General features: G+C 44.2%; 1 protein-coding gene across 1 annotated transcript; it reads right to left on the reverse strand.

Annotated features, from left to right (window-relative positions):
• Positions 1–1,734: 1,734 nt before the first annotated feature.
• Positions 1,735–39,980, reverse strand: LOC311245424 (long-chain-fatty-acid--CoA ligase 1-like; the record flags this gene model as incomplete). Its single annotated transcript, XM_084335267.1, has 18 exons — positions 1,735–1,875; positions 5,785–5,856; positions 5,941–6,042; positions 6,180–6,323; positions 6,510–6,626; positions 23,933–24,021; positions 24,238–24,310; positions 24,410–24,505; positions 27,779–27,913; positions 28,934–29,068; positions 29,969–30,046; positions 32,535–32,608; positions 32,698–32,749; positions 37,185–37,493; positions 37,584–37,679; positions 38,020–38,251; positions 38,524–38,668; positions 39,854–39,980. 18 exons carry the CDS (start codon positions 39,978–39,980, stop codon positions 1,735–1,737), a joined length of 2,217 nt encoding a protein of 738 aa, XP_084191393.1.
• Positions 39,981–72,089: the final 32,109 nt, after the last annotated feature.

Raw genomic sequence — 72,089 nt, forward strand, 5'->3', positions numbered from 1 at the left:
CAGATTACTGATCCTGGGTCACTTTCAACTAACAAACTACGGTATATTGGAATCCACTGTAATTCTAATTGAAAAAAACCCTGCATCATTCAGTAATTTTCTATTCCAATAAATTCACCTTGTTCCTCATCACTAAAGTAATGATTTCCGCAGCCAAACCCTCAGTTCCTCTAAACAATCCCACGTGTAAACATGAGGAATATAGTGTTTGCCGTTAAATTGTATTCCATGACGTTAATCCACAAGCTGGTTTAGCTGTTCATCATGCGAGCCGCGATGACCTTAATCCCTGTATAACATGACCCCGAGACTGCATATGTGGAAAGGTGCACCGTAGCACCAACTGACGCTCAAAGATGTCATGTTACAGTACAGAGAGTGCATTTTCTGTTTTTCTCCTCTTCAGGGATCTGTTAGACAGATTCAATGGACCAAATTCTCCCAAATGGATTATTTTGGTCCATTAAATGCAACTCACTTGGGAGCATCTTATTCCGTGTGCACTTTATTTATTTATCTGCGTTCCCCTGGTCATTCAACAGGTTATGATCCTAATTATTGTAGGGTTCTTGTATGTCCAGGGATCGGTGTAGTGGTAGCAGGCTTAGCTGTGTAAGTACATTGGATTAATTAGGCCTTTATCTGCCAGCTTACTGTCACTCTCCACAGGAGCATTTAGATGGTGTTCCCATGGTTTTAACAGATTTATAGACAATGTAACAATAAGAGTTAAGCTTTCATCCCATACTACTCTGTTTGTTTAGTTATCAGCCAGAGGAACTAACCTCAACATCATGATGGTGTAACATAGCAACAAATGTACAGAGGCACACACACACACACACACACACACACACACACACACACACACACACACACACACTTACACATACAGTACGCGCACACACATATTATAGACACATACACACAGACATACAGAATGCATATACCACTGGTCCCGCTTATATATGGGTGGGTTGAGAGTTAAGATTCAAAACATCCAATGTGGGGTTTATCAAACTTTTTAATAATTTATAAAATGTGACTTTTTAAACGATGCCCAACAAATAACCAACAAGCGTGTTAAAACAAAAAGCTAAACAAACTCATGATCAGGGTGGTACTCACAAGGAACTGTGATGTCTGAAAGTGACTTTGGCTTTGCAGTGTAACTGTAACACTGCCACATGGCAAAGGGTTAACCCTTTCACTACCACACTACAGAACCCGTTCACTACCACACTACAGACGGTTTAACCTTCTGTAGTGTGGTAGTGAAAGGGTTAAAAAAAAAAATAGCATGACGTGAGTTGATGTCCTTTAGTTTAGGGCATAGTAGCCAAGAAGAGAAAAGCCGAAAGAACGTGGCATGAAATCTAGTTCATGTGTAACTTCACAACTCAAGATTAACTAAACTCAAGACTAAAACTAAAATGAAATTAGCTGCCAAAATTAACACTGAAAACAACTATCTACAATTTAGGGGGGGGGGGGGGGGGGGGGGGGGGGGGGGGACAACATCTGCGAGGCCGAGAGGACATGGCAGGGATAAAGCTCAAGCTGGGAGATACTTATCCAGCTACTTTTGAGAGCAATACAACCCCAAGCGACGACAAATCACCAGCAGAGAAGAGGGAGGGTGAGAGTGTCACTGGTTTCATCCCCTTCGAAAAGAACACGTCGGGCTATGGACTCCGAATGATCGTCACCTCCCCTTTCCCTTTCCACAGGCCCTCACATTTTGATCTTGGCGTAGAGATCGTCGATCTGCTCTCGGAAGTAGCTCCGAAGCTCGGTCCTCTTCGCCTTGAAGGTGGGGGTCAGCAGGCCGTTCTGCACGGAGAACATCTCGGGGGAGAGCATAATCTCTCTCACCTGCGGACAGAACGAACAGGGAAGAGGCGGGAGAGAATGTGGAGAAAAGAAAAGTGTGAACATGTGATATGAACAGTTATCAAGAGGAGAGAGACGTGTCACAGGAAAGGGGGTGTAGTTATTGTTGACAGAGATGCACCGTAATTACAATTATTGGCTGAAAATATCAATATGTTCTATTTTTTGCAATACCATTTCCAAATCTTTAATGAAAGACGTGCACAGATCACAGCAGAATGTCTCGTTTTTAAAGAAAGACGTACACAGACTACAGTAGAATGTTTCCAGTCTTTAATGAAAGACATAGACTACAGTAGAATGTCTCCAGTCTTTAATGAAAGACATACAGACTACAGTAGAATGTCTCCAGTCTTTAATGAAAGACGTACACAGACTACAGTAGAATGTTTCCAGTCTTTAATGTAATAGGTACACATACTACAGTAGAATGTCTCCAGTCTTTAATGAAAGACATACAGACTACAGTAGAATGTCTCCAGTCTTTAATGTAAGATGTACACAGACTACAGTAGAAAGTCTCCAGTCTTTAATGAAAGACGTACACAGACTACAGTAGAATGTCTCCAGTCTTTAATGTAAGACGTACACAGACTACAGTAGAAAGTCTCCAGTTTTTCACATCCTTCCCAACAGACAGAATGTCACATTTAATGACAAAGTTCTTTTTTTTTCTATCTTCTTTTCTTTTTTATTCTTTTTTTAAGTCCAACCCAAAATCAAAGCAGGAGAGATTTTCTCATGCAAAAAGGCAATAAAAAATTATGTTGTAATGGATGATCTATCAAATTAAGTTTCATACTCAATTCATGTATGAGATATTATTGCAACACTAAAACCTTCACAAACTGCTTTCTAGTACAGTGGTGGTCCACTGATGTTAAAGGGGAACTATCTTACTATTTATTTCACTATTTGGGCAATTTTACACAATTCCTGTGAGTCTATGGTAAGGTTAAAAAAAAATCATTGTTTTGTATTTCTAATCAAGTTCTGTAGAGCAGCATTTTCCACCCTTCAAGATTCCAAGCTGTTTTTGGCTGGGCTCCGCCCATACCCACAATGTGCTGTATGACAGTCACCCACAGTCTGCACTGGCAGACAGAGAGAGCGATAGAGAGGGATACTAATTAATTTCGCGCGCGGGGGGGGGGGGGGGGGGGGGGGGCATAATCCCACGGGACAATGCATTGGTAACTTGTTTCAAATGACCATATATACCCCCGTGAATATTATTGCACGGATCGGATATACGCAATGGGAGTGTGCGCTATGATATTTTGCAACAGGTTGACGTGACGCGAGTGCTGATAGAGAGAGCAGAGAACGAGCGAGAGAGAGGGAGAGAGAGAGATAGAGAGGGAGAGACAGATAGAGAGAGGGAGAGAGAGGAGAGATGCTCCGAAAGCGTGTGTGTGTTTCCTAGGGCTGACCCCTATTAGTCGAATAGTCAAGTCAAGTCAAGAGTTTTATTTGTCACGGCATACAAGTATACAATGAAATGCGGGGGGTCTTGTGTATAATACAATAGTAATATCTAATAATCCAATAGAACGACATTGTGCAAACACACACAACATCGGAACACAGTCCTGCATACAAACAAATGCTTCGAGAATATAATTTAAAGGGGTATTTCACCAAAAAAACAACACTAATTTATTTTGCACATAATATCACACACATCCGAAAATTCTAAAACAGATTTGCACACATTAATCTAGTTTGACAGTTATTGAGGGTAAATTAGTTTGAATAACAGTGATGTCATCTGGGACATTGAATCCTCGTGTTGTGTTAATTACAACTCAATGATAAGCTAGCAGTCCCTATAAGCTGTAATTAACAAACAAAAACAATCAACCCAAAACCGTAGTTTTATAGTTGACCAAGAAAGACCCTAATTCATGGATTAATTCATTTAAAAGGGTGCTGCCTTGTATTGCTTCCTCTTGGCCCAAATAAAAGTGTTTATCAGGATGTGCTATAGACTTGGCCGACGTGGACGCAAATCTGTCCTTTGGCTTTTTGATGAATGTAATCTGTCCGCGTCTAGGCATTCCTGGATAAAAGATAACAGGGGATGACTGTGACGCAGCCGAGGCTATCGCATCCTCCTTCCCGTAACTGCATGTGACTTTGTGCGGGCAGTCAGCGTGGGAGTAGTGATTGTTTAATGTGAGGGTTGAGTGAGTGTGTGTGTGTGTGTTTGTATTAGTGTACAGTAAGCTTTATTTTTGTCATGCTTCGATTCACATGCATGTGCCACATTTGTTTCGACTAATCGATCGAAAGGAGCCGTAGTCGACTGCCAACCTCTTAGTCGAATGCAAAATATTTTCATAGTTGACTAATAGTCAAAGAATATGACACTAAAGATGTATCTGACTCAGTCCTATGGGAGACATTTAAAGCTGTTATACGTGGACATGTAATGTGTTCTTATTGGATTAAACCTGATGCCTTTAGTGCGCCTAGGAATAGACTGTGTTGCTTTTTTTATGTTGGGCATTGGGAGGTGACAGGGGGTGCACGGCCAAGAAAGTTTGGGAACCGCTGCCCTAATGTAAGAACATGGTGGGTGTTGTGAAGGGCCAGATTAAAGCTGAGAATCTACATTTATTGTTTTATATACTTTGTATATTATTTATATATACACGGTATATCCCTTTAAGCCTGCGTTCGAATCATAGTAATATTCGCCTTCCTTATTGGATAACGCCATCGGCGCCAGACCGCAAGCCCCCAAAGTCAGGTTCAAAGGCGAGCCCGGGCATGTCGTAACATGCCCGGAGACAGCGTATTGATTCGAGACGAGAACTGAGGTTTGGCACTAGATAGCCACTTAAGTATATATACGGCGCAGGTGCGAACAGCAGCAGTTCGTCTAAGTAGCTGTTCATCAAGTTCGGTAACAGTGAAGTGAACAGTGTGCGTCTAACAGAGCGTTGAGAACCATGTGCGAATTGAATAGTAAAGTGTCAGATTTAATGCAGTAACGTCAAGTTCGACTTAGTTTAATGTGAAGTAAATAGTCGTTAATTTATTGTGTATCGTGCCAACAACAGGTCGTTCGTGTGTAGCATTACCCAGCAGTTCGTTCGTTTAGCTAGTGGACCTTAGCCAGTGCGCGTGGACTAAATACATTGGTACCAGCACACGAGGAGGCCTAGTCGGAGAACCTACTGGACATGTGCACAGGAGAACCGACGGCGGCGATTGCAGAACCAGTATTGGTTGGATTATATTGATTGTGGAACGTATTACCCGGAGAAGAGCATCGTTAATCTCCACTGTCGTTTGGATTTAACCCCGTGAGGATCTACATTCGGGCTGGCCTCATGGACCGAGGCTAGCTGGCTATCATCGTTGCTATCGGGCAATTGGATTACAGTTATTGCTTTTGATGCTGAGCTTTGGATTACAAGGACTGGCTTCTGTACGTGAATCCCCTTCTTCTTCAATTGATCAGACTGAGTATCCGAACATTCCTCTCTCCTCCAGACCTTACAACTCTGGGAGGAACCCATTGTCTCCAAGCGGTACCAGCGTTGCCCTCTATAATTGCCATTATACGCCAGGCGGCGTTAGCCTAGTACCCCATCGTAGGAAGTACTTTATTCCCATTGACTTATGCTACTGACTGACTTTATGCCTATTCTTCGCCATACAAGCGCAACCCTAATTCTCATATCTGTAACCAATTACTGCATAATAATAAATACCCTCAAATGATATTTCTTTGTCAGTGCCGTGTTATTATGAGTGTCTACCATATATTCGATGTACTGTCTGGCCAGTAATTAAAGTACATACCTAGCAGTGGTTTAATCTATCACAATCTTTAATACAGTCAGGGTTTTGTAACCCCTCAGTTACAGTGGGAATTACCTGTTCAAAAGACTTCAGCCCCCCTTCCTTCCCCAGCAGCAGAATGTCCTCCAAAATGGCCGTCCTTAGGTCCTGAAATAGCAGACGCAAATAATGTTAAGAATGCAAAGGGGGCGTCGCTACACCTTTGGGATTCATAACGGTGATCAATCTAACCTTGTTGTTGCAGAGGTCAATGTAGGATCCCTCGATGCCTTTCTTTTTGGCCCAGCCAGGTACAATGTCAGGATCTGGCACCACGATGCCCACCAGACATGCCTGAGCAACGACATGGACTTACATTAACGGCAGAATCAACCCAGACAAGTGGACCATAAAATTACATTTATGTTGACGTTCTCATTACTTTTGGGTGATGATGCTAAGTTACATTCACTACAAAACAAAGCGCTCACCTGTAAGCTGTCGCCATGGACATATATTTGGGCCACTGGAACACTACGAATGTAGATATTCTCAATTTTCTCCGGGGCAATGTATTCTCCCTGTGCCATCTTAAAGATGTGCTTCTTCCGATCGATAATCTTCAACGTGCCATTCTGCAAAGATCAAGAAAAAATATGCTTTTTTCTTAGGTATAAAACAGGAGGTATGAATTGGATACAGGTTGTACCATATGTCGACAATCATAAAGAAACCATGCAAATCATATCAGAGCCGTGGACCTATTGATCTCAAGTCGTCAATACCACCCAGGACTGTACTGCTCTCATAGTGTTGCTTACGGATAACCACTTCCCAACGTCTCCGGTGTGGAGCCAGCCGTCCTGGTCGATAGCCTCTGCCGTTTTCTGTGCGTCTTTCAGGTATCCCTGGAATACGTTTGGTCCTTTAACACACACCTAGAAAGAGAGGAAAAACTGAGAAACAGAGAAATACAGATTCTTTGTTCACCACGTCGCCTGCGAGGAATGGAGTGACAGTTATGTTCAGTGCCACTCTAATAATGTGACCACAGCCCTTACATTAGAGTGACAGTTATGTTCAGTGCCACTCTAATAATGTGACCACAGCCCTTACATTAGAGTGACAGTTATGTTCAGTGCCACTCTAATAATGTGACCACACCCCTTACATTAGAGTGACAGTTATGTTCACTGCCACTCTAATAATGTGACCACAGCCCTTACATTAGAGTGACAGTTATGTTCAGTGCCACTCTAATAATGTGACCACACCCCTTACATTAGAGTGACAGTTATGTTCACTGCCACTCTAATAATGTGACCACAGCCCTTACATTAGAGTGACAGTTATGTTCACTGCCACTCTAATAATGTGACCACAGCCCTTACATTAGAGAGACAGTTATGTTCAGTGCCACTCTAATATTGTGACCACAGCCCTTACATTAGAGTGACAGTTATGTTCAGTGCCACTCTAATAATGTGACCACAGCCCTTACATTAGAGTGACACAGTGGAGGTTTCTCTATGACAACACGTGAAACACAAATTCACTCATAATTCATAATTATTATTAATTTACATATATATATATATATATTTTTTTTTTATTATTATTATTATTTTTTATTATAAATGTTTTCCTCTGTGAATTTTTTCTTCTTCAAAAATGGCCAAAATTGACAGCTCTGAGCAGGCCTGCATTGCAGTAATGACTGCAGTAAATATTCGTGCAGATGGCTGCACAGGTTGACCCAGGATTAAATAAATAATAGCCAATCAAAATAGGCTATTAACGTCATCTAAGCACGGTCTGTGCAGTTAAACTCTTGCCATTGAATGGGGGATTGAATGATTGACAGCCTTGTGATCCAATCAGATAATGGGTTCTTTTTGCTGCTCTGCGGCTCTGCAGCTAGAATGATTGACAGCCTTGTGATCCAATCAGATAATGGTTTCTCTTCTGCCGTACTGCTGCTCTGCAGCTTGTTTACAAAAGAATTTTTATCTCAGTTTAAGAAGATAACTTGTTGGAGCTAACGTAGCTAAAGGGCTACCACCGCAGCTATCAGGCCCAGGGTGGAGTGTTTTGTTATTGTTCATGAACTTATTGTGCATCGTTTGATGATATATATATACACCTGCGATAAAAGCTAAACGTGACAACAACAACAACAACGTCATCGCCTCACGGCCACTTTGAATTCTCTAGTACTGTAGATAGCGTTGCAATGGAGGAAGGAGATATTGTTGACTAGCTTGCTTGCTAGCTAACGTTATGTTGTAACGTTATGCAAGTCTTGTGAATGTCTAAACAAACGGCATTGTTTGATTGATTGATTGAAAACTTTATTAATGACGCAATGAAGCATATAGGATATAGCACTAGTTAGAGGGGAAATTCGGATTCCTCTCGGATTCATTCATTGAGCAGAACTGCAATTCGCTCAGCTGCAGAAACGTTGAGGAGACAATACCCACAGGACTTGGAGGAGAACTTTGTTTCACTGTCTGTCTATTGTCTACACATTTGGAGCAAGGCGCATCAGCTGCAACAATGGTGAGTAACCAAATAACCGTTCATAAGTGATGCTGCTGTGTGTGTGTGTGTGTGTGTGTGTATACAGTGGCCGCCGTGTGTGTACATGGTCTGCTTGGTTTGATCAGGGGCCGCCGAGCCACTGTATACTGTACATGGTCTGCTTGGTTTGATCAGGGGCCGCCGAGCCACTGTATACTGTACATGGTCTGCTTGGTTTGATCAGGGGCCGCCGAGCCACTGTATACTGTACATGGTCTGCTTGGTTTGATCAGGGGCCGCCGAGCCACTGTATACTGTACATGGTCTGCTTGGTTTGATCGGGCCGCCGAGCCACTGTATACTGTACATGGTCTGCTTGGTTTGATCAGGGGCCGCCGAGCCACTGTATACTGTACATGGTCTGCTTGGTTTGATCAGGGGCCGCCGAGCCACTGTATACTGTACATGGTCTGCTTGGTTTGATCGGGCCGCCGAGCCACTGTATACTGTACATGGTCTGCTTGGTTTGATCAGGGGCCGCCGAGCCACTGTATACTGTACATGGTCTGCTTGGTTTGATCGGGCCGCCGAGCCACTGTATACTGTACATGGTCTGCTTGGTTTGATTTAGGGGAGTGGTCTGCCCTGCGGGGGGCCCCCGACATATTGCGCAACGCCACTGCATACCATTGACTCAGAATGGTCTGTTTTATTGAAATCATCACAGCAGTATAGTTTGTTTATACTTCAGAAGGATGATATTTAAACATGGTCCCCAAAATGAATGGAAGCGAATGAGGAGCCTGACACCTGGGAGGAATGGGGGTGTTGCAACGTTGGGGATGTTTAAAAAATATAATTTAATATATAATATAATAATTTGTGCTTCACCTAAAAATTTGGTCAGCAGCCTCCACTGGAGTGACAGTTATGTTCAGTGCCACTCTAATAATGTGGCTTACATTTGAATGACAGTGCCACTGATGTAGCTACAGCACTTACATTTTGACCCATTTTTACAGTACCAGCCTTTCCCTTCTCGTAAACTGTTCCCTACCAACAAAGACCAAGAGAAAGAAAATAGAGGGCAATTTTATTTCCCTTTGTTTCTCTTGTTTTTTTTGTTTTTGTATCAACTTTTTCTCCCCATTTTTCTATTTTTCTCCCATCCCCAAATTCGTATTCGTATGTGGACGAAGCCTTGCATCACGTGTCCCCTCCGGCACACGAGGAGGCAGCCGTCGCATCTTTTCACCTGCACAGCGCGATCTCTCAGCGGCGAGGGTCTGCATGGGAGGGACACGCCGCCCCTGTTGCTTCCTGATTCTGCTGTACAGGCGCACCAACCGACCTGTAGGAGTCGCTGTCCACAACTTCCGATCCCCACCCACCAGCTTCCCACCCCCTAATACTGCCAATTGTATTAGTATGAACGACCAGCCAAGCTGGTAGCAACGCCGAGAGCTGGGCTCGAACCCAGCATCTCCTGCGTTAGTGGCGAGCGCCTTGCCCACTGCGCCACTTAGCCGCCCCCCTTTGTTTCTCTTGTTGACCCCCCTCCCCCGATTATGTTTCTAGTATATAGATTTTTTACGAAATACATATACCTGCATGTCACACCCCCCCCCCCCCCCCCCCCCCCCCTCCCATGTGTGTATGTGTTAGTGTGGGCAGGAGAGTGTGAGGTCTTTGTATCAACGTCTGTCTCCACCTGTATTCTGGGAAGTGTCCCTCTGGAACTGTGATACAGTATATGGATATATGGGCGAGGATTCAGGGGACATTTTCCATCTTCAGGATTAACCATTTATTTATTTATTCATAAAAATAGATAATTTACATTTTATCAGTCTCAAATAGAAGTCAATATTTCAATAATTATGTTGAAATCTAATCTATCTATGAGATTCGTCTCAAACAAGGGACTAAACACGTTTCGCAATTATGCCCTACCCAAAACTGTAAAGGAATGTGAATCACTACCCACTTTCAAAAACACTCTCAAAGAACACCTACGGGAGACTGCAATTCGAAACTGGCCCCTACAAATGTCCTAACCCAGTTGTACAGTAAATGATCAAGTATGGCTTTGTCAGTATTCCAATGTACAGTGTACAGTGTCCCCCACCCACCCCCTACTCAACCCCCCCCCCCCCCCCCACACCTCCAATGTACATTCCCCCCCACCCAACCCCACCTACCCAACCTCCCCAATGTACATTTTTTTTTTTTTTTTTTCAATTTCTTTTTATTTGAATAACAGGTGTACAGCAGATACATGTCCCACAGCACACGGCAATTATCTCACCCTCTGGTCCCTTCCCCCACCTGCGACCAACAAAACGAAATAAAGACAGGACAATAATACAATTAAAATAAACAATAATAAATAATAACAACAATGACAACAACAATATCATTGTTATACAACAGACAGGCCTCTTACGCGTCTGTTGTACAACTTCTTCCACTAGGGAAACCCACCTCCAAAAAATACACAACCGGGGACAGACACCCCAAGACCCCCGGCCCCCACCCCTCCCCCAACCAAACAGCAAAACCACCAATCGACACGGCCAGCGACAGCGACAGCATGCGGATATATTCACATACCGCCACTAGCCGTATCAATCAACAGCCCCCCTGCTCAATCGAGAAAACAGCGGAGACCAAAGGTCCCGGAACATCCGCCCCCGGCCACGTTCCTCCAAGGTCAATCTCTCCAATGGAAGAAGCTGGGATATCTGATCTTGAAACATCTCAAAAGTGGGCGAAGAGTCATTTTTCCAAAACAGGAGAATACATTTCTTGGCAAAGTATGTTATAACAATCAGCAGTCTATATTTTTTTGGATCCATCTGGATCTCAGGTAATTCATTTAGTAAGTAGGCACAAGGAGACAAGTCAAATTCCGTTTCCAATACAGATTTTGTAAATTAATTAATACAATTCCAGAATCATTTTAGTTTATCACAGTGCCAAAACATGTGTAGAAATGTTCCTTCGTTAGTTTTACATCTAGGACAGTTTAATGAGTTATCTCTAGACATTTTATGCATTTTTATTGGAGTTAGATACAATTTATAGATACATTTAAAATTAGCTTCTTTGATTTTGTTACTTGTAAATGGAAAGTGTATTCTATCACAAATATTTAGCCATGTATTTTCTTCAAATTTCATGGTTAGGTCTGTCTCCCAGATCCTCAACAAAGGCAAAAAAGATGAGTGACATTCTTTGGAGAAGATGTCATACAATTCACTAATTTTACCTTTAATTGTGGTCAATGACATTAGTATTTCTTCTATTTCATGTAATTCTAGTCTTTTAATTCTAGTTCTCTTCTCAGTATATGTATAATGTTTCGCATTTGTAAATATTTAAAGAAATCAGTATTTGGGGTGGCATATTCTGTTCTTAAATCCATAAATGATTTTAACTGCATATTTGTGTGAAACAGGTATTTGAATTGACTTATCCCCAACTGAGCCCATTTGAGTATATAATTGATCTTAGATGTTTATCTAGATCAGGATTGTGATAGATAGGAGAGTATATGGAGGTACAATTGGTGATACCAAGTTTTTTTGAGCAGTCCTTCTAAGCACATAGTGTGTTAAAAACAGTGAAACAATTACCTCTGTTTCTTATCTTTTTAAATAGTTTTATAAATATGAGAGAGTCCAATGGTAACGGGTCAACAAATTTAGCTTCTAGCTGAAACCACTGTGAGTCCCGTCTTCCCAACGACCATGACAGTACATTTCTTAATTGGGCTGACCAAAGATAATGTTGGAGATTGGGGAGACCAAGACCTCCCATGGATTCTGGCTTCATAAGTGTCAATAACTTTATCCTAGGCATTTTGTTGCACCAAATACATTTTGAGATGAGTCTATTCATAGATTTGAAACATTCTGTAGATAAGTAACATGGTAACATTTGAAAAAGGAAATTTAGTCTTGGAAGGACGTTCATTCTTATTACATTTATTCTTCCCAGCAGAGATAATGGGAGCGTGGACCATTTACAAATTAAATCAGTTTTTATCTTTTCTATAAGAGGACAATAGTTTTCCCTGTACAAGTTCTCTAGTTGCGGTGTAATGTTTATTCCCAAATATTTAAACCCTTCTGGAGACCAATTAAAAGGATATGTTTTATACATCGTTTCTGTTGGGGTCATATGCAGGAGACAAGCATTTGATTTATTAAAGTTTAACTTATATCCAGAGTATTTTCCAAATTGCTCTATTTCGTTATATAAGTGTGATAAGGACTGTTCTGGGTCTTTTATGTATAAAATAATGTCATCTGCGTATATAAGGATATTTTATGTTCCTCATTATTCATTTTCAGTCCTTTAATGTTAATATTGTCTCGTACACATGACGCCAACAATTCAATCACCATCGCGAAGAGTGAACTCGACAGTGGGCATCCTTGTCTTGTACCTCTCGTTAGTGCAAAAAAATCAGAGGAAGCTCCATTGGTAATGACAGCTGCTTTAGGATTTTTATAGATTGCTTTAATCCAAGCGATAAAGTTCGGTCCCATATTAAGCTTGTCAAGCATAGAAAAAAGAAAGTTCCATTCAACCCTATCGAAGGCCTTCTCTGCGTCCAGCGATAGGAGCAGAGAAGGGCTCCGACTGGTGTCCAAATGATTTGTACAGTTTCTACGACAAATTTATATACACTCTTTTTCTGGACTCTTTTTGTATCACAAACAGTACTGTATTTGCAAATCTGGTATGTCATAAATGTATAGATGTAGCAGTACTGTCTATCTGTATGTCGTGTGTGTCATATATGTTATGATGAATTGAAAATGGGGGACCGTGATGTAAACAAGATGGAAGTCTTTCTCTGGTCTGCATCCCCTTAACAATTGAATTATATTGTATATAACAAATGTATTGAGCTGTACTGTACTGTACCCATTCTGCAATCTGTTAAAAAACTTTTCAATCAATCAATCAATCAATAATCCCCCCCCCCCCCATTTTGGCTCCTGGTTCATACCTTCAACTTCAAGGTACACACACACTTCCGGTTTAGCGTTAGAATGGAGTAGGTCGCATGTGACACAGCTGCTCACCCGTTATTTTTTTTTCGTTTTAAAAACATATTTATAAACCATTAATGCGTTTAAAACTTGACGCATATATCAACTGAGACTATCAACTAACTATATTGACCAAAAGAATCGAGATGCCAAACACAAGGAAAGACACAGCGAGACCAAAAACAGTCGTAGAGGTCCCGCCGCAGGAACCAGGATTAGTGCGGAATAGAGCAGAAAATAGACTTGACAGTGGCCGCTTCAAGTTCAACCCCTTCAAATACCTCCTCGGACACCGAATATATCATCCGGAGAATGGAGGAAATGGAGAAGATAATAACTCAAAAAGTAGATGCTATTAAAGAATCTATTGAAGGCAAAATTGATGCGCTGAGAGCGGACGCCGACGCACAGATTAAACGCACCGAGGCTCTGGAAACAGTTATGGAAGCCCACGAAATCAATTTCTCTCGCATCTACAAAGAAGTAGAGGTTAACAACGTTAACCTAACTGCTGAAATGAAGGGAAACTACAAAGAAATCAAGACGGAGCTCAGCGAAATAACGTTGGAGCTTAAGCGAATCAATGAAGAACAGAAAGCCAAAATATTCGAGATGGAATATCAAAAACGCAAGCTGAATATTCGTATAGTCGGGCTGGACGAGTCAGTGAGATGTGCAAATCCTGAAGAGTTTGCCACAGAATTACAGAAAATCTTGGGACCAGCGATCCTTCCTAAAGTACCCGAGGTGGAACAGTGCTTCAGATTGGGGACCCGCTCCATTGGCAATAACGCTAAGCCCAGAGTGATATTGGTTATACTGCGCCAAGTCAGAATAAAAGAAATGATTATTCGTGAAACTCGCAGGATGAAAGGCAATCTGAAATACATGGATGTACCAATACACTGCTTTGAAGATTATTGTCGTGACGTAGTGGAACTGCGTGCCAAGTTCAAGACGGTGATGTCTCAACTATACCTGGAGAAATACAGACCCCTACTAATATACCCTGCAATACTTGGCGTTGTCGATAAACAAGGAGCAAGGGTTTTACTCAACTCGCCTGAAGATGCAGCCAAATACTTGTCTGCACAACACGCAGAATAGTGTATAAATGGCCTTTTAATCTCTGTTATGCAAGGTCACCATATAGTACAATCTTTAATGAACCGAGGATTTGGGACAGTGAGACCTACGTGCTCAGAGTTTTTGAATCTGTCCCCGTCGGGTTTATATTATTGCGGACATATTGGATTCAAGATTGGAACACTCCAGAACATACTGGAACATTCAAACAATGTAAAAAAGACACATTGGAATAATCTAGAACATCTAAGCATTCTTTGATATATGGAACATTCTGGAATATCAGCAATACGTGGTCAGTCACTCTACCAGAAGCCCCTCGGGGGAATAATCAACAGCTATCTAGATGCAGAACCACAGAACCATCAGAGCCGGCCGGCTGAAAGATCACTCTACACAACGATCATCGCCCTCCCCGGTCAGGGGAAATGCTGCATATACGTATTTAAAAACTGTTTTTTATTAATGGGAAATATTTCCACTACTTCTCCAATTTATACTTTAGATGTTTAAGCATAGCAATGCTCTTTTAAGATCTAAGTTAATGTTCTCTTCCTTTTACTTGTTTTTTTTTCATCCGCTCTCTCTGATTTATTGAGGCTCTCTCTTCAGTTCAATACCTTCATATTATTCCTGGGTTACTATAAATTACACAAGTTCATATAAAATGTAAGTGATTAGGGCATGACAATTGAAGCTTATTTTTGGTCTTTATTTTTAGTTTTATCTCAAGTTTCAAGTTTCTTTAATAGTTGTCATACAGAAGTACAGAATACTTTCATACAAAATGCTTCTTACTGTTACGCTCCAGAGACTGTGCTAAACAAGATAGTATCAAACATAGTATACATGTAATTTAGAAGAAGAAAAAGAGGTCACAGTGTTCGGTATAGACATATGTACAATGTTCTGAGTTACCATATAATATACAATACTATGCAGTGTACTAATGTACAGTACTATCTAGTGCAAAGCAGAAATGGGATGAGGTACAATTTAGGTACAATTTACAGTAAGGTGTACGAGTTGTAGTGCAATCCTTCATCAATAAATATAAAGTGTGGGGAGTGGGTGCTACAGTGTGTTTGTTTAAAGTGGGTGTGTGCTATAAAGTGTGTGGAGTGGGTGCTACAGTGTGTTTGTTTAAGTGAGTGTGTGCGTGTGGATGTGTGTGCTATGTGCGTTTGGTGGTTGTTGTTGTGTAGTGTTCATTCATTGTTCGTTTAGCAGCCTGATGGCCTAGGGATAGAAGCTTCTTCTGAGTCTTTCTGTGCTCGCCTTGAGACTCCGGTATCGCTTGCCTGACCGCAGCAGTTCAAAGAGGCAGTTGTTCGGGTGACTGGAGTCTTTAATGATTCTCTTAGCCTTGCCCTTGCAACGCTTGTTGTAAATGTTCTGGAGGGTGGGGAGCCCCCCTCCAATTGTGCGTTCGGCTGAACGTGTCACTCTTTGTAGTCTGCTTCGGTCTTGTGCAGTGCTATTCCCAAACCAGGAGGTGATGTTGCCGGTCAAGATGCTCTCTATTGTACATGAGTAGAAGTTCTTAAGGATCTTCTGACTGACTTGGAACTTCCTTAGGCGCCTGAGGAAGTAGAGGCGTTGTCGTGCCTTCTTCACAACACTGTCAATGTGTGTGGTCCATGTCAAGTCCTCGGATATGTAGGCTCCGAGGTACTTAAAGCTGTTGACTCTCTCAACCGGTGCCCCGTCGATGCTGAGGGGGCTGTAGTCCTTGACCCCCGACCTCCTGAAGTCCACAATCATCTCCTTTGTTTTCCTGACGTTCAGGGAGAGGCTGTTTTCCTGGCACCATCCCGCCAGGACCTTGACCTCTTCCAGGTAGGCCCTCTCGTCGTTGGCAGAGATCAGGCCCACCACCACTGTGTCGTCAGCAAATTTGATGATTGTATTGCTACTCCGCTGAGCCACACAGTCGTGTGTGTACAGGGAGTAGAGGAGGGGACTCAGAACACAGCCCTGGGGGGCCCCTATGTTGAGGGTGATGGATGAGGAGGTGCAGTTGCCTGCTCTCACCACCTGGGGTCTGCCAGTCAGGAAGTCCAAGACCCACTGGCAGAGGTCATAGTTCAAGCCCAGGTCCCTGAGCTTGGCTATGAGTATGGAGGGGACTATGGTATTGAATGCCGAGCTGTAGTCGATGAATAGCATTCTCACATAGTTCCCCTGCCTCTTGTCCAGGTGTGATGCTGCTGTGTGCAGCACATGGGCTATGGCGTCCTCCGTGGACCTGTTGGGGCGGTATGCAAATTGCAGGGGGTCCATGTTGATGGGGAGGGAGGAGCAGATGTAGCCCTTTACTAGCTTCTCAAAGCACTTCATGGCTATGGAGGTGAGAGCTACAGGGCGGTAGTCGTTGAGGCAAGCAGGCTTGGATTTTTTGGGTACAGGGATAATAGTGGACTTCTTCAGGCAGGTGGGGATGACAGCCTGTTCTAAGGACAGGTTAAATATGTCAGTGAATACTGGGGCCAGTTGGTCGGCACAGACTTTTAGGACGCGGCCGGGGATGCCGTCCGGACCTGCTGCCTTCCTGATATTCACTTTTTTAAAGGTCCGCCTCACCTCATGCTCTGTTACCCTGAACACTGCGCCTCCATCAGGAGCCGATTAACTCCCTCGGGAGGAAGAAAGGACGGCACTTGATGGTTATATACTCCAGGTCTGGGCAGCAGTGGTTGGATAATTCCTTCACGTTAGTTGGATCGCTCCAATTTTTGTTAAACATGAAGGCAATACCTCCTCCACGTTGTTTACCGGACTCTGCTGTCCAATCCTTGCGATGGATAAAGAAGTGATCGGCTGGTTGAATTGCGTGGTCTGGAACCTCCGGTGTGAGCCACGTTTCGGTGAAGCAGAGAACGTTGCAGTCCCTAACGTCTCTTTGGTATTGAATCCTTGCTCGGATGTCATCCAGTTTATTGTCAATTGATTGTACATTGGCTAGCAATATACTGGGCAATAGTGTTCGTGGCGTCTGGATCTCAGCCTGTTACGGATCCCAGCTCTCTTCCCACGCCGTCTGGTTCCTCTGTTCCTGGGATCAAGGAACAAAGGATCTGGTCCTAATCTCCGGAGAATCTCTTCAGGCCATTGTTGTGGTTCGGAAAGCTGGTCCAGTGAGTAATCCAGTTGGTAAGTTTCCCGTAATCCAATGTCTATGAGTGACTGACGGTCATACACATTAAATGCACCAACAGTTGGTACAAACAAAACTCTAAAAACTATAAATATTAACAAAAGTAAGCACAGTCTCGACGGAGCGCACAGACAGGCAGCCGTTCGTTGCGGCGCCATCTCTCATTTAAATTTCTATTTTTATTTGATTTTTTTAAGGGAAAGTGGCCAAGCCACAGTCGACATTCTACTTATGGTAGAATTTAGAGTGTTAGATCCTATGGTATACATAGGAATGTTAAGGATAATTGGATCATTCTGGGATATCCGGTGGTGCAAGGGAGGGAGTCATACGCAAAGGTTGTGTTCATGGAACACAATCCTGTACGACTCTCGGTGGGAGGGAAGGGTAGGGGATTTTTATTTGTATATATGTATGTTTTTAAGCTCGGCTCTCAACGGGACCTCACTAGTGGGATGTATATCTATTATTGCCTCGCACTCTAGAAGCATTACCAAAAATTACAATGCAACATGTATAGACTATGGCTAGTTTGAATATAATGATATGGAACACCGGGGGAATAAATAACCAACTCAAACGCAAAAGCGTGCTCACACTGATGAAAAAAGAACATGTGGACATTGCTCTACTAAGCGAAACGCACATTCTAGGGAAAGACATAGATAAATTAGCGGACAACACATACCATAATATCAGTCACTCTTCTATTGGTACGAGAACTCGGGGTGTAGCCATAGTCGTTAAACGTAAGTTGAATATTGTACTAAAGGGAGTATGGTCTGATGTAGAAGGTCGGATAACTATAGCTAAGATTGAACATAAGAACAGGAAAATAGCGTTGATAGCGGTATACGCCCCAAATTTGTACGAAGAAGATTTCTTCACTACACTAACCAATGCAATGTTAGACATTCCCGATTACTCATTTATAATAGGAGCGGATTTTAATGCCATCTGGAACCCAAGGATGGACAAATCTTACCTCGCCTTTTCCAGCGAACAAAAGAATTCATCGAAGGCATTAAAGGATTGGTCGAAGATTACAGGTGTAAATGACTTATGGCGGTTACTTAATCCCACGACCCGAAAGTACTCTTGTCGATCTGCGAGACATAATACACTATCCAGAATAGATTATGTCTTTGCATCACGGAGACTATTTGATAATTATGAAGTGGAAATGATACCCAACGCACTATCAGATCACTGTTATTTACTCCTTAAAGGTACATTTGGTATACTATCCTCCCGAGCCCCAAGATGGCGATTTAACTCGTTGCTGCTTAATAACAAGGAATTCATTATACAACTCAAAGAAGCTCTTATAGTATTCCAACGGGAGAATGCAAACTCGGTGCAAGACCCCAGAATAATATGGATGTCGGTAAAGGGAATGATCAAAGATTTCACGGATAGCTTTTCCTCCAAAATGCGCAAGAATCAAGGCACAAAACTGGCTGAGCTGGAAACGCTTTACTCAACGTTATTTAATTCTCTAAAATACAACAACTCAACTCGACTAGAAAATCAAGTTAACGTACTAAAAATAGAGATCAATGCCATATACAGACAACAATCGGAAATACAAATACGCAGCACAAGACAACAGCAGTACTCCCATGGTTCCAAACCCAGCCACCTATTAGCCATGCGATTAAGAATTAATGCAACATTTGCAGATATAACTACCATTAGAGCACAACAAGTACTTGTAACAGATCCTGTAAAAATAAACGATACATTCAAAGTATTCTACTCCGACTTATATAAATCAGAAACGACCTTCGATCAAAACAAAATGGACACATTTCTTAATCAAATTATTCTCCCTAAACTTTCAGAGGATGACGCTAAACAGTTAGAAACACCGATCACACTAGAGGAACTCAAGAAGGCCATAACCGCAATGAAAAGTGGTAAGGCTCCTGGAAGAGACGGTTTCCCATCAGAAATGTATCTTTCTTGTTGGGACATAATTGGCCCCTTATTACTAAATATGATCTTATACTCAGTCAAGGAGGGGAACTTCCATAAGAATGACAATATTGCACTCATAACAGTCCTCCTTAAAAAAGACAAAGACCCCAACGAGTGCGGTAGTTATAGACCTTTAAGCCTCCTCGGAACAGATATCAAACTGTACTCTAAGGTATTAGCCATCAGATTACAAAAGCATATGACGTCTTTAGTTCACCCGGACCAAACTGGCTTCATAGGAGGCCGCCTGATCACTGAAAACATAAGACGAATACTGCACGTACTTGATGCCGACAAGGAGGACACCATACCTAAGGCGATGCTGTCCCTGGATGCTATGAAAGCCTTTGACAGGCTGGAATGGTCGTATCTATGGGCAGTGCTAGAAAGGATGGGGTTAGGAAAAGGATTCATCGATATGATTAAAGTATTATACAAAGACCCATCGGCCATGATTACAACAGGCACAATCATCTCCAAAATCTTTCCGGTATCACGCTCTGCCAGACAGGGTTGTCCTCTTAGTCCCGGACTGTTCAATCTATCATTAGAGCCTTTAGCACAATATATAAGACAATCCCAATCCATAGAACCAATCGTAATCAAGGGCACACAACAAAAAATTAGTTTATATGCGGACAATGTAATATTGTTCATGCAAAACCCCAACACCACATTGCCTCATCTGCTCAAGTTGATTGAGGACTTTGGTGATTTATCGGGATTTAAGATAAATTGGCCGAAGTCGGCTTTCCTTCCACTTAACACCCCTGCAAAAAAAGATACAACCCTCCCAGGACAGATACCGATGGTAAAACATTTCAGATGCTTGGGAGTGGAAATATTCCCTACCATAAGACAAACGGTGAAACACAACTACACAAAAATCCAAAACAAAATCAAAGACGACCATGATAGATGGGCAAAACTTAAAAACACAGTACAAGCACGGATATCAATAGTTAAGATGGATGTACTACCTAAAATCAACTTCTTCAGTTCAATGCTACCGTTACCCCCTTCAGAGGGTTACTGGAAAAGATTACACTCCTCCACATACACATTTATTTGGAATAACAAACCACCACGTATAAAAAGATCCACCGCACAGAGAAATAAAGCAGATGGTGGCATGACATTTCCAGATTTTTTCCTATATTTTAAGGCGTACACATTAAGTCCATTGACAACATGGTTTGACTCCCAAGCATTAGCATCCTGGAGAAAAATAGAAGAAAACATAGTAGCCCCACATAGACTGAAGGACATAGCATACACTAAACTACCAATCAAGCACTGTGAACGAAAATTTGGCCCCATAGTTACTCATGCGATCCGGATATGGCGTGAATCACAAAAAAAAATCCTAACCCACAAAAATTGCACAATCATACTCCCTTATTCAATAACAATGCACTCTTAATTGGAAAACGACCTATAAGATTCCCTATATGGGAAGAGCAAGGCATACACTCATTAGGGGATGTTTTTAACAAACAGGGTTTTTGTAGTGATAAAGAAATACGCAAAAGATTTTATCTCACCAAGTCCACATGGCTTTTTCACAAACAGTTAGAGCTATGTTTGAAGTCTCACGGTGTTCCATTAGACAGACCAATTGAACACCACAGATACCACAAATTCTTCTACGCAAGAGAGACATCGAGAGGTTTTGTTTCAGAATTTTATCATCAATTACTAACGTCCTCGTATGAAACCCTCCAACTAGACTCTGTCTGGAGGAGGGATATACCAGACCTGGAAAATGACTTTGATTGGCAAGGAGCCTGGGCAAATGTCCGACTTACATCAAGGAACCCGGATCATCAACAAATCAACCTTAACTATATTCACAGGACATACTTGACTCCTATAAGACTGTGCCGAATGGGGCTTAAACAAGATTCCAAATGCACCCAATGTTCAAATGGGGACGAAGGGACATTTATGCACATGTATTGGGACTGCTCACCAGTTAAGGCATTCTGGAAAGATGTGACCCAACAAATATCAAAACTCGTATCTTGGAATATACCTGTACACTCCTCGGTATTACTATTGAATGATGTTTTTGAGTTTGCAGTGAATCCACAGCTAAAGAGATTGGTTTTATCGGGTATCACAGTAGCCAAAAAGCTGATCGCATCACGCTGGTTTCAACCGGAAAAAATGTGCCGTAAAGTTTGGTTTCTTACATATCTCGATGTAATTTACCATGAAATATCTACAGCAAGAATTCTGGGTCTCAATTAATCCAAAATGTCAATGTGGTTAGAAGTGGTGGAGAGAATAAAAGCTAGCTTATAATGGTAGTGTCTGGTTAGGTGCGAGGGATAGTGGAGGTACTTCTCAAGGTGGGGTCCGGGAGGGGGGGGTTCGAGCTGGAGCATATGTGTGTAGGTTTTTTAGATAACAGGTATTAGGGGTATATCTTATATAAGACAACTAACTAAAATGTGATCTCATTGGATGTGCCCTGACAATTAATGCTTGTATATCTTATCGTGTGTTGTCATGTTTGTTTATATGTTTGTTTAAAAAATAATAAAAAAATAAAATACAAAAGGTACACACACACCACTGAGGATAAACGGGGCTACCGTGGACAGGGTGAGCAGCTTCAAGTACCTGGGGGTCCACATCTCAGAGGATCTGACATGGACAACACACATAGACTCAGTCGTAAAAAAGGCGAAGCAGCGCCTCTACCACCTGAGACAGTTAAGGAAGTTCAGAGTATCAGGGAAGATACTCCAGTCCTTCTACTCCGGAGCTATAGAGAGCATCTTGACTGGAAACATCACTGCCTGGTATGGAAACAGCACGGCACAGGACAAGGCCCTACAGAGAGTGGTACGCTCAGCTGAGCGTACTACAGGTATTGCACTACCACCCATGCAGGTCCTATATAACAAGAGGTGCAAATCCAGAGCCTGCAGGATAATGAAAGACCCTCACCACCCCAACAACAGCCTGTTCAAGCTGCTGCGGTCAGGCAAACGCCTGTGAACACCAGCAACTAGGACAGAGAGACTTCGGCTCAGCTTCTTCCCCCAGGCCATCAGAGTCTTGAACACTGAACTCTCCACACACAAGCACACATGAGCACACACACAACACACACAGTGTACACGCTCACACACTAGCAGTCACTTTAACATGAACACACACACACTCTGCACACGCGCATACTAATGGTCACTTTAACACTTTAATCGCCATGGGTTAAATTCATAATTTACCATCCCTCGCCAGCTCTATTTGTCTATGGAGAAGTTCCCCTTCTTTGCAGGGCTATAACTTTTTAAATTCTATTGCTACATTGTCATTATTATGGCCCATTCAATGTCCTATATGTATTGTTCAGGGTGTAGCAACGTTAAACTTTTTCATTCACATATTCATACTAAAATATGGTCTAAAGTATAAGTATGTTTTTATCGTTTTCTGCAGATTTCTTCAGAACGTGATTTATAGCCCTAAATGCATTATATTGATGATCAAATACAGTTTGGTAGGAATCTGTGCGAGATAAAAAATGTCAACTGGACGTGGTTCTAGAAGTTTCTACGCATCATCTGATGATGACCGGATGGGCGGGGGATCGTTTATAATTCCGTGGGCAGCGTTAGATGATTCATCCAGAGTGGGTCATATGTTCATCATAGCAGTTTGTAAAGATACTTACCGTGGCTTCCTCGCGCCGCTGGCAGATGAGCGTGGAACAGAATCTTTTCTATTATGGGATGGACCATTTCCAGGTTGTATAATAGTATATACGTCCAAATCATGTTGTTTTTTCGAGTTATTTGCACCGATCGATGTTCACTGTGTCAATACGGAGTCTCTCTAACGATAGCGAGTGCCCGGACCACATATGGATGAGCACTACCGGTTCAAAGGTTAATTTCCGGTTGGCATAAGAGTAGGTAAGGGATATGTACAGATATAGATAGCGTAGTATCTACAGATATGTAAAAGGATTATATGCAGTTATATGTACAAACACATGTGGATATATACAGTAGGCTACATTAAGAACGACCATGTTACTATCACAAGATAGCGACTTAACAATAACAACAGGTAATGTTTTATATTCTGGTCACGAGACCGCGATCAAACTTACTGTATCAACTTCAGGCTTCAGCCACCTTCTCTTCTCTTTGTCGTCGGGAGGAAAGCCGTAATAAGATACCGTTTTGTTGACATCGTTGAACGTTTATTGCAACACGGAACACAGAACTAACTGACTACCGCGGCGCGACAACCAGGAAACACAGCAGCCTAGCGTCAACACAGCGGCCTTTGCTGCGGGGCGTGGCCGCGCCTGGTCACGTGGCCGTCGCGGCCAATCAGGCCTACCCCGGAAGTAGGAACGGTTGCGGAACAGTAACAGGCCTCCCCTCCATGTGTGTCTGGCCCTCCTCACCTCTCCCTCCCCGTTGGCTGCCAGGTAGTTCATCTCAGCCACGTCCACCAGCTTGACGTGGTTGCAGGGCAACGGGGACCCAACGTGACCTGAGTAGAACGGCGCTTGGTTACATTTCAGTAAATCAGGAAAGGCACTCCATATAACAAGTGAAGCTTCTTACAACTCAATTAGCATTAAGCACCGGAGATCCTGAAATCCTAGAGTAATAATGTCCACTAGTCCGTTAAAAATCCTTCGTATGCGATGTTGTAAAGTGTGTGGACTGTACAATGTCAACAGTGATTTGACAATCTGGCCGTTACCTGCTGTCCAGTCTCCAGGCATTGACATGGAGCACCCGGCTGTGCATTCAGTTTGACCATAGCTCTCGTAAAACTGTGGGACACAGAGGACGTTTTATTTTTTAATTACATTTATATGGACACAGTCTGTGATTAACAGCAGCAGGAAGTGACAGGGACACGACACGCTCACCTGGCAGCCCAGCGCAGTCCGCAGGAACGTCAGGATGGTCGGTGAAACTGGTGCAGCTCCTGTGGCCATGAGCCTCACGCGGCCACCCAGACTAGCCTGTGACGGTGAACACAATGGAATCATGTCAGTATTATTTGGTCTACTGCATTTAAGTATTATCGGTTTAAAGGAGCTGTAAGCAGTATTTCTGTGTTAAAATAAGTGTTATAATAGTGTATTACATTCCGACAGACACACTCACACATTCACACCGACGGCGGAGGCAACCATGCAAGGTGCCAACCTGCTCATCGGGAGCAGTTAGGGGTGAAGTGTCTTGCTCAAGGACACTTCGACACGTTGCCCGGGAGGAGTGGGAACCGAACCAGGAAGCGTGTATGCTTTTACCAACGCAGTTGTGTTTCCGGGTTCCCGTTTTGCGCTCTGATTGGCCGCTGTTTCCACGCGTACGCCCCCCTCGTTATGAGTGACATGGGACTCTGTGAGCCTTCAAAGCTGCTCTTATTTGTAAATAGAAGAAAAAAGTGGAACTGGTGAGGTCAAATTTGTTGGATATATCTCGAAGACTGCAGAGACCATAGTCATCGAAGATATCCCCCAATGTGTGTATGCCTTTCAAATGTTAAATGTTAAATGATAAATGATTAAATGATACACACTGAAATCTACGCTCTCTCATCCTGCTTTCCGCAACTCCTATACTTCCTGAGTAACTTGCCCAACACTGCTTAATGGTTGTTTAAATATTTTACATGTTTTGATGTGAAAAGGGATGCTGCACTTAGCACTGACTGAGAAAGTAAACATTACAGTTCTACTTTATAAAATGCTAATTGTAAATATTATGTTTAAGTCCACTCCACATTACAGTTCTACTTTTGTTTTGATGTGAAAAGTGATGCTGCATAAGATGACTGCTGAGAGCGTCGTTTCTTAACTCTCAGCTGAGAGCGTTGTCAAGCTACAATATTATAAAATACAATATTATAAAATCCTGTCAGGAAGCGTGCCTCAAAGCATGAATGAACCGGCATTTACCGGCATTTCTAAGCACTTTAAACGCAAACTTTAGCGCACATATAAAGTCATGCTTATTATGATGAATTGAAAACGGGGGACCCTGATATAAACAAGACGAAAGTCTTTCTCTGGTCTGCATCCCCTTAACAATTGTATGTATTGAGCTGTACTGTACGCGTACTGTACGCGTGTAGCGTTTTTCAAAATGGTATAAAACGGAAATGAACCGATTAAAAAACAATCCGTAAAATGAACCGATTAAAAAACAATCCGTTTCGACAATGTTGACTGCAAACAAGTCATTGATAAGCGACAGCCATATTAGACACATAGCCATAATTTAAGATATAGTTTATGCATTCAAATATGAGAGCTCTGTCATTGAAGTGGGTGGTGGCACGCAACAGGGTTCACCCTGATGTAAACAAGACGAAAGTCGTGTAGCGCGTGGAAACAGCTGTTCGCGCGTCACTCATAGCGAGGGGGGCGTACGCTGTGTCAGCGGCCAATCAGAACGCAAAACGGGAACCCGGAAACACAACTGCGTTGGTAAAAGCATACACGCAACCAGGAACCTCTGGATTACCAGACGACTGCTCTACCTCCGCACTGTCGCCCCACATATAGCCTACAGTAAGTCCACTACTTCAATCTTACAAAGTCATCAAGGAAATAATCCTACAATACAATAATTAAAAAGGTGCTGTAAGTGGTATTCCTTTGTTAAAGTGGTCTACATGTTAAAATAATAGCTCCACATTCCGACAGACATTACCGATAGAGTCAGTGGCGGCTCTGCCACTAGGGGCGCACGGGCGCCGCCCCCCCTTCAGGCCAGAACAAGAAAAAGTATCTTTTTGTTTTTTGTTTTATAGCCCTATAAATAATATAAACATGTTTAAAATGAATAATATTTACTCATTTTAAGTATGTTTGTGTTTCCAATGCACAATATAACGTTACTATATAAAATAAAAAAATACTCGTTTTCAGGAACAGGAAGTGACTAACTTTTTTAAATTTTTTTATTTGTTTGTATTTCTCGGCCCGGGCTAGACGCGATAGCGCTCTGAGTGCGCGTCACTGTTCGATCGCTGTATCCGTCACAGCCAATCAGTGCGTAACGCGTTGTGCGTTGAAATATGACTATTATGTTGGAATCCGGGCGCGATTTGAAGCGGTCTAGTCAAGCGTTTAGAATTTCCGTCTAGAATTTCCATAGCCGCATTTCGCGGAGACGCTCTCTGATTGGCCGACGCGGCGATGCCAGTTTTTTCCTTAGCCACAGTTTGCAACATGTTCGAAGCTGTGTGTTGTGAACTTGTGATTCAGTCTGGAGTCTGGACAGTGGGCAGTGAGTGGAATGGATATACATCGACAACAGTCTGGGGGACAGTCAGTGGACATACACTTTTTGGACCACGTTTCAATTAAACAAAGTGAGTTAATTCTCTCTCTCTCTCTCTCTTAGCCAACTCAGCTAACTTTAGCTGCTGTTAGCCACTCAGCTAATGCTTAACTAACGCTCTCTCTCTCTCTCTCTCTCTCTCTCTCTCTCTCTCTCTCTCTCTCTCTCTCTCTCTCTCTCTCTCTCTTCTGTTATGCTGCACCCGCCGTGGTCTCTCTCTCGCTCTCTCTCTCTCGCTCTCTCTCTCTCTCTCGCTCTCTCTCTCTCTCTCTCTCTCTCTCTCTCTAATTTCGCAGCGTGTGGGGCATAACCACTCAGACAATGAATGGTAACTGGTTTAAAATGACGAGATATACAAATGTGATTATTATTGAATGGATCTGACATCATCTGAGAGAGAGAGAGAGCGAGAGAGAGAGAGAGAGAGAGAGAGAGAGAGAGAGAGAGAGAGAGAGAGAGAGAGAGAGAGAGAGAGAGAGAGAGAGAGAGAGAGAGAGAGAGATGTGCGTGTTTGTGTTGGGCTATTGGAAACGTGGTTGCATTTGACTGACTGTGATATTGATCGATGGCAATGGTGATAATATTCGCCAATGCGTGCCTTGTACATGTTTGCAAAATGTTTGGTATAGCGCCCCTAGTGGCGAAGCATCCACGAGCCGCTACTGGATAGAGTGTTTGGTCAATAACATGGGTCTCTCAGTCCCTCCGCTATGCAGTAAACAGAAAATAAATGTTCTGGTATCCCGTTCCCACTTTATCCAATCAAGTGACCCAGATCAGAATTTAAAAGATCAGATTCCATGTGACTGTTGTGAAAAAAACAAATGGTAGTCACATTATGAGCAAAAAAGTCAGATTTGGGCCACTTTAGCCTGCAGTCTGAATGTAGCCGATGTGACGCCTACTTGTACTTGTTGAGGTGGTGAATATGTCACGCCTACCTGTACTTTTTTGAAGACGAGTTTGTCCCACAAGCTGTCGTTTCTGACCACGCCTCTCTCAAGCTCCGCCAACTTCCTTCGAGAAGCAAAGTCTAAGAGCCACCTCTTCAGCGGCGTGTTGGCCTGACCAACGATCTGGGAAGAGAGAACACCTCGCATTTTCAACCCTTTCACTGCCACACTACCAAAGGGTTAACCCTTTCACGGCGACAATACGGAAGGTTAACCCTTTCACTGCCACACGACAAAGGGTTAACCCTTTCACTGCCACACTACAGAAGGTTAACCCTTTCACTAGTGTGGTAGTGAAAGGTTAACCTTCTGTAGTGTGGTAGTGAAAGAGTTAAGAGCTCCACCAACCATGTACTGTAACCACACTATAATCTTAAAACAATCACAACCATTTTCCATTATAAAAAAAAGCATTAAAGGAACATGCTTACATTATGGGAAATCCGCTTACTGTCTTCTCCAGAGTCAGACAATAAGATAAATGGTAAATGGCTGCTTTTTTATAAAGCGCTTTACAATTTGTTACTCACATTTGACCCATTCACTCACACATTCACACACCGACGGCGGAGGCAACCATGCAAGGTGCCAACCTGCTCATCAGGAGCAATTAGGGGTTAAGTGTCTTGCTCAAGGACACATCGGCACGCTGCCCGGGAGGAGTGGGAATTGAACCGAAAACCTCTGGATTGCCAGACGGCTGCTCTACCTCCCGAGCCAAGATAGATACCAGTTTTCTCTGCGCCTTCAGTAGAAAGCTGCACGTTAGCCTATCTTAGCACAATGAATAGAAGTGGACAACATCATAGCCTAGCTTAAACTCCGGAAGAGGTGCCTAGGCTAACAGGTACTGTCCGCTTCCATTCATTGTGCTAAGCTAGGCTAATGTGTAGCCGGATGGCTTTCTACTGAAGCTACAGAGAGGAAACTAGTATCTTCTTGTTAAGCAAATTTCCCATAACGTTGATGTTTTCCTTTAAGGTTGACTCTGTTGTCAAGACAGACCTTTGTGCAACACCCAAGATTTTTGGGATTCACCAAAAGCATAAATAACTAAATAAAAGTAATAATGGTATTAATAAGGGTATGAGTATAGAGCAATAACACAAACAACTTGATAAAATCTTAGGATTTTTGTCTGACCTTATCGAACATGCGATTGAGAAGCCGTGGGACAACAGGGAAGACTGTGGGCTGCAGAGTCTTCAGGTCATCCGGCAACAGACGGATGTCACCCTGGAAGTAGCCGATTCGAGCGCCCTGAATCAGGATGAAGCCCTTGGGGGTGGGGGTGAGAAAGTTACTCACTTACTGGTAAAACAGGTGCAAAACGTACACGTGTCACAAGAGGGCACTGTTGTACAAACAATCAGGACATAGTTGAAGCGGTATTATCATTTTATTTTAGTTGTCATAGTTTAGTAAACAAGTAGACTTTGAGGATTCAGCACACGGCAACAACTCTAAGGGGTGTTTAGATTTTCAGTAGAAATGTGTGTGTGTGTGTGTGTGTGTGTGTGTGTGTGTGTGTGTGTGTGTGTGTGTGTGTGTGTGTGTGTGTGTGTGTGTGTGTGTGTGTGTGTGTGTGTGTGTGTGTGTGTGTGTGTGCGTGCGTGCGTGCGTGCGTGCGTGCGTGCGTGCGTGCGTGCGTGCGTGTGTTTATCACCATAAGACATAAAACACTCCAACGGCATGATTACATTTTAGTCCACTTTTTATTTTTCTACTTTTATGATATGCTTCTGGTCAATTTGAAAGTGTTGTTTTCATAATTAAAGTGTTTTCTCTTGCACAGCCCATGTATCTGCAGTTGTGAAGTCAATCCAAATCAGTTTGGAGTGTCACTCAAAAATACTCAACCTCTACTGTATCTATCTATGAATGTACACAGCACTCCCGACTTACCGACCTTAGATAATTTGGTTTGTATACATTTGGTTAAGTTCACCCGAAGATTTATATGGTTCTTCGTCCGAGAGATTCAACTATAGAAATCATCACTGTGCTGCACACTGGGTCATTCTGGACTGTTCCCACGGTAACCGTGTAAGGAATCCTCAGTTTATTTTTAGATTAATGGATTCATACGGACTTGTGGCTTTAAAAGCCTGCAAATATTGATCATGAAACCCATACGCATCCGTCTAATATTTCACCACAGGGCACTTCAGCACATACCTGCACGACCCTCTCAAACATGTGTGCTAGGGGGAGATAGGACAGGTGAATGTCATGGAGGTTCAGCATGCAGTGGACCTGTGGAAGAAAAAACAAAACGCATGCGCACACGCTCAGGTCACACACATGGCATACCTCTACCACCCTCTCAAACATATGGGCCAGAGGTAGGAAGGAGATGAGGATGTCTGAAGGAGAGGGCACCAATACGCTCTGGATCACGTACACAGAAGAAAAGGAGTACCAACGGAGAGGAGAGGACAGTACAGGACAGGAAAAGGAGAATTAACCAGACTGAGGTCAAGTAGAATTTGAATCAGACGGGGTAGGATTTCCTTGTCACCAAACAAGCCCACTCATACTGTAGGCCAACCAAAGAGGGTTTTCTGGTGCTTGTGTTCTCATTTCAGAGAATTTGCCACCAGCCATCTGATAGCATTTATTAACAATGCTAGCTTAGTGCCATCTAATGGCGTTTATTAACAATGCTAGCTTAGTGCCATCTAATGGCGTTTATTAACAATGCTAGCTTAGTGCCATCTAATGGCGTTTACCAACAATGCTAGCTTAGTGCCATCTAATGGCGTTTATTAACAATGCTAGCTTAGTGCCATCTAATGGCGTTTACCAACAATGCTAGCTTAGTGCCATCTAATGGCGTTTATTAACAATGCTAGTTTAGTGCCATCTGAAAGCATTTATTAACAATGCTAGCTTAGTGCCATCTAATAGCGTTTATTAACAATGCTAGCTTAGTGCCATCTAATAGCGTTTATTAACAATGCTAGCTTAGTGCCATCTAATAGCGTTTACCAACAATGCTAGCTTAGCGCCGTCTGTCAGCATTTATTAACAATGCTAGTGCAAATCAGCAAGGTATGAACTCTCTCAGAATGTAAGCCGTTTCATTTACTTCATTACCTCTCGAAAAATGTAATAATAATAAGCTAATGCAACTGTAGATTTGAGATTAGGAGACAAGTTGTTTCATGCCCCATTGACTTGAACTAGTACTGCTGACGAATTAGAACACGAGGCTGGTGGCAATTTCTCTAGACATCAAAACATTTCCATTTTCACAGGAGTGGCCATTGTTGGTGATCAATAGGACGGGCTTCTAAAAATCCAGAACCTTGCCTTTAAGTAGCTGAGATTTAGAATTATATTCGGCCCAAGTCTGACAACACAGGAGAGAATGCCAGGTCAGAAGCACAGTATTATCATCACCCAAGTACCTCTCTGATCAGGAGAGGGGAAATAATGTCACGGGTGGGGGTATGTGTGTGTCTGTGTGTATTCGCCGTGAGTAAAGAACGCAAGACAGTAGAATACGTGCCTAAACAAACGAACTATTTCCCGAGTGGTAAATGAAGACATAGACGAACAGTGACTGCATTTGAATTAGGAATATTATTAGTGGCGTGAAGCTGAAGATTATCGGAACGGCATACAGTAAAGCCAGTAATACTGTCGAAGACTGGAACTAGTATTGTGGATTCTCCATCCTCTGTGAACTACCTTTCTCTCTTTTCTAAATCATATGGAGGATATCCAATCCATTGTGCATTTTGACGAACCCGTGAACGGGGGGACCTTGCTCTTACTGACTGTGCCTTTCATTGCAGGCGGAAGGACATTATTGCACGCCTGGTGCTTGGAGTGCCTAAAACACCCCAGTACAGACCGAACAGTTTTTAGCCCGAAGCCGAGAGGGGCTACGGGAGCGGAAGGAGGTGGCGTCCTTCCGGCCCTCAGCTTCGGGCCCCGGTTATCATTAACCTTTTTTGTATTGTTTGTAACTCAGCGCTTCCACTGCCCCAGACCTAGGTTAGGATATGGGAGGAGTATTCTAGGCCTGGTCACAACCCCTAGCGGTGAACAACACCCACTATCCTATCCAAACCCCCTTAATTTACTGTGTGAACACTTAGTGTGTATTTATCTACCTATATTCTCCCTAAATCATTTGCCGTGGCTCCCCGAGGGATAGTGTGATATCGATACTTATTTCTGGCTGTTTGCAGTGAACCGTGTGGTATAGTGTGATTCTAAGTTGACGTTTGATAGTCATAGACCCGTGTGCAGGGCAGACTATTTTTCCTTCACGTGTGTAGTGTCTCAGGGGCGGGGATAGGTGGCGTGGGTGGGAGTAACAGTCTGGGGGTGGGTTTACGGGGCATGGAGCACTTCCTCCTTTTAAACTACCTTAGGCTTAAGAGGCGTGGGTATTTTAATCTAGTCTAATAGTGTTTAGGTAGGGTTATGAATTTGTATCTTATGTATTAAAGTATTGCCCGTTTTTCTTAAATACCATTATGTAATAAAGTATTGCTTGTTTTTGCTAAACATTCTCTCCTTGTCTGTCTGTGGTCCTGGGGAATCTGTTGTGGTAGTTCAGCTGAGCTCTTTGGAAAGTACACCTGTGCGCTTGCACTTCCAACCATTGGGGTCTGGTGACAATAACTCAACATATTATAGCCAAGGTTGTTAAATATGAAAGAGGACACAATATATTCATCTGTTACTGGGATTTATTAGCCTATGTTTGTCTTATGTCTTTGTTTACCTCTGTCATTCTAATGAAGGCGGCAGTGTTGGCAATCACATTTCCATGAGTAAGCAATGCACCTTTCGGGGTTCCTGTGGGAGAAAGTGGCAGTTAAAATATAATTCCGTTAGGTCTATGTCACAAATACAAATACTTTCACCAGTATTTCAATATCTGTTACCTGTGGTTCCACTGGTAAAACAGATGAGAGCAAGGTCCTCTGGTTTAGGGGGCTGTAAACAGATCACAACCAATCACAGATCTAAACCGATTGTATCGTAATTTCAGGGCTACCACTAAAGCATTAGGGTTGAGTGAATGAATGAATGAATGAAAACTTTATTTAACAGATTGCAGAATGGGTACAATACAGTACGGCTCAATACATACAATTGTTAAGGGGATGCAGACCTGAGAAAGACGTTTGTCTTGTTTCCATCAGGGTCCCCCATTTTCAATTCATATAGACATTTATGACATACACAACATACATGACATTTATGGCATAGGGACATATAGGTATTTAGTACTGATACATTTGTGACATAAACGGTATTCAAATATACAGTACTGTTACCCCTAGATCCTGACAGAGTATATACATATGATGGGGAGGGGACTGTATATTAGGAGGGGGTGGGTGGGTGGGAGAGAAATATACATACGGCGGGGAGGGAATATATACATGCGGTGGGGAGGAGACTGTCTATTAGGAGGTGGTGGGGGTTTTGGGCATTTACGGTGGCCAGTTTCGAATTGCAGCCTCCCGTAGGTGCTCTTTAAGAGCGGTTTTGAATGTGGGTAGTGATTCACATTCCTTTACAGCTTTGGGTAGGGCGTTCCACATTGTTGTGGCATAATTGCGAAACGTGTTTAGTCCCTTGTTTGAGCCGAATCTGGGTTTTACATGATTTGTTGAACTTCCTCTGGTGTAGTGGTTGTGGTATTCACTGACCTTTGGGAAGTATTTTGACATGTACATGGGTACCCCGGTCGTATAGTGTATCTTGTAGACCAGGCCCATTGCAAGTTGCTGTACTCTGTCGTCTACTCTAAGCCATCCTAGGTTGTCAAAGTGGGCAGGGGTGAGGTGGGTTCTGGGGTTCAGGTCAAGTAGTAGTCTGACCAGTTTGTTTTGTGATGTTTGTAATTTTGTTTTAAGCGCCTTTGAGGTGCTTTGGTACCATGAGGTGCACGCATAGTCGTAGTACCCTTGAATGAGTGCTCCTGCCAGAGTCTTCAGGGTATTCTTGTTTACCAGAGAGGAGATCCGGTACAAGAATCTAGTTCGTTGGTTGACTTTTTTTATTACATTGGATGCCATTTTGTCACAGAAAAGATTTGCCTCTAGGATGGAACCCAGGTAGGTAATTTCGTCTTTCCTTGTGACAATATTGTCACCCACTGTAACTGAGAAGCCGTAGGTCTTGCTGAGTTTGTTATTTGAACCGAACAGGTTGCAGTCACAGGCTGACGACATGTCATTTGCATAAATTAGGAAGAGTAGCGGTCCTAGTATGCTTCCTTGTGGAACACCACAGCTCACTGTGAGGGGGGGGGATAGAGTACCGTTTACCTCTACCATCTGTTCTCTCCCCTCCAGGTAGGATTGCATCCAGCTCACTGATAAGCTATCAAAACCAATTGCTTTTAGCTTGTCCATCAGAATGGAGTGATTGACAGTGTCGAAGGCCTTTTGTAGGTCCAGCATGACCATGCCGCAGTATTTGCCCGCGTCCACCTCTTGTTTGATGTGGTCGTTCAAATAGAGGAGGCATGTGTCAGTGGAGTGGGACGTTCTGAAGCCAGATTGGAATTCGTAGATTAGATTTTTTTCCGCCAGGTACTTTTCGACCTGTTCGTAGACTATTTTCTCCATGACTTTCGAGATGGAGGTAAGAATAGAAACAGGGCGGTAGTTGCCTGGGTCTAATTTGCTGCCCTTTTTGTGCAGAGGGGTCACTCTCGCAATTTTGAAGTCCTTGGGGACGTGTCCCTGTTTTATAGAGAGGTTTATTATGTGTGTGATGACTGGGGTGATGGCGGCTGCTGCGTCTCTGAGGAATTTGGAGGGGATGTTGTCATGGCCAGTGGCCTTGTTAGGTTGGAGGGCGCTCAATTTTTTTAGTACCTCATCAGTTGTTACCATTTCAAGTTTGAAGTCATCTTTGTGGACCCCTAGGTTTTTGTAGTATTCTACTATGTGTTCTACCCCATAATGCCCTGAGTGGGAGGGTAGTTTGTTTACCAGTGTTGTGGCTATGTTTGTGAAGAAGATGTTTAAGTAATTGGCTACATCCAGCTTGTCTGTGATGAGCGTGTTGTCCGTCTTTATGTTTATGTTTGAGAATCTGGTTTTAAGTTTTTTACTGCAGCCTAGTTGATTATTGAGTAATTTCCAAAGTTCGCGGGGTTTGTTTTTGTTTTCCTCAGTTTTGTCGTTGATGAAATGTCTTTTTGCGGTTCTGATCATGGTGTTTACGTCATTTCTTAGTCTGTTTCTTTGAATTTTTTGTTCAACCACGTGGGCTTGGAGTTCACTGTTTGAGCTTTTGGAAAGCTTTGTCTGACTTTTATGAAGTTCAGAGAATTTTTTGTCTCTGGTTTTCATAGCGGCCAGTAGCGGCCAGTAATGTTGATTTCTAGTAAGAGTGTAATTTACAGTCCAGAGCACCACATTGTTTTCCTATGAGAGACACAGTATTGCAGGCTGCATTTACAAGTCACAAGATAAATGGCTCCTTATTAAATTGTAATGAGCTGATGTGCTCGTCTGTAAATAGTTTAAATGAAGTGTGTTGCTCCTGCTTACCATCGGTGTCTGATGATTGTCTTTACCAATAGCCTGGAAACACACAATTGAATAACAAAGTGAGGATACATTTATACTTGACCACAAAGACATTTTGTCAGAGAAAAAAATAACACAGAACTACATTTAGTAATTTAGCTGATGCTTGTATCAAAGCAACTTACAAATTGTGAACAAGTCAGCAGGAGGCGGGATGGGTACCTTTCACATTTGAACCGATACCGGTACCGGTACCGGTACCTGTGAATCGATACCGGTACCCAACGGTACCTTTTTTCAGTACTTTAAACATTTTTTTTTTTTTTTTTTAATAATAAATAAATGTATTTTTGTTACTTTATTATTATTTACATCTTACTGATGTAAAGCACTTTGAACTGCAATCCCCTGTATGAAAGGTGCAATACAAATAAAGTTATTATTATTATTATTTACTTAGAACACACAAGTTAACACAAGTTACACAACACAACACACACGTATCTTTAACACTTTGACTGCCGGGACACGTCTTTTCACGTCTTTGCTGGCCATGCTAAAGTTGCCGGGGGACGCTGTACAGCGTCCTTATATCAATATTTCAAAAATCTGCGATCGGATTCATATTCCCCCTCCGCTGGCCTGAGATCCACCAGCAGGACCCACTGAGCTCTCTGGCGGTTCAGGAGCGCCATCTGGTGGCCGATCGGCGCAATCGCCACACAGGATATTGAATAGAGGTTGTCATGACGACCGTAGTACTTCCGGGCGCTCGCTATGGTTCATGGGACTCTGGCTCGTCACGCTACACGGTGATCGATTGGCAATAACTCGATAAACAACATGATTTGGACGTATATACCATTATACAAGCTGGAGATGGACCGGGTAAAAATATATCCCATAATGATAAAATTTCTACTCGACGATGATCGCCCAACGGCGCGCGGAGACTGGGGTGAGTTTTAGCGTGTAACGTTACCGTCTTAGATACTAACTGCTATTATCAACATTTGACCCACATTAGATGATTGGTATAACGCTGCCCACGGAATTATAAACGCCCCCCTCGCCCATCCGGTCAACATCAGATGACGTGTAGTAACTTCTAGAAGTACGTCTAGTTGGAATTTTTTATATCGCGCTGATTGCCATCAAACTGTATTTCATCATCAATATAATGCATTTGGGGCTATATATCACGTTCTGGAGAAAGCTGCAGAAAGAGATGAAAACATACTTATACATTAGACCATACTTTACTATGAATATGTGAATGAAAAAGTTTAACGTTGCTACACAATGAACAATACATATAGGACTTTGAATGGGCCCTAATAATGGCAATGTAGCAATAGAATTTAAAAAGTTATAGCCCTGCAAAGAAGGGGACTTTCTCCATAGACAAATAGCGCTGGCAATCTATGGTATATCATTAATTTAACCCAAGGCAACCAAAGTGTTAAATAAATGTTATGTTTATTTAAAAAAATATGTTTAACAAATTAACAATTAAAGGTACACATCTATATATTTAACTTAAAAAAGAAATAAAGGTATTGTATTTTACAAACAAAGTATAAAACAAGGGTAAACAAACCACTCTAGCAGCAATGAACTCTTCTGCTGATCAATAAATACACATCTATATATTTAACTTAAAAAAGAAATAAAGGTATTGTATTTTACAAACAAAGTATAAAACAAGGGTAAACAAACCACTCTAGCAGCAATGAACTCTTCTGCTGATCAATAATACACATCTATATATTTAAATAACAAATGAAAGTGTCTGCTGCTGTATTCTAGCAGTTCTTTTTCAAAAATATCAACATGTCCACTCTCTCTGGTAAGAGCCGAGCGCGCTCCACACTCACTGTGTCCCCGGCTGTGGAGAAGACCCGCTCTGAGGGTGTAGAGGAGGCCTGCACACACAGATATTTTTTTGCCAAGTTGGCCAGCATTGGCATCTGGTCCCTCTTCTGCCACCACCACAGGATAGGGTCTACTGAGCTCAGGACAGTAGGGAAGCTCTGATACACCTGTATCTCTTTCTTGGCCTTTCCAGCGGCTGAGGGGCCACTGGTGTCCACCATCACGGTCTCCAGCAGGGCCTGGTCTTCCTCTTCGAAGATGTCACACAGAGCTGAACGCTTTATCTTTTTTCCCAGTGCAGGGACTGCAGGCTGAAAATAGAAAAAGGCTTCATGATTCATCATTTCATCAAGCATTATTATGTTATTATCAGAACAAGTAGTACACTCTCCATATCTTACATCTGGTGCTGCTGCTGCCCCGTCTTCTGTATACCCATCCTCCTCCTCCTCCTGCAGCAGGTCTTCTTCTTGCTCCTCCTGCATCACATCCCCACCCTTTAAATAAAGCATACACAATAGCAAATTAAAACAATATGTACTAAGTATAGCATAGAACACATAAGTAAGTCTACTTTAATGATCATGGACAAACCTTGTTTCTGGTTGCCAGCATGACAGCTTCCTTCTCCAAGCGGGTCCAAACAGCCTCATCCTGAACCTTGGCTTTGAATCGAGGATCCAGGGCAGTAGCCTCCTCAAGGAACCGTTGAAGGTCATAATTTCTTTCTTCCTAAAGTTTTTAAAAGTTTGGTAATTAATTTTAAATTTGAATAGTTAGCTGGCAGTACAAACACAAGTGATATAACTACTAAATGATTATAAATGAACTACATACTGTGTAGCGTGGGGAGAGGTCTGCCCAGACCTTCTCTTTAATGGCTCTCTTGAAGGCAGAATCGTCTTCCTCCACCTTAAACGTATCCTTAAGTTTGTCGAGGATGGGAAGGATCTGCCCGGCAGTGGCACTCTTGTCAGAGGACACACAGAGTGTACATTTGTAAAGGACCCTCATTGTGTCCATGAAGTCCTCACACCTCCTGATGTCATCATCTGACACTCTCTCCAGTCTGAGAAGAAAAGCACAAGTACAACATGCATGCATATGGTCCATTGGTCTCAGATTAAATATGTAATGGATTTATGTGACCATGGGGTGGCGCTGTTTATATAAGCGCCAGGTACACTGTAGGAGGTATGCTTGATCTGTTTATGGAGCCCAACCCAAGATATTCAGTTTGCACGGTGAAGCAAAATAAATAAAATGTTTGCAAGAAGAGCTGCCTGCATCGTATCATTGGAACACTGACACACAGCGAACGGTTTGGTCAATCATCTATACCTGTCTCTGTCCATTGCCCTCTTCAGCCGTGTGTCCATGGAAGCTGCCTGGATGGCAGGGTATTGCTCAATGAAGCGCTCTATCATCAGGAAGAGGCTGTTCCATCTTGTCCGCACATCTAACACGAGGGCATGTTCTGGAAGGCCTTTAGGAAAACAGACAAAAACAATACATTGCAATTAGCAAACTAAAGACATTATTTGGTTTGACTCCAGTAGAAAATAGTATGAATATATGGAGGAATTGTGTTGGAATTTAAAAACAATACAAATAATTATACAAAAAACAAAAGAAATTGGATAAGTAAATATCCAATGATTTTTTCTTAGCTTGACCTTTAACTCTTTCAGTGCCACGCCTGGTCTTCCATTTTACCGCTTGAATGCCACCATCCGCGCCAATGTTAACGTTAATATCGCCTAATCTATGTCTAATCTGCCCATCGCATTATCAAAGACTATTTTCCAGACAGTGCTGTGAAGGCAGATTGTTTTTTTATCGCGTCGTTGCCGTTTCAGAGCAGTTAGAAAAGCCCCCGTTTTGATATAAAAAACAGCTCATTCTGGAGCATTCTATGAAAATCGTCTTTTAGTAGAATATTCCACAACGTTGATATTCGTCGGCCTTTTTATGAATCGTTTTCAAATAAACGCTAGATGATCAATATTATACGTGCACGCACGCACATTACGGCCGCGCGCGGATAATCGCCTCGTTGATTTCCTCTCGGAGTTTTACATTGAAACCGAAAGAAGACATTTCACAAAACAGCTTATAACTTCATCAAACTTACTCTGATTATCCTACCACTGATAACATAGAGTCCTTACCTGACATCAGATGGTATCCAACTGGTATATTCCAATTCCTGATCACCATTCGAAAAAATCGATACGTGTATGGATCCAACGCGACACAGTGGATCTCCATGATCCGCGGGGATCTGAGGCTCCAGAATGAACTCTAGTAACCCCGGCTGGATCAGTGAACTGGAAAATGTGGAGTACCGGATTTTTTTCCCCATTCATTTTCATTGAGTCCATTCCAAAATCACTTATGTCATCTGGGAGACGACAGGGGGCGCTTTTTTCCACAGTGATCACCGGCGCAGCTCGGCAATACTCGGGTAGGCTCGGGTGATGCAATAATTTTTCAGATCGCAAAAAAAAAAAAAATAATAATAATTCCGAGAAATCTCGTGAGTGGCTAGCAACCACCTATAAAAAAACACGAGAAATCTCGTGAGTGGCACTGAAAGAGTTAACTTACCAAGGAGTCTCTGCTTTTCCTTTAAGACAGGCTTGGCGAGGCTGGCTTTCCTAAGCCACACCACGACGTATCCTGGCAGACCATGCGGCAACTGTCTTCAAAGTGTAGAGCTTCTGTGCTGCTACATTTAGAGTGTGGGCAAAACAGCCCATCTTCAACACGTTCAGCCTCTTCACAGCTACATCCATGTTGGCAGCGTTGTCAACTGTGATCGCAACCACTTTGGATTTCACCCCAAAATCATTGAGAATTGTGTCAATCTCCTCCGCTACAGCAGGCCCCGTCTGGGAGACATACACTGGACGGGTGTGCAGGACTTTCTCCCTTAGCTCTGCCTATAATGTACAGTGGCAGTGAGGTAGTGGTCTTGTGCCACACTGCTCCAACCATCAGCTGTCACGGCAACATGGTCAACTGCCCTCAGTTCCTCCTTCACATTCTCCTTCTCAACAGTATACCAGGCTGGTATCAACGTGTTGGAGAGAAGGTCTCTCGAAGGGGGGGAGTATTTTGGGTTCAGGGTCCTTGTCATCTCCCTAAATAGAATTATGCAAGACAAAATACTATAAATAACTACAATCAGAATTGCAGCCATTTTGTATAAATAAAAAAATACAGGAAAATATTTTAACGGGAGGACGGCGGGAGAGAAGGTTGAAATATTATTGCCAAGTAGTTTTCACATACAACAAGGAGGAATGACCTTTGGTCGTTTTCGGTGCAACATTAGGGGACAGACATTAAAGGCCAACTTGGCACTTGCAGGTTGTATTCTTGTTCAATAAACAATGTGACTAGGCCAACGGTGACTTTCATGAAGAGGGGGGAAAAAATAAATAATTAAATTAGATACCAATGATGTAAACTACCCATAATTGCAGAGTAGGGTTTAAAGGGGAACTCCACTTTTTTTGGAAATTAGCTTATTTAACATCTTCCCTGGAGTTAGACAAGAAGATGCATACCTTTTTTGTCTCTGTGCGTGCATTTTAGCTTTGGGAATAGACGCTCCGTTAGCATAGCTTAGCTTCATCACTGGAAGTGAGGCAGGACAGTAGCCTTACAGTGCCTTACAGTGTATTGCAAGGTCTGACATTGACCAAACTTGATATGCATGACCTTGGTGGGCTCTGATTGATTGATTGAAAACTTTATTAACAGATTGCAGAATGGGTACAATACAGTACAGCTCAATACACACTCTAGGTCAACTCCTGAAAAGGGGGTCAATGTCAGACTTTGCAATCAAAAGTTAGGGGGCTAATAACCCTTGCCATAATTTCAGTGCGCCCCCTAACTTTTGATTGCAAGGATTGCAGTGCCTTACAGTGTATTGCAAGGTCTGACATTGACCCCCTTTTCAGGAGTTGACCTAGAGCCCACCAAGGTCATGCATATCAAGTTTGGTCAATGTCAGACCTTGCAATACACTGTAAGGCACTGTAAGGCTACTGTCCTGCCTCACTTCCAGTGATGAAGCTAAGCTATGCTATTAACGGAGCGTCTATTCCCAAAGCTAAAATGCACACACAGAGACAAAAAAGGTATGCATCTTCTTGTCTAACTCCAGGGAAGATGTTAAATAAGCTAATTTCCAAAAAAAGTGGAGTTCCCCTTTAACCTGCAAGTTGGCCTTTAACAGACAGATAAATAATACAATAAAGGTGGAGTAAGATCTAATTAAATATGAATTAAGTTAAGCACAATATAATATAATTATGAAATAAAATATAGGCCAGGGCTGCCTGTAACTGTAAATAAAGAGGTTGAATAAAATTATATGGGATATAATTATAAACTAAATTAAATATGCATTAGTAACTATCATTAGTAATTTAGCTTACTCTATTTCATCATGATCAGATCACAAACATAATCACTCATTTACTGGTGTGTGTGATATGTTACCTAAACCACGGGGTATCCACCAATGAGAAGGGCAACATCCCTTTAACGATGAACTCCGTCACTGCCCTGTGGCAGTCATCAACTCTCTGGCGGGGAAACCCCGTCATCTGAGCAAGAGTGAAGGGTGTAACAACATCTGCAGATGTCACTGTGACACAAATTCCTAATAGTCTTGGCTAGTAAGTTTTGCTAACGTTTTACAAAAACCAAGACAGTGAAAAAAAAAGTTATCTCCAACATCAACGTATCCATATATAGTACTAACGCTAGCGAATTAATTAATTAATTACCTGACGATGTTGATGCATCAGTGTCGGATGTATCTTCAATGCTGGCTGAAGGCTTGCTGGGTGCTGCTGATGCTGGCTTACTTTTCTTTGCATCAAAGATGCTACAATCTTCAGCTTTCAAATAGATGCCGTGTTTGACCAAATGTTTCCTCAAGTTGCTGGTATTACCCTGCCCTGTTTTGCACGTTGCTTTACAAATGTTGCAGAGAGCATTGTCAGTGTCTATTTTCACAAAGTGTAACCACACTTGCGACCGTTTTCTACTTGCCATATTGCCCCGACTGATTTACCTATAGTCAAATCCTAGGTAAACATGTATTGTGCGCAAGCGCAAATGCGCACATGCCGTGCGGTTTCGTTTAGCGATAAACGAAACATTGACGTCATCGGACTTAACGTATATAAAAAAAAGTGTATACAATTTTTTTTCTTAGAATATTATTTTTAAAGAATAATAATAAAAATCATACATTTTTTATTTTATTTTTTTTATATAAAAGTACCGACAACGGTATCTGACGTTACGCGATACTCGGTAGTACCTGTTGTGTATGGACGTACCACGCTGTTACGTGGTGACGTCATTGGAGCTGACGCTGCGCGTGCACTCCAGAGTTTGCAGACTGAGAGCAAGCGGCGTGCTGAAGCACGAGAACAGAAGATACAATAAAAGACTATTGTTTAAATACTGAGTCGTTCTTAAATGAAGGGATACTAAATATCTAACAATGGCGACGAGGATAAACTCCGAAGAGTAGAGTTATCACGGCGTTGAGAAGAGAACATGGACAACGTGCCGAAGTTTGAATGCTACAACGAGCCTGCTACACTGGGACCGAGGTGGACCAGGTGGCTAATGGCGTTTGAGCTGTACGCTGACGGAAAAGGGATGATTCTATCTGTCGGTGTGGACGCCACAGTGAGAAAGCTGTTAAGGCGCTAAATGACTACTTTGTGCCGCAGGTAAATACTGCGTTTGCGCGCCAGGCTTTCTACCAAGTATCACAGAAACCAGGTGAAACTGTACAGCAGTTTGTGACGAGGCTTCGTCAGGCTGCTAGAGACTGTGCATTTGCTGCGGACATTAGCAACCAAATAAGGGATGCGGTGCTGAGCAGGGGCACGTCGGACTATGTACGGAGAAAGTTACTGGAGGAACCACAACTTTTGCTGCCACGTGCGTTGGAAATAGCGTCGCAGTGTGAAAGAGTGGAGCTGCAAATGGCGGCGATGAAGATGAGTGACGGCGCTGAGGGGAGAGAGACGGTGAACCGTGTCTTCAAGAAAGAGGGCCAAGTCCAAAAGTGGAGACCATCGCCTCGTGGAGATCGTGGAGATCGTGGAGAAGGAAAAGAGAAATCCAAATCGGATAAAGTGTGCTACAGATGTGGACACGGGGATCATCTGGCCAACGATTCTGCATGCCCTGCAAGAGGACAGACATGCAGAAAGTGTAATGGAAAAGGACATTATGCCAAAGTCTGTAAATCCAAAGGTAAAGAAAGACAGACTGTGAGATGTGTTGAAACTGAGGATCAGAACACTGGGAACAGAGACTATGCATTTGTGGTTGAAGATGATTCAAATACTGAAAGGGTCACATTTGACGTTGGGGGAGTAGATTTACTTATGTTAATTGATTCAGGTGCATCAAGTAACATTGTAGATGAGAACACATGGAAAATGCTTAAGAGTAAAAATATTAAGTGTGTTTCTACCAAGGCAGCTAACAAACCGCTGTACACATACTCTTCCAAGGTGCCTCTTCCAGTATTGGGTATATTCAAATGTCATGTTAAGGTGGGAAAGTGTGACACTGAAGCAGAGTTCACTGTAATACAGGGACGGGGGGAGCCGCTGCTAGGCAGGAAGACTGCTATTGAGTTAGGTGTACTGAGGGTGGGCACAAACATAGCAGCAGTGACAGAAGCTAAGTCTGAAATACAGAGGCAATACCCCAAACTGTTTAAAGGTGTTGGTAAACTGAACACAAAGCAAATCAGTTTGCATATTGATGAGAGTGTAACACCAGTGGTACAACCCCTGAGGAGGGTGCCATTTCACCTGAGGGAAGCAGTAGAGAAGAAAGTAAATCAGCTGCTAGACATGGACATTATTGAGAAGGTTGAGGGACCTACACCGTGGGTTAACCCTGTTGTAATTGCACCAAAAGCTAATGAGGACGACATCAGGATGTGTCTAGACATGAGAAGAGCTAATGCAGCTATCATCAGAGGGAGATATCCAATACCCACAGTGGATGAGCTATTACAGGGAATGAACGGGTCTGTCATTTTCAGTAAACTGGATTTGAAATGGGGATACCACCAATTAGAGCTCACACCAGAGTCCAGGGGTATCACTACGTTTGCAGTACACACAGGTACTTACAGGTACAAGAGACTCATATTTGGAGTGTCATCAGCTAGTGAACAGTATCAACATGAGATAGCCACTGCTACAGTGGGCATTGAGGGGGTAGAAAATATATCCGATGACATAATTGTTCATGCCCCAGATCAGGAGACTCATGAAAAACGACTCCATGCAGTTCTGAAGAGACTAGAGGACTGTGGGCTGACTCTAAACAAAGAAAAGTGTCAGTTTAACATGGACAAGTTGATTTTCATGGGCATGTTACTCTCACAGAAGGGCATAGGCCCCACCACAGCAAGGGTGAGAGCAATAGCAGAGGCACGAGAGCCTGAGAACGCCTCTGAGACCCGTAGTTTTCTGGGCCTAGCAGGGTATAGTAGCCGTTTTATACCACAGTTTGCTAGCATATCAGAGCCACTGCGGAGGCTTACCAAGAAAGACACAGCTTTCATATTCGGGCCAGAGCAAAAACAGGCATTTAGAACGCTGAAAGAAAAGCTAGCTGAGGCCGGCACTCTAGCATATTTTGACAAAGATGCGCCTACTAAAGTCATAGCAGACGCAGGACCAGTAGGAATAGGAGCAGTCTTAGTACAACAACAGCAACAGGAAATGGTGCCAATATGTTATGTGAGTAGGAGCCTGACTGATTGTGAAACGAGGTATTCACAAACTGAAAAAGAAGCTCTCGCCTTAGTTTGGGCGTGCGAGAGGCTGCACCCATACATATATGGTAAAAAGTTTGACCTAGTAACAGACCACAAGGCGCTGGAGGCCATATACAGTCCGACCTCTAAGCCATGTGCCCGTATTGAGAGGTGGGTGCTGCGGCTCCAACCATATGAGTTCAGAGTAATCCACATACCTGGAAAGGACAACATTGCAGATCCACTGTCGCGACTACTGGGAGAAAGCACGACAGACGGGAACCACAAGCACGGAGCGGAGGAATACGTTCGGTTCGTAGCCACACACGCTACGCCACGAGCACTGACTACCAGGGAGGTAGAAGAAGCCTCTGCAACCAATGAGGAACTCAGTGACCTGAGAAGTGCAATACAAAGTGGATGTTTTGACAAATGCCAAGTGTATGCACGCATTGCATATGAATTGTGTATAATTGGACAGTTGGTGTTGAGAGGGACACGCATTGTACTGCCACACACACTCAGAGACAGAGCCCTGGAGTTGGCTCATGAGGGACACTTGGGGATTGTTGGTACGAAGCAGCACCTCAGGAGTAAAGTGTGGTGGCCAGGTATAGATAAGGCAATTGAGAAGTATGTGAGGTCATGTCACGGATGCCAAATAGTGTCGAGGCCTGATGTGCCTGAACCCTTGAGACCTACAACACTTCCAGATGGGCCGTGGCAGGACTTAGCCACTGACCTACTTGGTCCATTACCGACAGGACACTCGATATTAGTTGTAATAGACTACTACAGCCGGTACTACGAGTATGATATCCTGCAGTCGACCACTGCTGAAAAGGTCATTAACAGCCTGGAGAATATCTTCAGCAGACATGGACTACCGATTTCCATACGGTCAGACTGTGGACCACAGTATATGTCTGCCCAGTTTCAAGCATTCTGCCAGGAGAATGGAATTGAGCATGTGAAAACCACACCCAAGTGGGCACAAGCCAATGGGGAGGTGGAGAGACAAAACGCTTCACTGATGAAGAGGATTCGCATCGCACAGTCTGAGGGGCTGGACTGGAAGAAGGAGCTACGCAAGTATGTGACCATCTACCGGTCTATTGATCACTCCACAACAGGGAAAAGTCCTGCAGAGCTCCTGTCCAAGAGAAAGATCAGAGGAAAGCTCCCGGACATCATGACACCACAAAGAGACCTGGAGGTCAGAGACACTGACGCCGAGAGAAAAGGAAAGTCAAAACTGTACACTGACAACAAGAACAGAGCAAAATACTCTGATGTATCAGTGGGAGACCAAGTCTTACTCAAACAAGACAAAACAGACAAGTTTACAACAGCCTTTGACAAGACACCACACAAGGTCATCAGTAGAGATGGGAACAATGTGGTTGTCCAATCACCAAGTGGAGCGACCTATTCCAGGAACACTACGTTCGTCAAGAGGTACTACACAGAGGATCCTGCTCCACAATCGTCCAGCAAGACTCGATTAACATGGACCGAGGGTGAGGAGAAGGAAAACACACCTGACACAGAGTCCGAAGCAGAGACTCACACTAGGGTGTCCACACCCAAAGCCACACCGCCTATGGCTAGGTATGAGAGACCCCCACAGACAGACCAAAATGCCTCAGAGATTGATGGATTTTGTCATTAAGTGAAATGAGCCTGTCTGGCACAAAAAAAAAAAGAAAAAAAAAAGAGTGGGTGCCAGATATTGTTATGTATTATGTATTATTATTCATGCTCAATGATATTTACATGCATTCACTAATTGAAAGGTGGAGTTTTGTTCATGGTGAACCTTTGTTTATTTTTGATAACAGGTAACAGAATTGAAGGGTATCCTGTAAGTGAAAAAAAGAAAGTAATTGAATTCACACACGTTTCTGTATGGGACCTTGGAGTTTATGTCCTAGTAAGGAGGGGATGTTGTGTATGGACGTACCACGCTGTTACGTGGTGACGTCATTGGAGCTGACGCTGCGCGTGCACTCCAGAGTTTGCAGACTGAGAGCAAGCGGCGTGCTGAAGCACGAGAACAGAAGATACAATAAAAGACTATTGTTTAAATACTGAGTCGTTCTTAAATGAAGGGATACTAAATATCTAACAGTACCGATGTGTTTCGGTTCGGTACCTCAAAAGAACCGAATTCGGTACCTATCCCTAGGAGGCGTACATTTCTGGCGGCTAAGGGTAAGTGGCATTGTTCATCAAATAGTGTTGAGTGCATAGTTGTATAGACATTAGCACGATAGCACGATTAGCAGGTTCAAGTTTCAAGTTTCTTTAATAGTTGTCATACAGAAGTACAGAATACTTTTATACAAAATGCTTCTACTGTTACGCTCCAGAGACTGTGCTAGACAAGATAAGTATGAAATAAAATAAAGTAGCATGTAAAAAGAAGTAAAAATAGAGGTCCCAGTGTTCAGTATAGACATATGTACAATGTTCGATGCAGACTAGAAGTAACTGAGTTACCATACAATATACAATATACTATGTGTAACAGAGGCAACTCGCCCCTGCCACGAATTCGACCATGCCTTGAGTGGGAGTCGAACCCCAGGCGTCCGCACTGCGGGCAACATCACAAACCGCTGCGCCAAGAAAGGAATTCCCTTCTAAGCGCTCAGTTTGGATGCCTCTGGGGAGTGAGTTTTACACCCGTTACACTCACCCCCCCTAAACTCACACCACCCAAGGCATCCGGGTCTACGGCACCAGTGTAACAGAGGCAACTCGCCCCTGCCACGAATTCGACCATGCCTTGAGTGGGAGTCGAGCCCCAGGCGTCCGCACTGCGGGCGACATCACAAACCGCTGCGCCAAGAAAGGAATTCCCTTCTAAGCGCTCAGTTTGGATGCCTCTGGGGAGTGAGTTTTACACCTGTTACATATGCAATATACTAATATACAATACTATATAGTGCAAAGCAGAAATGGGATGAGGTACAATTTAGGTACAATTTACAGTAAGGTGTACGAGTTGTAGTGCAAATCCTTTACCAATAAATATAAAGTGTGTTTAGGTGATCTAAAGTGTGGAGAGTGGGTGCTGCAGTGTGTTGTTTGTTTAAAGTGAGTGTGTGCATGTGGATGTGTGTGCTGTGTGCATTTGATGGTTGTTGCATAGTGTTTATTGTTCGTTGAGCAGCCTGATGGCCTGGGGATAGAAGCTTCTTCTGAGTCTTTCTGTGCTCGCCTTGAGACTCCGGTATCGCTTTCCTGACCGCAGCAGTTCAAAGAGGCAGTTGTTCGGGTGGCTGGAGTCCTTGATGATTCTCTTAGCCTTACCCCTGCACCGCTTGTTGTAAATGTTCTGGAGGGTGGGAAGCCCCCCTCCAATTGTGCGTTCCGCTGAACGTGTCACTCTTTGTAGTCTGCTTCGGTCTTGTGCAGTGCTATTCCCAAACCAGGAGGTGATGTTGCCAGTCAGGATGCTCTCTATTGTACATGAGTAGAAGTTCTTAAGGATCTTCTGACTGACTTGGAACTTCCTTAGGCGCCTGAGGAAGTAGAGGCGTTGTCGTGCCTTCTTCACAACACTGTCATTGTGTGTGGTCCATGTCAATTCCTCTGATATGTGGGCTCCGAGGTACTTAAAACTGTTCACTCTCTCAACCGGTGCCCCGTCGATGCTGAGGGGGCTGTAGTCCTTGACCCCCGACCTCCTAAAGTCCACAATCATCTCCTTTGTTTTGCTGACGTTCAGGGAGAGTCTGTTCTCCTGGCACCATCCCGCCAGGACCTTGAGCTCTTCCAGGTAGGCCCTCTCGTCGTTTGCAGAGATCAGGCCCACCACTACTGTGTCGTCAGTGTCCTGTAAGGGTTTGGCCCGTGTTGCTACACGGACACATTTGTATGTTGCACATTAGTTCCTGACTGACCTAGCATTAAAGAGTCAACGTGATCACATCTCTCCGTCTATTATTATCTGTGAACTAAAGGTATAAGGTTTACACAACATGGTGTCTGAAGTGGGATCACTTAGTAAGAAGACGAACTATACAAAATAAAAATAAAAATAAAAAAGAGAAATACGACGACGGAATGGGAGATGAAGCAGCCCCGTTGGTGTCGCTGCCACAGTTGGCTCCGCCAGGCAGGTTCGACTTCAATAACATTAATGAATGGCCGAGATGGATGAAGCGGTTTGAACGCTATAGAATAGCGTCTGGTTTGGATAAACAGTCAGAAGAATTCCAGGTAAATGCCTTCATGTATGCGACGGGAGACGATGCCGAAGACATATTAAGTGTTTTGCCGCTCACAGAGGAACGAAAAAAGAAATACAAAGACGTCACGGATGCGTTCAACGCACATTGCGTCAGTAAGAGGAACGTCATATTTGAAAGAGCATGTTTCAACAGAAGGAACCAAGAACCGGGTGAGAATGTTGAATCCATTATCACTGCTGTACACACACTGGCTGAACATTGTCAATTTGGAACCCTAAGAGAAGACTTGATAAGGGACAGGATTGTAGTAGGCATAAGAGATGCCAAGCTATCAGAAAACCTGCAAATGGATGCAAATTTAACTCTGGAAAAGGCAATGACTAAAGTGAAGCAGAGTGCAGCAATAAAGAAACAACAGCCTGTCTTAAGAGGCACTGAGCAGCAGGCAGCTGCACAAGTGGAGGCCATACAAAAAAATAGATGGCAGAAAGCACAACAATACAGAACTGACACACAGTCTCCTGGATGTGGCAGATGTGGAAATGTAAAAAGACACATGTAGAAAGAATGCCCTGCCCGGGATGCTGCGTGTAGAGTGTGTCATAAAAAAGGACACTTTGCAAAGACATGCAGAACAGGAAAAGGGGTCCATGACATCACACTGGCACACACAGAGACTTCTCAAGATGAAGAGGAGGACTTTGCGTTCCTGAACGTAGTAAACCTAGAGGAACCTGAAGATGAATGGCTGGAACTGTTAGAGCTGAATGGACAGGAGGCCATATTCAAGCTGGATACAGGGGCCCAGGTCACAGCGGTGCCGAGCAGCATGCACTCAGTTGAAAGACATGGAAATCTACAGCCACCACAAAAAGTACTGTATGGACCAGGAAAATACAAGTTAAATACAAAAGGCTGCTTCAGTGGTGAGCTAACCATTAGAAAGAGAACAACAGCACAAATAATCTATGTTGTGGAAGAACTAACCAGGCCCCTCCTAGGCCTTCTTGCAATAGAGGCGCTTGGACTCATAAAGCGGCTGCACACAGTCGCAGCCCAGCAAGAGGATGTCAAGGTTCAATACCCCAACGTATTCTCAGGCTTAGGGAAGCTAAAGGAGCCCTACAAAATTGAGCTAGAGCCCGATGCTGTCCCATACGCCCTGTCAACTCCATGTCGTGTGCCCTTGCCCCTACGAGAGACAGTGAGAGCAGAACTGGAGCGCATGGAGAAGATGGGGGTGATTTCCAAAGTGACACGACCCACACCGTGGTGCGCAGGCATAGTCGTGGTTCCCAAGCCGACTAAAGGGAAAATACGGCTGTGTGTAGATATGACACCTTTGAACAAATATGTCAGAAGAGAGAGACTCATCCTCCCAGCGGTGGATGAGACACTTGCCATGCTTGAAGGGGCGAAGATATATATATCAGCAAATCCCGCTGGCAGAGGAAAGCAAGCTACTCACAACCTTCATCACCCCGTTCGGGCGGTATGCATTCAATCGCCTCCCGTTTGGGATTTCATCGGCCCCAGAGCATTTTCAACGCCGTATGTCACAGATGATAGAAGGCTGCACAGGTGTCCAGTGTCATGCTGATGACATACTGGTGTACGGACAGGACATACAGGAGCATAATGAGAGATTGCACAGGGTCCTAAAGACACTGCAGGCAGAAGGCCTGACACTGAACAGTGAAAAATGTGAGTTTGCAAAAAACAGCATAATGTTTCTGGGTCACCGCATCACAGCAGACGGGGTGGCCCCGGATCCAGCTAAGGTCAGAGCAATCTTGGAGATGCCTGAGCCTACCGACGTCGAAGGAGTGAAAAGACTGATGGGGATGGCCCAATATATAGGCAAGTTCTTACCTCATCTGGCCTCGTACACTCGCCCAATCAAAGACCTGTTGTGCGGGAAGAATGAATGGGTCTGGGAGGCCCCACAAAAAGAAGCTTTTCAGAGACTGAAAGCGGAGTTAATTTCCCCGCGGGTGTTAGCCCCGTACTCACCTACAGCAGAGACGTGCGTATAGGCCGATGCCTCGTCCTACGGTATCGGAGGCGTTCTGACGCAACAACAGACAGATGGGATATGGAAGCCGTCGTGTTCATCTCTAGGAGCCTGTCAAGCCCAGAGAAGAATTATGCCCAGATAGAAAAGGAGGCGTTGGCAGCCACATGGGCATGTGAGCGGTTGTCATCCTACCTTCTGGGGGTCAGATTCAGGCTGGAAACTGATCATAAACCACTAGTGCCATTGCTGAGTAACAAAGCACTAGATGAGCTCCCACCCAGAGTTCTGAGGTTTCGGCTGAGACTGATGAGATTCACATACGATATTGTACATGTGCCCGGTAAGTGCTTGATAACAGCAGACACATTGTCGAGAGCTCCTGTCAAGCACACGCTCACACAAGAAGAAATGGACAGGGAAACAGAAGTCAAAGTGTTCGTGGATGCAGTTGTGAAAAAAAGCCCAGCCACGGAAGCTAGGCTGAGGAGCATACAGGAGAAACAGGGTGTTGACCCTGTCTGTGCAAAGCTCATCAGATACTGTAAGACAGGTTGGCCTGAGAAGCATGACCTCCCACCGGAGTTGGGGACATACTGGCCAGAAAGAGAGAACCTCACACTGGCTGGTGAGCTACTGCTGCGTGGTCAGAGGATCGTGATTCCCCAATGCATCAGACAGGAGGTGCTTAATGACCTGCACGCTGGACATCAAGGAGTTGTCAAGTGCAGAGCAAAAGCACGCCAGTCAGTCTGGTGGCCCGGACTGTTGGTATACATCAATCATCTGGTGGAAAAGTGTGACACATGTTCACAACACAGGGTAGAACGCAGAGAGCCCTTGGTCCCCACACCAGTGCAAGAAAGGCCCTGGCAGCGGGTCGCTACTGACTTGTTTTTCTGGGAGAAGAAGACTTATATGGTGATTGTGGACTTTTTCTCGCGATATATAGAAGTTGCCCATCTTAAGGTAGCTTCGGCGGAGACAGTCGTGGCTGCGCTGAAAGACGTGTTCAGCCGCCCGTCACGGGACCCCGCAGACCCTGGTTTCGGACAATGGGCCCCAATACAGTGGGTTTCCCTTCCAGAGCTTTGCGGGTGAGTATGGTTTCACCCATGTGACTAGCAGTCCACGGTATCTGCAGGCAAACGGAGAGGCTGAGTGGGCCGTGGCTACAGTGAAGGGGCTGTGGAAAGGAGGAGGTGACAAGGCAAAGGCGCTGTTGGCATACCGCGCCACGCCCCTGGAGAGCGGTTATTCCCCTGCACAGCTCCTCATGGGGAGACAGATTCACTCCAACATACCACAACTCCCAAAGACTCTACTCCCTCGCTGGCCAAACATCAGAGACTTCAGGAAATCGGAGATGCAGGCAAAAGAGGATCAACAACGTCACTACAATCTACGTCACGGAGCCCGTCCCTTACCTACGCTGCAGTGTGGCCAAAATGTGTGGCTCCCCAACGAGAACAGAGGAGGGACTGTCATACAGCAGGCGACAACGCCCAGGTCATACATCGTACAGACGGACGAAGGACAGTTGAGAAGAAATCGTGCTCACCTGCGCACTCTTCAGCAACCTGCTCCACAGGCAACAACACCTGAGATACCTGAGCCTACTGTGGAACAAGATAACTCAGAGACACACCCATACCAACCAGCTCAAAGTGGCAGTGACATTAGAAATGACAGACATTCTGGCGGTTAGGTGGCGTAGCGGAGATTGCGTTCGTCACCAACCCCGGAGCACAGCTACACGGACACGGACACATTTGTATGTTGCACATTATTTCCTGACTGACCTAGCATTAAAGAGTCAACGTGATCACATCTCTCCGTCTATTATTATCTGTGAACTAAAGGTATAAGGTTTACACAACAGTCAGCGAATTTGATGATTGTGTTGTTGCTCCGCTGAGCCACACAGTCATGTGTGTACAGGGAGTAGAGGAGGGGACTCAGAACACAGCCCTGTGGGGCCCCTATGTTGAGGGTGATGGATGAGGAGGTGCAGTTGCCTGCTCTCACCACCTGGGGTCTGCCCGTCAGGAAGTCCAAGACCCACTGGCAGAGGTCATAGTTCAAGCCCAGGTCCCTGAGCTTGGCTATGAGTTTGGAGGGGACTATGAATGCTGAGCTGTAGTCGATGAATAGCATTCTCACATAGTTCCCCTGCCTCTTGTCCAGGTGTGATGCTGCTGTGTGCAGCACATAGGCTATGGCGTCCTCCGTGGACCTGTTGGGGCGGTATGCAAATTGCAGAGGGTCCAGGTTGATGGGGAGGGAGGAACAGATGTAGCCCTTCACTAGCTTCTCAAAGCACTTCATGGCTATGGAGGTGAGAGCTACAGGGCGGTAGTCGTTGAGGCAAGTGGGCGTAGATTTTTTGGGTACAGGGATGATGGTGGACTTCTTCAAACAGGTGGGGATGACAGCCTGTTCTAAGGACAGGTTAAATATGTCAGTGAATACTGGGGCCAGTTGGTCGGCACAGACTTTTAGGACGCGGCCGAGGATACCGTCCAGTCCTGCTGCCTTCCTGATATTCACTTTCTTAAAGGTCCTCCTCACCTCATGTTCTGTTATTCTGAACACTGAATCTCCATCAGCAGCGCCCCCCCCCCCTCCATTGCAGTGGTTTGTAGGCTGGTGTTGTTATTCACCGCCTTAAACCTCGCATAGAAGGTATTGAGTTAATTTGCTAAGGAGATGTCACTAGTAGTATAAGATAGTAACATAGTACATAGTGGTATGGTACATAATAGTAAAAGACATGTAGTAAGTAAGTACGTTTTTAAGATTGAAGAGGTGTGTTTTTAGCCGACTGCGGAAAATTTGGCAGGTTTCAGCTGTCCCGACTGTGGTGGGAAGTTCGTTCCACCATTTTGGAGTGAGGACATTGTGAAGCAGTTTATGCTCTTCCATTGTTAATACAATTGTTATTTGTGGGGTGAATTCCCATGTAGTTGTACAACATGCAATAAACTGGAAGGGTCAGAGCAGGCTGTTCGTGAGGAGACTCAGTTCAAGTTCAAGTTCAAGTTCAAGTTTCTTTATTAGTTGTCATACAGAAGTACAGAATACTTTTATACAAAATGCTTCTTTCTGTTACGCTCCAGAGACTGTGCTAGACAAAAATAGATAAGTATAAAATAAGTATAGCAAGTATAAAATAGAAGTCAGGTACGTAGACACAAGTGTTCAGTATGTACATATATACAATGTTCAATGCAGAGTAGAAGTAACTGAGTTACCATACAATATACTATACAATATAATAATATACAATATACTATACAGTGCAAAGCAGAAATGGGATGAGGTACAATTTAGGTACAATTTACAGTAAGGTGTACTGAGGTATGGGTTGTAGTGCAAATTCTTTACCAATAAATATAAAGTGTGTTTAGGTGTTCTAAAGTGGGTGCTGCAGTGAGTTGTTTGTTTAAAGTGAGTGTGTGCGTGTGGATGTGTGTGCTGTGAGTGCATTTGATGGTTGTTACATAGTGTTATTGTTCGTTGAGCATCCTGATGGCCTGGGGATAGAATGCGACTCCGGTATAGCCATGAGACTCCGGTATCGCTTGCCAGACCGCAGCAGTTCAAAGGATGGATGACCTGAAGACCAGTTCTCAGGTCCTTCAACGCGTGTGTGTGTGTGTGTGTGTGTGTGTGTGTACGTGTGTGCGTGTGTGGGTGTAACATCAACTCAAGAGACACTAACAAACTGCACTGGTGAGGAAGGCTTGCTCCGTGAGAGTCGGACTAGACAATGGTTGCGGAGAGGAAGATGAGATAGACTGGAGACTGGACTGGATAGATCTGGAGAAGCCCTCCCATCCCCTCTATGAGGAGCTAGCTATCAGCTATAGACTCACAACACCCCCCCCCCACACACACACACACACCACACCACAAAGCGCATCAGTCAGTCAGTCCTTCGTGCCAGTAGCCATCAGGCTCCACAACCCAACCGTGGGCCAAGGACGGACTTGGCCAACAGCTGGAGAACTAACGGCTGGAAAACTTGAGAACTGTTCTCGTGCAAGGACTCTGACGTCACTCATTAGCACCTTGGATCTTATTAGTATACGCACATTTTATATTTATTGATAATCTGCCAGTTTACATATACCAGGGTAGACTAACAGCGCAGACACACCAGCCGCGCGCGAAGGCGGGCAGGCGGGTGCCCAGCGCTTCACTTTCGCTCCCATGCTAACGGACGTAGCTGTGCCCACCGGCCACACGCGGGCGCGCGACTCGCGGGCTGGAAGCGATCATTTTCGCTTTGGTTGGATTCCGAGGCGTGCGCCACATGCATTTTCACAGAAATACACTCAATATCTGCATTATTACCACACTTATATATAGATGTTGTTCAACCAGCTAATGTGTCTATCTTTCCCAATACAAATAAACCATATTACTATACTTTTTCAGGAGTACAGCAGTCACACTGATCATCATTCTAAAATGAATTCTAACATTCTAATTAATTATATAATGAATGAATGAATGAATGAATGAAAACTTTATTTAACAGATTGCAGAATGGGTACAATACAGTACGGCTCAATACATACAATTGTTAAGGGGATGCAGACCTGAGAAAGACGTTTGTCTTGTTTCCATCAGGGTCCCCCATTTTCAATTCATATAGACATTTATGACATACATAACATACATGACATTTATGGCATAGGGACATATAGGTATTTAGTACTGATACATTTGTGACATAGGCGGTATTCAAATATACAGTACTGTTACCCCTAGATCCTGACAGAGTATATACATATGATGGGGAGGGGACTGTACATTAGGAGGGGGTGGGTGGGTGGGAGGGGAATATACATACGGCGGGGAGGGAATATATACATGCGGTGGGGAGGAGACTGTCTATTAGGAGGTGGTGGGGGTTTTGGGCATTTACGGTGGCCAGTTTCGAATTGCAGCCTCCCGTAGGTGCTCTTTAAGGGCGGTTTTGAATGTGGGCAGGGATTCACATTCCTTTACAGCTTTGGGTAGGGCGTTCCACATTGTTGTGGCATAATTGCGAAACGTGTTTAGTCCCTTGTTTGAGCCGAATCTGGGTTTAACATGATTTGTTGAGCTTCCTCTGGTGTAGTGGTTGTGGTATTCACTGACCTTTGGGAAGTATTTTGACATGTACATGGGCACCCCGGTCGTATAGTGTATCTTGTAGACCAGGCCCATTGCAAGTTGCTGTACTCTGTCGTCTACTCTAAGCCATCCTAGGTTGGCAAAGTGGGCAGGGGTGAGGTGGGTTCTGGGGTTCAGGTCAAGTAGTAGTCTGACCAGTTTGTTTTGTGATGTTTGTAATTTTGTTTTAAGCGCCTTTGAGGTGCTTTGGTACCATGAGGTGCACGCATAGTCATAGTACCCTTGAATGAGTGCTCCTGCCAGAGTCCTCAGGGTATTCTTGTTTACCAGAGAGGAGATCCGGTACAAGAATCTAGTTCGTTGGTTGACTTTTTTTATTACATTGGATGCCATTTTGTCACAGGAAAGATTTGCCTCTAGGATGGAACCCAGGTAGGTAATTTCGTCTTTCCTTGTGACAATATTGTCACCCACTGTAACTGAGAAGCCGTCGGTCTTGCTGAGTTTGTTATTTGAACCGAAGAGAATGGACTCTGTTTTGCCCATGTGTAATGATAGTTTGTTATCAGCGAGCCATATGCAGATTTTGCCTAGTTCCGTGCTGAGGGTTTTTTCAACCTGCAATTTGTTCTTGTCAGAGACCAGCAGGGCTGAGTCGTCCGCAAACAGGAACAAGTTGCAGTCACAGGCTGATGACATGTCATTTGCATAAATTAGGAAGAGTAGCGGTCCTAGTATGCTTCCTTGTGGAACACCACAGCTCACTGTGAGGGGGGGGGATAGAGTACCGTTTACCTCTACCATCTGTTCTCTCCCCTCCAGGTAGGATTGCATCCAGCTCACTGATAGGCTGGTATATACATGCGAAATGGACAATAGAACACTGGAACTGGAAATCTTTAAAAAATCTTCAAACGGGGACTGACTTCGCATATAGACTAGTCATTTACAGCTGTTCCAATGTAAATGTGCCTTCCTCCTCCGTGCACTTTCGCCCGCTCTGAAGTCAGACTCTGTGTGCCCGGCCACGCACGCGTTCTCGCGCGGAACCCGTGAGTGCCTGCGAGCGTGGCTGGTGTGTTTGGGCTGTTAAGACTCAGTATGGAGTATTCCACATTGTACTGAGTGGATTTAGTTAGCTATATATATTTTCACATGGGGTTGGCTTTAGTTTCCTATATATATATTTTCACAGGATATAATCTGTATATGATACTGGGGGGCCTGTACATACATAGTTATTATTATACATATGTCTCACCTGTCCGGCTGACCAGACCCTCACCGTTATTTTTGTATTCATATTTTATCTTTGTTGACAGAGTCACCTGTGGAGCAACAACAACTTGGCCATGACGACAAGGTTCCTCTCTTTAGCCTTTGGCGTGGTTTATTATTCACACATCATTATGCACATGAGACCTTCTCTCGTGAGAGGCGACGGAGGAAAAGACAGAGAGGGAGGGAACATTCCCTTAAATACCTCTTACCTGACGTCAGCTCCAATAGCTGCGTCTCCTTGCGCCTATAGCGCCCTCTTGTGGAAACAGTTAAGCAGTTACATGCAGGGCTCTACAGTGCGACCATATTGCTCGCATATGCCCCTAAAAATATGTGTGTGCGAACATGCAAAATCAAGTACTCGCACGGCGTGCGAGTGGGGCCAGCGAGTGCAGAGTACAGCCTCTCATTCGTCCTTTTTTTCTCCGCTGCGAGAATCGTTAAAAAACTACAAGTCCCACAGTTCACAGCCGCATAAACGTTCCAATCACAGTAGTTTCCTGTGGTCACGCGACTGGAAACCGAAAGTAATGATCAGCGGCTGCGTCACTGTCTGAGTCAAACAATAATACAGCCATGTCGAAGCCCATTCATTTTTATTTTGCGCGAAAGATACCGGAGAATGAGAAGTCAGGCGAGGCAGCTCATGTTACAGAGGTGATGGTTAACGTTAACGTTAACCAAGATACTGACGCTAGCCAGCATGCTAGCGAAGTTGGCCAAGCTAGCGAGGCTACACCCACTGTAGCACCCAATGTAGCCACTGTAGCTAGCGAAGCTACACCCACTGGAGCCGGAGGGAAGACATACAAATTTAACGTGAATTGGCTAAACATTTCCCCATGGCTAGAGTTCGAAAACAATGTCATGTTTTGTAAATATTGCAAAGTAGGATCGATGCATTGCGATGCATTGTTACACCCCTACAACTGGCCCACTGTGTATGTGTGTACAGCTAACTTGGCTAGCGTTATCAACCGCAGAGGTGGGCAATGGGTCCAGCTGTAGCGCCGGACGGCCAGAGTGCAAGCGGTGTGGCAATAGGGTCCAGCTGCAGCGCCGGACGGCCAGAGTGCAACGGTGTGACGTCGTAATTGGCAGAATCGACTGTCAATCAATGGTCTACCTGACACGCAAACTACTGTACTGGAGGTGTACAGTATTTCAATAGGCAACCCTGAAAGGATTATTTTTCTAAAAGAGCAACACTAGCTCCCCCCTCTACTGATGGCCCTGGTTGTAAAGCCAGTGTCTCCTTTTTGTTCAATATCACTGCCTTTCTTATTAGGCCTAGTTGTTGGCTACAACTTTGCCATAGTAGGCATTAATGACTTAATTAATAGTTCAAATGTCTGTCCCATTCCCGTTTGCACATGCAGATGATACACACACACGCACACAGTGGGCCAGTGACTTTGGTGGTATGTGCTATTGCACAGATGTGTCCCGTTTGCACATGCACGCACAGTACAAATATACATTTATTTTTGAAAAAAAAAAAAAACTCTGTTACTTGACATATTTTCACTGTGCTCCTAAATATTTTTGGGTGCTCCTAAATTTCTTTGTGTGCTCCTACATTTTTTCATTTAGGAGCACCTGTGCCCCTAGTGAAAAAGGTTAGCGTAGAGCCCTGACATGCAATCATATATAACACATAACCTCAACAATCTTGTTCTTTATATTTTTATTTTCATATATTTCTATTATCATTTCTATTACCCTGCCTGCCTGTACCTCCTCCTCCTCCCCCCATGCTGCTATGGCCGCTGAATTTCCCCAAGGGGAATCATAAAGGAACACCTTATCTTATCTTATGTGTGAATTGGATAAACACATGTTTGTCCAAGCCTGTATTTATAGGACTGGCCATATACAGGTTTCTTCTTTACATTGCTAATGTTTATTGCTACCGTTTATTGCTACTGTTTGTTGGCCTTGTCTTCGTGCATACTGTAGGTCTCACGAATATTTAGTTTTTTGAGAATGTTAATATATGAATAATGTGGGAAAATGTGTGCACATTGCTGGACGTGTGCACTTCTTTTCTATTAGAAGATTAAGTGTCTCAGACTGTGCCAATTGCCTGAATAATTCATTCTCCAAAATTATGGACAATAACCAGAACCCTCTTTTCTTCCACACCACAAATTAATTAGTGCAATCTACTGCACAACACATCTTTTCATTTGTTTGCCCAACGTCCAGCTTTTCCCAGTTGTGCTCACACATCTGTCATACCATTGCAGAGAAACCCATCTATAGGACACATCTGTCATACCATTGCAGAGAAACCCATCTATAGGACACATCTGTCATAACATTGCAGAGAAACCCATCTATAGGACACATCTGTCATAACATTGCAGAGAAACCCATCTATAGGACACATCTGTCATACCATTGCAGAGAAACCCATCTATAGGACACATCTGTCATACCATTGCAGAGAAACCCATCTATAGGACACATCTGTCATACCATTGCAGAGAAACCCATCTATAGGACACATCTGTCTCCTATCCAAGAAGTAAATTACATGATAGGCCAATGAAATACCATGCTGTGAGATGATTGGACCATCAATCAGGAGAAAAACATGTATTTTAGAATGATATATATTTTTGTGGAAGATAAAGATATATAATTTTTTTGTATCCACTTTTTCTCCTCCTGTTTTTCTGTGCTTTTCTCCTATCCCAATTTAGTCGTTATGCCAATTTCCCCCCCCCCCCCCCCCTCCCCTCCCCTTCCTGGTCGGTGCTCACATGTGCCCCCCACTGGTCGGTCTAGGGAGCCCTGAAGTCTATCAGATGCTTCCTCCGAGACATAGGAGACAGCCAGCAGCATCTTTTCACCTGCCAGCGCGGACTCTCATTGGCGAGGTGTAACGTGTGGGAGGTCACACTACCCTCGCCATCTCCCTCCCTTGCTGTGCAGGCGCCCGGACCGACCTGTAGGAGTCGCTGTTTACAACGACCAGAATACCACCCCACCGGCTTCCCTCCCGCTGACTCTGCCAATTGAGCCAGTATGACAGCCGGCGAAGCCGGAGGCAACGCTGACAGCCGGATTCGATACCAGTGTCTCTCGCGTTGGTGATGAGCGCTTAGTCCGCTGCGCCACCCAGCCACGCCCCACATAAATATCTTGAAAGTTAATGGCAACTCATATCTTGAAGGGTCAATTCAGAATTTTGGACCCCTAGCTTTATTTCCTATTCATCGATGATGTTGTCAAAAGATGGAGTCCTATCACAGCACAATCCATGCAGTCTTCATACTCAATACACAGCTCCCCCGCAAAACTAGTGGTGGGGGGGGGCATTATGTCAACCACCTTTTCCATCTATTAATATGCAGTAAACATTATGTTTTGAATTTCGCCTATTGCTGATGCTGTAGGGATGAGAAATTAGGTTATTCTGTTCACGTATCACACAACATCAGCTCCCCTGTTATCTGAAGGACATCGCGTTAACAACAGCCACTGTATCCATAACAAATTTAGTCCTCAGTTTAGGTTCACATTCGGCATTAGTTGCCCTCGTAAAACTCTCTGTTGCTCAGCTGCTAGTTATGACAATGTAAGCAGATAGAGACGACCCATTTAAGCCAAATCTACATTGTATTCGTTGGTCTATCATTTTGGTGATGATGACCCACATATACAGTACTATGTGCCTTGACCGAAGTAAACCCAACTCAACCTGCTATAAAGAGTGATAACGTGTGACGCTCCTCTCGCCTCCAGTTCCTCCATGCTGATGATCAGAGCTTCATTCAGATCAACAACACGGCTATAAAGAGTGACAGCGTATTACAATCCTCCATGCTGATGATCAGAGCTTCATTCAGATCAACACTACTGCTATAAAGAGTGATGCGTATTACAATCCTCCATGCTAGGGATGCCCCGATCGATCGGCCACCGATTGTTATCGGCCAATAATCGGTATAAATATGCGATCGGTGATCTGTGATAATGCTTTATTTTCGCCATCGTCAAAACCGATCTCACTCGCTGAGTTCTGTCTCAGACACCGGGTGGTGCGGCGTCTGCTCTTTCCTCCAGCCCCTCCCGCACGCATGTAAACACGGGTCTAGTCTAGTCTAGTCTAGTGGGACGGGAGGACGGCGTCTCCCTGAGCTAACGTTAGCTACCGTTACAAAATAACCCAGTCAACTATTCACTTTTAGTTTAATACATGATGAGGCATTGTCTAACCGAACGGTATCTAGCCGGCTAGCTACTGATAGCTCCTGATATCAACAAATGCTCCAGCAATAGTCTAGTAGAGACGTGTATGATACCTCTATTAGCTCACGTTAGCGCAAGTTAGTTCACTGTTCAAAACGAAATGTCCCATTGAACTAAAATATACTAAATATTAACGTTATATATCCGGCTAGCAGTAGCTACAGATAGCTCCTGATATCAATGTCTTATAACACTGATTCGAGCTGAGGGCATGTTGAATGTGATATGACCAAAGCACAGTAACGTTATACCAATAGGGTCCAGCTGCAGCACAGGAGAATCCTGGCCGTAACTCGAGGCTACTCGAGTATAGGGTCCAGCTGCAGCTCCGGAGAATCCTGGCCGTAGCTGGAGGCTACTCGAGTACACACAGACAGTGGAGCTTGTTGCGTGGTGGCGATGTCTCGCAGATAATACAAGTACAAGTCTAATTATTAAGGCTGTCAAATATATCGCGTTAATATCGCGTTAACTCCCGATTCTATTAATGCCACTAATTTTTTTAACTCAAGATTAAAAGATTTTTTTTTTTTTTTTTTTTTTTACTAGACTTCACTCAGGTGTATTATTGATGCTCTCATTGATACTATGTTTGTTTCTGAAGTGTGTGTGTGTGTGTGTGTGTGTGTGTGTGTGTGTGTGTGTGTGTGTGTGTGTGTGTGTGTGTGTGTGTGTGTGTGTGTGTGTGTGTGTGTGTGTGTGTGTGTGTGTGTGTGTGTGTGTGTGTGTGAGATATAGAGAGAGAGGGGGGTGAGAGAGATGAGGAAGGGGCAAAAGAGAAAAAGAGCTGGGAGAGTGTGTGTGTGAGGGAGAGAGGGGGGTGTGTGATTAATCAGCCCTTGTGTGTGTGAATGTAACAAGTTCCTAACGTTTTCTTTCCCCTATTATTTCATGCACACTTTATTCATTGTTTTAAATTATTATTTTCTTTTAAGTTATTTTGTGCATCACTCTGTTTTGAATTTGATGCAAATTTGCAATGCATGAGGGTCATCCTTTTGTGTTAAATGGCTGCACAAAGCAAGCATTTGTTGACTCGCATGTTGATAAGAGTATTAAAACTTGGAACTTGAAAAAGATCTGTTTAAGGTAAAAAAAAAATTAAAAAAAATGCGATTAATTTGCGATTAATCGCGAGTTAACTATGGACAATCATGCGATTAATTGAGTTAAATATTTTAATCGTTTGACAGCACTACTAATTATATAATATATATATTTTATAAAAAAAAAATTTAAATCTTTTTAATCAAAAACGATCGGTATCGGCCGATATGGCTCACGACGATCGGTGATCGGTATCGGTGGCAAAAAACGTGATCTGGGCATCCCTACTCCATGCTGATGATCAGACTATCATTCAGATCAACACTACTGCTATAAAGAGTGATGCGTATTACAATCCTCCATGCTAGGGATGCCCCGATCGATCGGCCACCGATCGTTATCGGCCAATAATCAGTATAAATATGCGATCGGTGATCGGTGATAATGCTTTATTTTCGCCATCGTCAAAACCGATCTCTCTCGCTGAGTTCTGTCTCAGACACCGGATGGTACGGCGTCTGCTCCTCCCTCCAGCCCCTCCCGCACGCATGTAAACACGGGTCTAGTCTAGTCTAGTGGGACGGGAGGACGGCGTCTCCCTGAGCTAACGTTAGCTACCGTTACAAAATGACCCAGTCAACTATTCACTTTTAGTTTAATACATGATGAGGCATTGTCTAACCGAACGGTATCTAGCCGGCTAGCTACTGATAGCTCCTGATATCAACAAATGCTCCAGCAATAGTCTAGTAGAGACGTGTATGATACCTCTATTAGCTCACGTTAGTGCAAGTTAGTTCACTGTTCAAAACGAAATGTCCCATTGAACTAAAATATACTAAATATTAACGTTATATATCCGGCTAGCAGTAGCTACAGATAGCTCCTGATATCAATGTCTTATAACACTGATTCGAGCTGAGGGCATGTTGAATGTGATATGACCAAAGCACAGTAACGTTATACCAATAGGGTCCAGCTGCAGCGCAGGAGAATCCTGGCCGTAACTCGAGGCTACTCGAGTATAGGGTCCAGCTGCAGCTCCGGAGAATCCTGGCCGTAGCTGGAGGCTACTCGAGTACACACAGACAGTGGAGCTTGTTGCGTGGTGGCGATGTCTCGCAGATAATACAAGTACAAGTCTAATTATATAATATATATATTTTATAAAAAAAATTAAAAAAGAAAATCTTTTTAATCAAAAACGATCGGTATCGGATCGGTATCGGCCGATATGGCTCACGACGATCGGTGATCGGTATCGGTGGCAAAAAAACGTGATCTGGGCATCCCTACTCCATGCTGATGATCAGACCATCATTCAGATCAACACTACTGCTATAAAGAGTGATGCGTATTACAATCCTCCATGCTGATGATCAGACCATCATTCAGATCAACACTACTGCTATAAAGAGTGATGCGTATTACAATCCTCCATGCTGATGATCAGACCATCATTCAGATCAACAACACGACTATAAAGAGTGACAGAGTATTACAATCCTCCATGCTGATGATCAGAGCTTCATTCAGATCAACAACACGGCTATAAAGAGTGACAGAGTATTACGCTCCTCTCACCTCCAGTTCATCTAAGCTCAGGATCTCGATGCCGCTCTTCTGCCCCCTGTCCACCAGCTCGGTGTCAAAGGCCTCCATGAGGACGATGGTCTTCACTGTGCTCTCTTTACCGCTGAGACAGTCCAGGATCAACGTGGCTTTGTCTGCTACGTCGCAGATCACCGTGGCGATGCCAGCTAACACAAGGCATGAAATTAGATGTGGTCACATGGTCCATATATTTATTAGATTTATTTATTAGATTTAAGTACAGTATATAAGTAGACCGTTCTAGATGACAAGAACCTAGTGGCCTTGAGAACTAAGGTAAGAGGGTGCATTGTTAACAGTGATCAGGCAGTGCCCAGTCTGCAGCCTTGTAGATAACACGGAAAAAGTACATACCTTTGTCAATAATGTAGTCGATGGCCTCTTTGCCTAGTGTGTCAAAAACTGGAACTGCAACGAGGGAGTATGTGTAACAAGCCAGCTCTGAAATGGTCCACTGAAAGAAACCACACAGATTGGTCAGAGGTCAAAAGTCACAAATAATAAATACAATTTAAAAAAGTATACATTAAAACGTTAATGCAAGTAAAATGGAGAAGAGAAAAAATAATCAGTAATAATCCGTTTTGAGTTACAGCGATGATGTAATTTATGGACATGCTGCTGCTTCCACTCTTAAACCCCTTGACTCGCTCTGTCACTCTGCCCTCAGATTCATTACTGGTGATAGCTATGATCATTGATTCCTCTATAATAAAGTTGGTTGGCCTTCTCTTGAAGAGAGGCGCAATAAACATTGGCATTTATTTTACAAAGCTACTGTATGTCACAATGTTGCTAGATTGAAACTCTGGGCCAAATTTAACTCACTAAAATTAAAATATGCTTGTGCTAAATGTTCTGATCTTGGAAAGTCTCCCTTTTCCTTTAATGCTACTTGACTCATGGAACATCCTTCAACACACTTTAAATATGACTCTTCCAACCTTTGCACAGTTCAAAAACATTATCACAAACCACAGTATATCAATATATAAGGTACTAACCATCAGACTTCAAAAGCATATGACATCTTTAGTTCATCCTGATCAGACAGGCTTCATAAGAGGCCGTCTGATCACGGATAATATTAGACGGATACTGCATGTGATAGACTCCAGCAAGGATTCCGTGCCTCCTATAGCTGTATTATCCTTGGATGCGATGAAGGCCTTTGATAGGTTAGAATGGTCTTATTTATGGGCAGTATTGGGAAGGATGGGGTTAGGAGATGGATTCATTAATATGATCAAAGTACTATACAAAGATCCTTCGGCCATGATTATAACAGGTAAATTCACCTCCCCACACTTCCCTGTGTCGCGTTCGTCCAGACAGAGTTGCCCTCTTAGTCCCGGACTATTTGCCCTCTCCCTAGAGCCTTTGGCACAGTATATAAGACAATCCCAAATTATAGAACCGATCTCAATTAGGGGCACACAGCATCATATTAGTTTATATGCGGACGATGTAATATTGTTCATACAAAACCCTACCACCTCAATACCTCATTTGCTCAAGCTGATAGTTGATTTTGGCAATCTATCGGGATTTAAGATAAACTGGCCAAAATCGGCATTCCTTCCACTTAATGTCATTGCGAAGGCAACCTCCCTCCCAGAAAATATACCAATGGTAGAACACTTTAGATGTCTTGGAGTCGAAATATTCCCCACTATATGCCAAACGGTGAAGTTTAATTATACCGGAATCCTAGATAGGATCAGAAAGGACTTCGACAGATGGTCAAAACAAAAAAACTCCGAGCATCAATAGTTAAGATGGATGTTTTACCAAGAATCAACTTCTTCAGTTCGATGCTGCCGTTATCCCCCCCTGTTGGTTACTGGAAAAAATTACAATCCGCCGCATATAAATTTATTTGGAACAACAAACCTCCACGAATAAAAAGATCCACTGCACAGAGAAATAAAGCCGACGGAGGTTTAGCATTCCCAGACTTCTACAACTATTTTAAAGCGTTCTCTTTAAGACCACTGATCACCTGGTTTGATTCTCAAGCAGCTGTATCGTGGAGACCATTAGAGGAGAACATAGTGTCACCACATAGACTATAGGATATAGTATACACCAACTTATCAATTAAGCAATGCAAATTGAAATTTGGCCCTCTTATTACACATGTGATCCGGATATGGCGTGACACACAGAAAAATGTTACTAACCAATATAAATGGCATAGTCATTCTCCCATATTTAATAACAATTTACTACTTATTGCACAACAACCTACACTCTTAAAAAAAAATGTATTTTTACGGGACTTTCAATGTATTATTTTACAGATTACTTTTGTTTTTCTACTTTAAGTGTAAATCCCATAAAAATACAGGAAATTCCATAAAAATACAGTAAATAACCTTTAATACAAATATTAACCATTAAATAAAGGTTGTAATCTGTAGATTGATTTAATAAGAAATTATCTTTTTTTTACAGGATTATTCCATTGCTTAATTGTCTTGAATGTTAAATTACATGTAAAACACCTAGAATATACATCATTTTACTGTATGTGAAAATAAGGCAACTTTCTGTTTTTTTGCTGTTAAACTTTAAATGTAATGTTAAATAATGTTAAAAAGAGAATAATATAATTAAAAAACAGTAAAAACCTTCAGTTATTCTACAGGTAATTCTTTTTAAATACATGTATTTGCTTAATTGTGTTGAATGTTAAATTACATTGAATTGTATGTAAAAACACATAAGATACTCATCATTTTACTGAATGTGAAAATAAGGCAACTTTCAGTATTTAAAAAAAATACGATCAAACTCCTTCAATAAAGTGACAGAACTTAAAGTTCAGCAGTGAAACACTGTTATTTCACAGGTTTTTCCTACATTTATGATGAAACACCTTCAATTAAGTGACATAACTTAAGTTCAGCAGTGAAACACTGTTATTTTACAGGTTTCCCCATAATTATTACAATCAAACTCCTTCAATTAAGTGACAGAACTTCGTTCAGCAGTGAAACGCTGTTATTTGGCAGGTTTTTCCTACATTTATGATGAAACACCTTCAATTAAGTGACATAACTAAAAGTTCAGCAGTGAAATACTGTCATTTGACAGTATTTTCCTAAATTATTACGATCAAACTCCTTCAATTAAGTGACAGAACTTAAAGTTCAGCAGTGAAACACTGTTATTTCACAGGTTTTTCCTACATTTACGATGAAACACCTTCAATTAAGTGACATAACTTAAGTTATATTTCGTATAGCATCGCGTCCCGCTCTGAGCCTTACGAGATACTCTATATCTCCTGTGATACCTAATGTATCTCCCACGAACAAAAAACACATGCACCCCACCTGTATGGGGCCCCGCCCCTTATGGTGGTACCACCCATATAACCATGACTCTGGTCATGAAACACCCTTCCTCTATTTTCGTCCCAGCGTACTGGATGCTTGCACCATACGAGCTAGCGGAATGAAAAGATTAAGGAAGATTAATAATGTTGGAAGCTTACCGGAGGTTGCTGGCCCCTGGCATCTTCGACGCATGTTTTCGGCGACACGACGGGCCTGTGATGTTCCTCGTTTGATGACTGCACATCGAGGTTCAGCTGTACAAGGCTGGCTGTCGGGCCAGCTTGTACTCAGGTAGGCCCTGTGTCTTCAGGCATGGGTATTAGTGTTAGTAATGCTGGTTTGTGTTGTTAACACAACCTTGTTGTGGGTTGGCGCCAGGGGCAAGATGGTTTGGTGAACGTTCTCTGCAGGGAACGGTTTCCAAGCTGTCTTGGGCGTGCTGCTAAAACATCTAAAGCTATGCTAACATGCTATCGCTACTGCCGCATGCTATCACTACTGCTAATTGCTATGCTGTTTTAATGTCTCCGCCGTGAGATGTTGTCACTCTCCCGCCTCTTGCCCGGTTCATCAATGAAGGTCAGTCGGTAGCTGTTGTGGGGTTTTGAGTTCTATTTACCTTTTTCGGGTAAATGGGTTGACAACGGGGTAGGTCGTGGCTAGGTTCTAGCCAGGTATTACCTTGTGTTCCGGCGGGGTTTGTTGAACGGTGTTCCCATCTGGGTTGGCGTCGGGTAGTGGGGCTATGGGTCCAGCCGACATGGTAAACATGTTGCGTGTCTGTGCACAGGCAATTGTTGTCTTGGGTTCCACATTGCCTGGCGTTAGGCTGCAGTAGTGTAAGGGCAGGGCCGCTTGGGAGAAATGTGAGGCCCTGTGCGTTTTTAGACGCGAGGCCCCCCATCTCCTGGGGCGGCCCTGTGTAGGGGGCTATTGTTTCATTTTGTCACTCTGCTATGAGAAGGTCTGTCTTGCTACAAGCTTTCTCTCCTCTCAAACCATTCATACTGACGGTCAATCGGTATACTGGGGGAGTAGTGCGGGGGGGGGGCTTTGTTTACCTTTTTTGGTAAATGGGCTAAACTAGGGCTGGTGTTCTGTTGTGAATATTTTGAATGAAGACGGGTCTGGTCCGTCTCCCCTTAAACTTTGTGTGTATGGGTTTGCTCATTCTACAGTTTTTGTGGTTTAGCTCTTTTATTCATTTAACCTTTTCATGGTCCACACCACAGTGGAGGGTGCTGTTTGCAATCACCACTGGTGCTCCATGTTAACGTCAGTCCTTTGTTTTTGATATATTGAAACAATGCCCCGCCCGGCCGACACCATGGGTCGGCCTGGCGAGTGGCTGGTGGGCTGTTAAGGCTTGTACCGCCACGGTATGGAATTGGCAACGATTAGAACTGTGTTCGAATTGGTGTTTTTTCTATTACAGAAATGGTGTCTGGTGGAGGGGCCTTGAGGGCCGGCCGACGTCGACACATCGCGCACGGTGTTGGTAAACCACTCCGTCGAGGATGTTGACGTTATTAGCTTTGACCCAGCCGCAAGCTATAACCGCTCAGGGTTCCCCTCTCCGCAGGGGATTTTGGTCTTCTGCTGGAGCGCGGGCGGTATTGTCCTAGGCCCTACACCGCCTCACACCGCGCAGCCAGAAGAAGAGAGAGCACGGCCTCGTCAGCGGCGATGACGGGGCCCTCGACAGGCGGCCATGTTTCCCCCGCCAGTGGTGCCCTGGTTGGAGAATCGACAGGGTATCGCGAGGCCGACAGTCTTGGCGGCCGAGGGATCGGCCATTTTGGGTGATTTCGGTGTTGGTAAACCACTCCGTCGTCATTTTGCCGCGAGCAGCCCGCTCCCCGCTCAGTCCGCTTTCTGTTACCCTCAGAAGCGGGGCTCTGGGTGTGTTCCTTTGGCTGCGGGCCGCGGACCTTCTTGAAGCGTATGCGGCCCCATTCTTCGCTTCTCATGGAGACAGGGGCTGACACCCAGTTGATGGCTGAGCCTGGGTCTGTCCGTGAGAATGTTGTGCTGTCAAGCGGCTCCCACACCTTGAACTGTGTTGGTTGAGCCTGGTGTTACGTCTGTCAACTTAAGTGTTGTCAGCAGGGGGGCTCGAAACCTTTTGAGGCACACAGTGCGGGCTTCCCCGGCCTCGCCTTCGCCAGGCCAGGTATCATGTTGGTGCTCCCACTCCTGGAATATTGGCAAGTGGTCGCAGCTCACATGGTTTGGGGTGGTAGTGATATCACTGCAGGGCTACGGTGTGTAGGAACCCATGGGGGCCTTACACCTTGCATGTCCAGCTGCAGAACAACTCCTTCAGCATGTTCTGGAGGGGTGTTCAGTGGGGGGGCTTTTTTGATCGGAAGCCCCCCGTATCAGACAGGCCCTTTTCTGTCGGGGTTCCCCCTTGGGTGCGATTGCCTCGTGGGTGGTGTCAGGGTCAGGTGTTCCGACACGGAACGCGCTCCTCGCACGATTCCAGGGTTGTCTTCGCACAGCGGGGGGGACCGGGCCAACTATCTACAGTTCCTGGCGGACCTGCGCCACGTGACGGCGGGTGCGTTGGGAGTGTCGTCACATATGACTACGGCAGTACCATATGTCGAGGTAGATGGAGAGAATGGTGAGGCGGGGTCTTGTGTTTACACAACCCCACCCGTTTTCAGGTTAGGTACAGACCCTGTTGTCGGGGTCTCCAGCAGGGACAGCTCTGGTCGACGAGATCCAATCTCTGTGGACGAAGCAAGCCATCGTCGTGGCGTTCTCCTCCCGGTGTTCTCTGCCCGAGAAGTCGGGAGGGAGGGGTGTAAGACCCAGGCTGGACCTGTCCCATGGGAAGGTTCAGCATTTTTTGGATCGTCTCCTACCTGTTGAACACTGTCAGGTGGGGGTCTGGTTCTCCTCCATAGACCTGTAGGATGCGTATGCGCATCCCCAATCTTCCATCCTAGGGCTTACCTACGCTTCCTTTGCAGGGTTAGCGTATGAGTACCAGAGGCTGCCCTTCGGTTTTCTCTGGCTCCCCGCATCTTCACCAAGTGCGTGGAGGCCGCACTGGGGCCTCTGCGTCATCCGGGGTTACGGAGTGTTCTGCCCTGATGACGTTCTGGTCCTTCGCGGTCAAGGTGGATCGTCAGGTCTCGTACCAGGCAGGTCTCTACCAGCCTGGGGTTGCTGTAGACTGGATGTAGAGTATTCCTCTTCCCAGTCAACGGTTGGAGGGCTATGGGCATCCATCTCAGAGCGTGTTGTCAACACGCTCGGGAGGTTCCGTCCTAGGACGGTTACGGCGCTGTCTCACGTCGCGTTTTCACCGACGCCTCCCTCGCTGGTGACGCGTCGGGCCAACGCAGTAGGGGGCAGCTGGCAAACCATGCTGCCCGGTCTGCGCTACGTTCAATGTGTTGGTGTTGAAAGCGGTCCTTCTGGTCCACAAATGGTGTTGATCAGGACGGACGATACGACGTCAGTGTCGTGTATCGACAGACAGGGAGGAGTACGCTCCCCCTGTCTGCACCAGGCGGCGGGCGGCTGGCTATGGGCGTCCTCCATCTGCGCGGCCTAAGGGCTCCCCACATCCCCGGCAGGGAGAATGTGGGTGCAGGTGTACTGTCGCGGGGCGGCCCTCATCCTGACGGGTGAGGATTGCGTCTGGACATGGCCAGGCAGGTCTGGGACCGATGCCGTGCCGCCAGGGATTCTTCCCCATACATCTGTTAGGTCAGTTGTTGGGACGGGTACGTTGAGGGGCGCAGGTCCTTGATCCTGATGGTGTTACCATCTGGAATGCGCATGCTCCCTCCACTGTCGCGCTTACGCGGGCAGATGACGTATGTTCCAAGTGTGGTGTAAGGCGGGGGGCCAGGACTCAGTCTCCTGCCCCCTGGTTGCTGTCCTTAGTTACCTCCAGTCTCTCCTTGATAGACTGTCGGCTTCGACGGTGAGGGTATATGCAGCAGCTATATCCTCCTATCATGAGGGGTTTGAGGGGATGTCTTGTTCAGCCACCCTCTTGTGAAGCGTTTCCTGCTTGGCGCTCGACGCGTTAAGCCGGTGCAACGCTCCTTGGCTCCGACTTGGGATCTTCAATTGGTCCTCGGTCGGTTGTCCTTGGCCCCGTTTGAGCCGCTCGAGCGGGCGCCGTTGGGACAGCTGTCCTTCAGGACCGCGTTCCTTCTGGC

Source organism: Notolepis coatsorum (genome assembly GCF_963971535.1).
Source record: "Notolepis coatsorum genome assembly, chromosome: 18".
NCBI lineage: Eukaryota > Metazoa > Chordata > Actinopteri > Aulopiformes > Paralepididae > Notolepis > Notolepis coatsorum.